The sequence below is a fragment of the Peromyscus eremicus genome, chromosome 7 (genome assembly GCF_949786415.1).
Source record: "Peromyscus eremicus chromosome 7, PerEre_H2_v1, whole genome shotgun sequence".
Taxonomy (NCBI): Eukaryota; Metazoa; Chordata; class Mammalia; order Rodentia; family Cricetidae; genus Peromyscus; species Peromyscus eremicus.
Genome location: NC_081422.1, coordinates 14,123,377 through 14,195,465, shown reverse-complemented (window position 1 = coordinate 14,195,465; position 72,089 = coordinate 14,123,377). Strand labels below are relative to the sequence as shown.

The 72,089-nt window shown below is 38.8% G+C and overlaps 1 long non-coding RNA gene across 1 annotated transcript; it reads left to right on the top strand.

The window, feature by feature from the left end:
• The first annotated feature begins 11,974 nt into the window (after positions 1 to 11,974).
• Positions 11,975 to 67,239, top strand: LOC131914070 (uncharacterized). Its single transcript, XR_009380070.1, has 2 exons — positions 11,975 to 12,321; positions 67,091 to 67,239. It is a non-coding gene; the product is annotated as an uncharacterized LOC131914070 (long non-coding RNA).
• Positions 67,240 to 72,089: the final 4,850 nt, after the last annotated feature.

The following is a 72,089-nucleotide window of genomic DNA, read 5'->3' as shown; positions in this document are numbered from 1 at the left end:
AGGTCTCTGGGCTCTCCAGCCTCTGGGCCCTGGTGCTCTAGGCAGTGTGAAGGGTTGACTTCTTCTTGTACCATGTGTCTCAGGCTGGACAAGTCATTGGTTGGCCACTCCCACAATTTTTATTCCACCTTTACCTCAGCACATCTTGTAGGCAGTCCAAATTGCAGTTTGAAGGTTATGTGGCTGGGTTGGTCTCCCAATTCCTATACTAGAAGTCCTGCTTGGTTACAGTTCCATGGCCAGTTTAGGCTCCTTAGCCACCATTGCTAGGAGTCCATAGGTCACCCTTGTAGATTCTTGTTTATTTCCATGGTGTTTTGTTTCTAGCTTGTCCCTGAGATACCCATCCCCAATTCCAGTTGTTTCTCCCATTACTCTCTTCCTCCATCCTCTCCACACCCTATCCCTCTTGTTCCCATCCACCCACCTCCTCCTCTACATGAGATGTCTATTCTATTTCTGCTTTCCAGGGAGATTCATATATTTCCCCTTGAGCCCTCCTTTTTACTTAGCTTCTCTGTGTCTGTGGATTGTAGCTTGGTTATCCTCTACTTTTAAGCTAGAACTCACTTATAAGTGAGTGTATACCATGTTTGTCTTTCTGGGTCTGAGTTACCTCACTTAGGATGATTTTTTTTTTCTAGTTTCATCCATGTGCCTGTAATTTCATGATGTCATTGCTTTTAATAGCTGAGTAATACTCCACTGTGTAAATATACCACACTTTCTTTATCCATTATTAGGTTGAGGGACATGTAGGTTGTTTCCAGTTTCTACCTATTGCAAATAAAACTGCTATGAACATAGTTGAGCAAGTGTCCTTGTGGTATGATGGAGTGTCCTTTGAGTATATGCCCAGGAATAGTATGGCTGGGTCTTGAGACATATTAATTCCCACTTTTCTGAGGAACCACCATATTGATTTCCATAGTGGTTGTGCAAGTTTTCACTCTTACCAGCAATGCAGGAGTGTTCCCCTTATTGCACATCCTTACTAGCATTAACTGTCACTTGTGTTTTTGTTCTTAGCCATTCTGACAGGAGAAATATGGAATCTCAGAGTTATTTTGATTGCATTTCTCTGATGTCTAAGGATGTTGAACAATTCTTTAAGTGTTTCTTGGCCATTTGAGATTCCTCTGTTGAGAATTCCATGTTTGGATTTGTATCCCATTTTTAATCAGATTATTTGGTTTGTTGATGTCTAGTTTCTTGAATTCTTTATATATTTTGGAAATTAGCCTTCTGTCAGATGTGAGGTTGGTAAAGAGCTTTTCCCACTCTGTGGGCTGCTGTTTTGTCTTATTGACAGTGTCCTATGCCTTATAGAAGCTTTTCAGTTTCATGAGGTCCCATTTGTTAATTGTCAATCTTAGCACCTGTGCTACCAGCATTCTGTTCAGGAAGCTGTCTCCTGTGCTAATGTGTTCAAGGATATTCTCCACTTTCTTTACTATCTGGTTCAGTGTATCTAGATTTATGTTGAGATCTTTGATCTCCTTAGACTTGAGTTTTGTGCAGCATGATTGATATAGATCCACATGCATTCTTCTACATGTTTAGAACCAGTTAGACTAGCACCATTTGTTTAAGATGCTTTTTTTTCCATTGCATAATTTTGGCTTCTTTGTCAAAAATCAGGTGTTCAGAGGTGTGTGAATTTTTGTCTGGTCTTCAGTACATTTCTATTGATCTACTTGTGTGTTTTTTATGCCAATACCATGTGGCTTTTATGACTAGAGCTCTGTAGTAGAGCTTGAAATTAGGGATGGCAATACCTCTGGAAGTTGTTTTATTGTTTTAGCTATCGTAAATTTTTTGGTTTCCCATATGTCTTAGTTAGGGTTTCTATTACTGTGATGAAATACAATGTCCAAAAAGCTAGTTGGGGAGGAAAGGGTTTATTTGGCTTATACTTCAGCATTGCTGTTCATCCCTGAAGGAAATCAGGACAGGCACTCAAACAGGGCAGGATCCCAGAAATAGGAGTTGATCCAGAGGCCATAGAGGATTGCTGCTTACTAAGTTGCTTACAGTTCAGAGGTTCAGTACATTGTCATTATGGTGGGAAGCATGGTGGCCTGCAGGCAGAAGTGGTGCTGGAGCTTAGAGTCCTACATCTTTCAGGTAACAGAATGTCAACTGAGACATTAGGCAGTATTCTGAGCATAGAAAAACCTCAAAGCCTATCCTCACACTAACACACTTCCTCCAAAAAGGCCATATCCAGTCCAATAAAGTCACACCTCCTAATAGTTCCACTCTCTATGAGATTATGGGGGCCAATTACATTTAAACTATCACATCCCACTCCCTGGCCCCCATAAGCTTGTAATAACATCATAATGCAAAATTAATTTAGTCTAACTTCAAAAGCACCCATAATATATCATAGTTTCAACAATGTTTTCAAGCTCAAAGTTCAAAATCTCTTCTGCAATTCATGCATTCTCTTAACTGTAATCACCTACAAAATCAAAATTTAAAAAAATCAGATCACATACTTCCAACATATAATGGCACAGGATGCACATTACCATTCCAAAACACAGGTAAAAGAGCATAACAAGGAAATACTGGACAAAAGCAAGATCAAAAACCATCTGGGAAAACTCCAAACTCTGCATCTCCATGTCTGATGTCAAAACACTCTCCACATCTCCAAGTCCATTCAACTTTGTTGACTGCAATACACTTCTTTCTCTTATGCTGGTTCTACTCCCCATTAGCAGCTCTCCTCAGCAGGTATCCAATGACTCTGGCATCTCTGACATCTTAAATTCTCCAAGGCTTCTTCACAGCTTCATGCAATGGCCTTTCTAGTAGGCCTCTGTTCAGGGACACCACTGACACATGCCTGCCCCCAGTGGCTTTATTCTATAACTCCTCTCTTCAGTCCTTAAATCTAAACCCCAAACCACGAAGCCAAAGCTGCCAAATTCTGCTGCTTGCTGGAGCTGGAAAATGCCCCCCTTATTTAATTACTTCTTCACTAGCTTTGTTTCACTGCCCAAGCTTGGCTGCACTGAAACTTGCTGTGTAGACCAGACTGGGCTCAAACTCAGAGATCCATCAGCCTACCTTCCCAGTACTGGGATTAAAGGTATGCTACATCACATTTAGCTCTCAGCTTTTCTTGGGTTCATTTTCAAAAGTTGGAAACTCAGCTGGGTGGGAACTTGCCCTAAGGGCCAATACTCCTTTTATTTCATTTATCTCCTTAAATATAGAATTTAGCTCTATTATACTTCCTCATGCTCTTTTTCTCCTCAAAAGTTTCATTTTGTAATTTACCCTGGTCAGCTTGTTCCTTTTCATTACAAACCTTCATTAGAGTGACCACTAAAAATGACATGACAGAGTCTATACTAGGTTGTTTTGAGATTTCCCTTGCCAATGAAAGTAATCCAAAATTCTTCACTTTAGTCTCAGGCAGACTCTTTGGATAATGGCAAAAATGCAGCCACTTTCTTCACCCAAATATCACAAGAACCATCTCTAGACAACATAAAAAAATTCTTCTCCTATGAAACCTTTTGAGTAAGCCCCCAATAGTTCAAATATCTCTTAGTACCACTGCCTTCCATGCACCTACTAATATGACCCATTAAGCAGTGCTTAAAGCATTCCACTGCTTTCTAAACCCAGAGCACTGAAGTCCTAGTCCGTCCAAACAAACACATAGTTAGGCCTATCACAACAGTACCCCAGTCCCTGGTAACAACTTCTGTGTTAGCTGTGGTGATATTTTATTTGTGCTGAAATGTGATGTTTTATTTCTTATTTTTCCCTTTGTTTTATTCGAGACAGGTTTCTTTGTGTAGCTTTACACCTTTCCTGGAACTCACTCTGTAGCCCAGGCTGGCCTCAGACTCATGGAGATCTGCTTGGCTCTGCCTGGTTCTGCCTCCTGAGTGTTGGGATTAAAAATGTGCATCACCACCACCTGGGTTTTTTTTTATTTCTATGTTAATAAATAAAGTTTGCCTGAAGATCAGAGGTCATAGCCAGCCATAAACAGAAGTCAGGTGGTGGGAGCACATGCCCTTAATTGGATCACATGGCAGGCAGAGTCTCTGTGTGTTCAAGGACACAGCCAAGTGTGGTGACACATGCTTTTAATCTCAGTACCAACTATAGAGACCTGGAGGTCTGTATAAATAGGCAGTGATGAGGAAGTGAGGCAGCTGGGTTAGGAGCCAATGAGAAGGCAGAACAGCAAGGCAATAAAGGCACAGATTAGACAGAAAGAAGCTGATTTGGCTCTCTTGGGAAGCTATGGTGAGCTAAGGTTGGTTGGTGGCTATCACTCTGATCTCTACGGCTTTTGCCTCTGTATTTGGCTCTGTGTTTCTTATTTAATAAGACTGTTTAGAAATTTGTCTACACTTAGTTAGTGTTTTTCTTGCTGTGAAGAGATACCATTACCATGAAAACTCTTATAACTTCCCTTACAGTTTCAGAGGCATGTAGGCAAATGTGGTGCTGGAGCTGAAAGTGCTATATCTTATAGGAAATAAGAAGTCTACTGTAGCTAGAGTTTTCCTGCCTGGCCCACAGTCAGGACAAATCTCTCTCACCCGCCAGTTCCACAGCCGCTCAGACCCAACCAAGTAAACAAACACAGAGACTTATATTGCTTACAAACTGTATGGCCGTGGCAGGCTTCTTGCTAACTGTTCTTACAGCTTAAATTAATCCATTTCTATAAATCTATACCTTGCCACGTGGCTCATGGCTTACTGGCATCTTCACATGCTGTTTGTCTTCATGGCGGCTGGCAGTGTCTCTGACTCAGCCTTCTACTTCCCAGCTTTATTCTCCTCTTTGTCCCGCCTATACTTCCTGCCTGGCCACTGGCCAATCAGTGATTTAGTTATTGACCAATCAGCAACACACTTGACATATAGACCATCCCACAGCAGTCTACTGAGACACTGGGTGATATCCTCAGATAGGAATCCTCAAATACTATGCTCACAGTGACACATTTCTTCCAACATGGCCATATCCACTCCAACAAAGCCACACTTCATAATAGTGCTACTCCCTATGAAATTATGGCAGCCAATTCCATTCAAACTACCACACCATATGAAGTTTAGTATTGTCCTTTCAAGGTCTGTAAAGAATTGTGTTGGAATTTTGACTGGGATTGCATTGAATCTGCAGATTGCTTTTGGTAAGATGTCCATTTTTACTATTTACTATGCTAATCCTACAGATCCATGAGCATGGGAGATTTTTAATCTTTTGATATGTTTTTCAATTTCTTTCTTCAAAGACTTGAAGTTCTTGCCACATAGGTCTTTCCCTTGCTTGGTTAGAATTGCACTAAGATATTTCATATTATTTGTGGCTATTATGAAGGGTGTTGTTTCCCTGATTTCTTTCTCAGCCTGTTTTTGGTTTATACATATGAGAAGGTACTGATTTTTTTGTGGTTTGTATGTAGGACGGATGCTGCTTTTTTTTTTTATTTTTTTTGTTTTTTTTTTTAGTTAACCTTGTGTCCAGCCACTTTGCTGAAGGTATGTATCAGCTCTAGAGGTTCCTTGGTAGAATTTTTGGAGTCATTTATGTATACTATTATGTCATCAGCAAATAGTGATACTTTGACTTCTTCCTTTCCAATTTGCATCCACTTTCTCTCCTTCAGTTATCCTATTGCCCTAGCTAGAACTTCAAGTACTATATTGAATATATATGGAGAAAATGAACAGCCTTGTCTTGTTCCTGATTTTAGTGGAGTTGAGTTCATCTCCATTTAATTTGATATTGGATATTGTTATGTGTTACTTTTATTATGTATAGAGATGTCTCTTGTATCCCTGATCTCTCCAAAACTTATCATGAAGAGGTGTTGGATTATGTCAAAGGCCTTTTCTGCATCTAATGAGATGATCATGTGCTTTTTTTTCAGTTTATTTATATGGTTGATTACATTGAAAATTTTTCATGTGTTGAACCATCCCTACACCTCTGGGATGAAACCTACTTGATTTTGATAAATGATCTTGTTGATGTGTTCTTGTCTTTAGTTTTGTGAGTATTTTATTGACTACTTTTTGCATCAATGTTCATGATGAAAATTGGTCTGTAGTTTTCTTTGTTGAGTCTTTGTGTGGTTTGAGTATCAGGGTGTCTGTGGCCTCATAAAGTGAATTTGGCAGTGTTCTTTTTGTTTCTATTTTCTGGAATAATTTGAGAAGTATTGGTATTAGCTTTCCTTGAAAGTCTGAGAGAATTCTGCACTAAAACTATCTGGCCCTAGGCTGCTGACTGGCTTCTTTCTTTCTTTCTTTCTTTCTTTCTTTCTTTCTTTCTTTCTTTCTTTCTTTCTTTCTTTCTCTCTCTCTCTCTCTCTCTCTCTCTCTCTCTCTCTTTCTTTCTTTCTTTTTCTTTCTCTCTTTCATTCTTTCTTTCTTTTTCTCTTTTTGGTTGGGAGACTTTTAATGACTGCTTTCTATTTCCCTAGAGATTATAAATCTTTTTAAATTGTTTATCTGATCTTGATTTAACTTTGGTAATTGGAATCTATCAAGAAATTTGTCCATTTCTTTTAGATTTTGCACTTTTGTGGAGTACAGGTTTTTGAACTATGACGTTTTGTTTCCTTGGATTTCCTTGGTGTCTGCTGTTATGTCCCTCCTTTCGTTTCTGATTTTGTTAATTTGGATATTCTCTGCCTTTTAGTTAGTTTGGTTAGGGTTTGTCTTTCTTGTTGATTTTCTCAAAGAACCAACTCTTTGTTTCACTGATTCTTTGTATGTTCTCTCTGTTTCTATTTTATTGATTTTTAGCCCTGAGTTTGATTGTTTCCTGCCATCTACTCTACATCTAGAGCTTTAAGGTGTGCTGTTAAGTTGTTACTATGATTAGTCTTAAAATTCTTGATGAAGGCACTTAGTGCTAGGAACTTTCCTCTTAGCCCTGCTTTAATTGGGTCCCATAAGTTTGGGTATGTTGTGCATTCGTTTTCATTGAATTCTAGAAATTCTTTAATTTCTTTATTTCTTCATTGGTGATTCAGTTTGGCATTGTTCGGTTTCCATGAGATTATAGGCTTTCTGTTGTTTCTATTGTTGTTGAAATCCAGCTTTAATCTATTATGGTCTATTAAGAGACAGTAAGTTATTTCCCTTTTCTTGTACATGTTGAGACTTACTTTGTGTCCAAGTATGTGGTCAATTTTGGAGATGTCTCTGTGGGGTGCTGAGAAGAAGGTATATTCTTTTGTGTTTGAGTGAAATGTTCTGTAGATATTTATTAGCTCCATTTAAGTCATAACATCTGTTAGCTCCAGTATTTCTCTACTTAGTTTTCATTTGGATGACCTGTCCACTGGTGAGTGGGGTGCTGAAGTCTTCTACCATTAATGTGTGAGGTTCAATGAGAGATTTAAGCTTTAGTAATGTTTCTTTTACAAATTTGGTTTCTCTTGCATTTGGGATACAGATGTTCACAATTGAGACATCATCTTTGTGGGTTTTTATTTAATAAATGTGGAGTAACCATACCCATATCTTTGAATTAATTTTTATTAGAGGTCTATTTTGTTAGATATCATGATAACTACATCACCTTGCTTCCTGGGGGCATTTGCTTGGAAAATCTTCTTCCAACCTTTTACTCTGAGGTAATGATTATACTTGATATTGAAATGTGTTTCTTATATGCAGCAGAAAGATAGATCCTGTTTTTGTATCCTGTGTCTTTTTATTGGGGAGTTGAGTCCATTGATAAGGAGAGATATTAGTGACCAGTGATTATTAATTTCTGTTATTTTGTTGTGGTGGTGATGATTTTGTGTGTGTGTGTGTGTGTTGTCTTGGATTTCTTTTAAGGTTTTGTTCATTTTGTCTTTAAGGGCCTCTATTATCTTTGTTAGATTGAGTTTAAGATCATTTTCTTGTGTTTCTGCTTTGTTGGAATATCTAGTGCTTGCTTTATTAGCATAGCTGGGTTCTGGTGGTGCCATATTGCCCTGGGTGATGTTGATTGTATTCTCACACTTGCCTCTAGTCATCTGGGTTTGGGGTTATTATTGGCTTATGTGCCAATTTCTGAGTTTCCCTTTGGTGGATGGATGTAATTGGGATGTTTTCCCCTTGGTTACTCTTTCTCTCTGGTCTTCTGGCCTGAACAGCTTATGATTCTGGTGACCAGCAAGTCTTCAGGTCCAGTAGTGTGCCTCTCCTGGGTTTTGGGTGATTGCCTTGCTTCTGGAGTTCTAGGGTTCTGGGAACCAGTGTGGCTTCTGGGTTTCTGGATACTGATATGGCCTCTGGGGTTCCAGGTACCTGGAGTTCCTAGGATTTTTAATACTGGGATGGTCTCCAGTAGAGTGGGTATCTTCTGTCAGTGTTGTAGGTTGGGATATGGAGCCCAGGGGAGGGCACTGCTAAGTGGGGTTTAAGTGGTATTAGCAAGTAGTGGGTGGTGTCTTACTCGTGGTTCTTAGCATAGGCATGGTTTCTGGCAGAGTAGGAGTCCTCTTTTGGGGCAGTGGGCCAGGATATGGAGCCCAGGGGAGAAGGTGCTGTTGGGGACTGTTTTGTGGGCTCTAAGGAGGGTTAGCAGGTGATAGGGCATGTCTTATCTGTGGTTGCTAGTACTGGTATAGCCTCCGGTAGAGCAGGAGTCCTCTGTTGTGGTTGTAGATCAGGGTATATCTTGATCACATCTTATAGGGAGGTACAAATTCCTAGTAAGTAAGTACCTCAACTACATTTTACACATAAAGTAACAGTTTCAGCTTACCTATGAGTTTTACAACAGGGTGATGCTCATGGATTTGCTCTGTGTTGTGAAAATTTATTTTCAATAAATAGATCTATCATCAAACTCTGTCTCGTCACAAGAATGAGTTTACAAATATGTTCACATTATTTATGTTGTTTTACAAAGAGGCTAAGAACATGAATTGTGCCCCTGTGTGCCTCACACAGAAATAATCCCTCCATTGCCCACTTCATTTAAATTTTATCTGAAAAGTTTAGTGCCTGAAATTATTTTACATGATTTCACAAACAAGTCATATCTTTACTAAGCTACCTGGTACAACTGTAGTAGAACCAGATACCTAAGACTTAAATAAGATGGTACTCTTCCCAAATGTGAGTGTTATTTTACATTTTCTTTGTTTAGAGTTTTTGGACTGATGAAAAATTTTGTGACTTCTACTCCATATCATAAAAGTAACTGAAACTTTGGCTATGTTTCACATGACTGACTTTGTGAATGAATCATAGCCTTTTTCCCAGCATTTCTTCTTCATCAAGGGAAAGACATTGTGTAGCCAGATGTCTGTTAATACTTCATCCCTCCTTGTTCACATATTCAAATAACATTGAGGTTTACTTTCAGGAACAATGTATTTGAATTCTGACAGAATCCTTGAGATAGTTACCAGATAAGAAGGACATTGCAAATAGCTATATCCATGTGAGTATTTATTTCAGACATAATAAAAAAGTATATCAGAGGCATAATATAATATGTATGGTTTTATCTACATGTACACAGTGACATTTTTTCCACAATTAGGTTAATTTACACATTCATCTACTCACATACTTACTTTTTTATGGTATAGAAAGAATTCTTAAGATCTACTCTTTTAGTGAACTTTGAATATATGACATATTATATATATATATTAATTAAACTTTAATTCAGAATTATATTTAGTGTAAGGACATGAAACATTTTTGAATAGGTACATCGAGACAGAGAAATCAACTATCTAACAACAAATTACATCAATAACTTTTTCTGTGTAAGAACACTTATACATTATGAGACCAACCTGTATATATGACGTGAGATTAAATGCAGCCATCATGTAACTCAGTGGGTGAGTGTAATGAAGCACAAAGAAGAAACTATTTCAAGGAAGGAAATAGAAGAAGAGCTCCTGGAATCTAGAGAGAAAAGACAGGAAAGTTAAGAAGCATGGAAAAAGCAGAAGACATTTCAGAGATTATTGAGAAGTGATTGGCCATAATAATCTAGGCTCCCTTCCCCAAAGGGAGTGGAGACTTCACACCATGAACAGAGAGTAATCAGAAGAGTGTAGCAAGCCCCAGCTTCAGAACAGATTTGCAGCTCAGAAAAAACTCATGCTTCTTACAACATATATATCCAGTACTGACATTTGATCTGAAGGTAAGATTTTCAGTGTAACAAATTATTTTCACAGAACTCCAATAGAGGCCACCCATCTCACAGAGATTTCCAAGCAGGTGTTAGCTTGAGATTGGTTCTATTGTTAGGGTTTCCACTACTAGAAAACATATGTAGTTACAATTTAGGCTACCCAAAGATGCCCTGTCACAAAGACTGGATAGGAGAGAACCTCCATGGTCAAAACCTCTATGGATGTCAAGAGCATTGTTCAGTGGTCTAGCTCTGTGGCCAGGAGCAGGATCATTTGCATACAATTTACTGCCTGCTCAAGCTTCAGTAAAGTAATAATGTGACTTTTCAACTCCACCCTCACTAATAGATCATCAAGACAAAAATGAAATACCAACATTAAGTTATGCCACGTATCAAATGGAATTAATGGGCATATATAACATATTCTACCCAACAGTTGCTGAATACACATTCTTTGAATCTTTCATCATTGTACAGAGTTTTCCCCCCAAATATATTATATTTTAAGGAAACAAACTAAGCCTTAATGGGTAAAAATATTATGGGTGTAATTTCTTTTTCTTATCAGATCACAGTGGAATGAAACCAGAAATCAATAACAAGAATCACTAAAAATTTTAGCCAAACAAATGGGGATTAGATAACAGACTTTAAAAAAAAAGAATTATCCCAAACAATTTACAAAGCCTACTATTAGCCTTATACCCAAATTGTATAAACACGGAAGAAGAAAGCTCTAATAAAATTCTTGCAAATCTAATTCAACAACACATTCTAATGATAACAAACCATAATAAAGTTGGTTTCACTGCAAAGATGCAATGATTCTTCAACATGTGATGCAATGATATGTTCAACATGTGCAAATAAATAAATACATTATTGTGTATATAAACAGTCAAGGCTCATGTGATAACCTAAATAGGATCAGGAAAACATGGGTAAGTGTCAATATCCCTCACGATAGAAAACTTGAATCAAGTAGCTATAGTAGGGGATACATCTCAACATAGTAAAACTAATATATGAGCAAGTCAGAAACACCATCATATTGCATGGAAAAAAAAACAAAGCCCATAAGCATTTCTTCTAAAATGAGGAAAGCCACAAAAGTACCCATTTTCAATACTCATTCAGTAATAAACTGTTTGATATGGGTGATTGGCACGCAACTCAGGTCCTTTGCAAGAGCAGTAGTACTTTTAAGTATTGAGGCATCTCTCAGGCATCCCGCTATCCCATAGATTTTCTTTTTATGCTCTCAATTTAACATAGAATTGTCAAAAACCTACCAGAGACAAGCCTTTAAAATATCAATCTAGGAATCATTAACATAGTTTGCAGGGAAACAATAAGGATCTTCAATACATAGACATCAAGATAAGTGAAGTGACATTTGTGAGTAGGACAGCCAGTATGGAATGTGGCTTGGGTGCTGTAGGAACAAAATGTTTGAAGAATAGGGTCATCAGTGGTTCATGATGATGGTGACATTAAGACTTCATCTGATAAACAGATTCCTGTGCTGATGTATTGTGTCCCCTAATATACTGTGTCTCCCAATAAAATTTGCCTGGAGATCAGAGGAAAAAGCCAGCCACTATATAGAAGTGAGGCGATGGTAGCACACACCTTTAATTCTATCACTTGGTAGGCAGGGATCTGTCTGGATTTCTGTGAGTTCAAGGCCACACTGGGGAACAAAGCCAGGATTGGTGACACACGCCTTTAATCCCAGCACCAACCATAGAGGTCTGGGGGTTTGTACAGACAGACAGGAAATGACAGAGCTGGGCAGGAAGAGGAAGTAATGTAGCTGGACTGAGAGAGCAAATGAGAGAACAGAACAGAAAGGTATATAGGTGTAGGTAGACAGGAAGTAGCTTGCTTGGGAGACTGAGGTGTTGGTGAGGTGAGGTTAGCTTGTGGCTTTTCCTATTCCTCTGATCTCTCTCAGGCCTTAATCCCAATTTCTGGCTCCAAGTTTTTATTCATAGGACTGTTTAGCAATTTGTCTACAGATTTCAGCTACATAACAGAAAGACGGGCTCACTGGAGACTTCAAAAAGATTATTGTCCTGGGAAGACCACTGATGGTACCCAGATCCAGCACCCAGAGTGACAGAGACATGGAGAGGATACAGGAAGGAAGCAGAGGTATTTATTCATTTTAAGAGACTACTATAAAGGTGATAAAGTGGATGTAACAGTAGAAACGATTTTTTTTTAAAAAAAATTCTTTTTATTCCTGTGTGTGTCTGATTGGGGATTTGTGCAAGTGAGTGCAGTATCCACAGAGGTCAAAAGAGAGAGCATCAGTCCCCTGGAGTTGGAGTTAAGGTGCTTGTGAACCTCCACATGTGGCTGCTGGGAGCTAAACTTTTGAAAGAGCAGTACTTCCTCTTGACTGTTAATCAGTGTCTCCAGCCCCAAGGAGAAATTCTAAGAAGTTTTAGACAATGCATGAATTCACAGTGAACAACTGACAGTCACAAGGCTGAGGATGCTGGTGAAGGCATGGAGGGAGCTAAAGCATGTAGCTGAAGCCAGTGCTGAGGGTGCCTACTGAGGGTGCTAATGGTTCTGGCTGACTGAGGGCACAGACTGCTCTAACTGTGGGGGCTGTGAGGGCTCTAGGAGAGGGAAAACACCACACCACCATAACCCTTGGCACTGGAGAAGGTATGGGGGCAGTACAGGAACAGTGGAGGGGGCTCATGGTGGTCACATCACCCTGAGATCCCACAGAACCACGACAGCCCTCAGAGCCCTCCCCGTCCACACAGTTCTCACAGACTTTGGAAACCTTGGAAACCTTAGTGCCCTCACAAACCCCATCGTAGCAGCACAGACGTTTGGGATCGGCATGGCCCTATCGGCAGCGTGGCACTCCAGCACCAATGTGGTCACAGGTGGTGGCCCTAGCTTTTTATTTTTTAATCTACCCCCCTCTCTCTTTACACTACAGGTCCTTATGTATGTATTATGGATCCTGGTTTTGTGTTTTTATGGGATTCCTGAGTGTGAGAACTGAGGGGATTCATGCACCATGGGGTGTTCCCTTCTGATCTGGATTAGGTACAGACCACACTCAAACACCAATTTCCAGCAAAAAGAGATTCTTTATTAAGCAATAGAGAAACAGGGTGGTTATTAAAAACAAGAAGAAGACAATAAATCAGATGGTAAAGGGTGAGTGGTGAATCTGAGAGGAATTAGTAGGAGGAGTGTGCGTGAATATGATCAAAATGCATTGTATGTATGTATGTATGTATATATATGATATTCTCAAAGAATTAATATTAGAGTAGTCATAATAAAGTTTTGAATTGAATAAAATGAAATTAAACTATATAAAATGATGATGATCAGAGAAACATTTTATTTTAATTCTGGATTTCAATCCTTTAGGGGAAAAATCATGATCTCCATATAACATAAAATAATTTTTGGCACTAATATAAATAAGCAATCTAATTGATGACTGATGAACAATAATGAAAATTCAGAAGACAGAGAAGAAAATATCTATCAGCAAAACAAACTTTAGGTCAGACGGTGATGGTGCACGCCTTTAAACCCAGCACTCAGGAAGCAGAGCCAGGCGGATCTTTGTGAGTTCAAGGCCAGCCTGGTCTACAGAGCGAGATCCAGGATAGGCACCAAAACTGCAGAGAAACCTTGTCTCGAAAAAACAAACAAATAAACAAAAAACCAAAAAAACCCCAACTTTATATGTCTGTCCTTCATATGTGGATAGCAGTATTATCACAATAAAAGTTTAAGGCATTGATATCATTAGTGATGCTACCTGTGATTTTCTTGTCATTCCCATCATGGTCAGAACAAGTCAAAACAATTCTGTTCCTCATGATTTCTTTTAATTTTAGGAATCAAAGGTAAAGATGACATGCAGTTAAAATTTATTAGAAAATATTTAGTATGATACGCTTTTAACATCACGCACTCATGTCCTTTGACATAGTACAGGGAAAGAGCAACACAACATGGAAAAGTATATTCTTTACACATCTCCCCCAAACATGCACCTTGGCATCACAACAAAAAGTCATCATTCTTATGAAAAAGTCAGGTAAAATTACTTAAATTTTTTTGAACTCTGAAGTAATTGATTATTCTTTTTGGCAAGGAATCAATGGGGTTGTTCAAGATTAATGTAGATAAAGTCACTTATAGAAGCTTTTCAAACATTCTACCTGCTAATAGACCCCACCCACAGATCCACTTTCCTTCCGGCCCAATGCCCAGCATGGGTCTTTAGAAAACAAAGGCTGGAGAGGAATTTGCTGTACAAATACAGCTGAAGATAAACGTAAGAAAAACACTGATTTTGTAGGAGGTGAAACCTTCTTGTATCATATTCTTTGTTCACAGTTAAGTGAACAAACAATTGAACTTTATAAAAATAAATAAACAAATCACTGATATCCCCACACTACAGGAAAAAGAACTCAGACACTGCTAATTATGATAGATTTTGCAAAGTATTAAGATAAATAAGTACATTGAACTGACAAAGTTTCCAAGTGTACATTTGAGATTGGATTTTCAAGCACTCTGTCTGGATTTTAAAGTGGAGTAATGCTGTTTTGAGACAGTGTTTTCTAACCACAGAAAGCAAATTAAGTGTCTCTTAATCCTGGTGGTATCTGTTCTGCTCAAATGAGTTGAATTTCTCAGGCACTGAATAATTTGACTGCACTAACCTTCTGTAAGAATAAGAACTGAAGAGAAATAGCTGTGGAGCCCCCAACTGGATCAGGCTCTCTGGATAAATGAGACAGTTGATTGGCTTGATCTGTTTGGGAGGCATCCAGGCAGTGGTACCGGGACCTGTCCTCAGTGCATGAGCTGGCTGTTTGGAACCTGGGGCTTATGCAGGGACACTTTGCTCAGCCTGGGAGGAGGGGACTGGACCTGCCTGGATTGAATCTACCAAGTTGAACTCAATCCTCAGGGGAGTCTTTGCCCTGGAGGGGATGGGAATGGGAGGTGAGCTGGGGGGAAGGTAGGGGCCAGGGGGAAGGAGCGGGAGGGGGGAGAACAACGGAATCTGTGGCTGATATGTAAAATTAAATTAAATTATAAAATTTAAAAAAAAGAAATGAAGAGAAAGGAGTGAGATGAGCAGAGGAGAGTTCAAGGCAGTAGCCAACAATTTATCAAGGTACAGGTGAAGGTATCTCACTTTCTACCACAATACCCCCCCCCCCAGATAAACACACACACATGAGAGAGACAGAGACAGAGACCGAGACAGAGAGACGGAGTTATTAAACACCAGGAGTTGATGTACACTCCCTCCTCTCTTCCTTTTACTTCATCCTTCCTCCCACTAAAATAAATTACTCTTGACAGAAATTTTTATTCTTGTCAACTAACCCCTTGCATACATCACAAGGGACTCTGACAGTGGAGCTAGAAAAACATAATTTCAACAGGAGAACCTCAGTGCAGAGTGTTATGGGCATGTGAATATTTTAGGACTTCTCTGTGTGTTTACAGGGTTGTGTTGGTAGCAGATCCAGCACTGACAAGATGTCATAATAAAGCAAGTGTTTTGTCATTGCTGGGGAAATCTAAAAGAAGTGGATACTTTGCTCTGGACAAAATGAAGACATGGATTATTTTTCTTTATGTCAGTATGTTTTAGAGGAATGCAATTAGTATGGAATTCATGTCTTTAATTGCTTAAAACAAAACATCTGTGTCTATAATATCTTTATGCATGCTACTCTCAAAATAGGAGAAATATGCCCCATAAAAGCTTATCTGTGAGACAGACAGCAATAAAACAAGCACTCCAGATTTTCCTAGAGGTCACTAAATCTGCACATGCAAGAGATAAATCCTGGAATTGTACCATGTAGTTTTGTGTGCAACTAAGAGAACAGAGATACTAACACGAGCTGCCTTTTACTTCTTGGCATTGTGCAGGGTTTGAAACACACCCTCTTGGTCTTCAGATCCAACCTTGGGAAGGCGTACTCTCCCTGGTGTTGAAAGTGAACTAGGGTGGTTCATAATTTGCTTAAGTTTAGTTAGTAGGTGATTGGTAGAGCTGGGGTTTGATTCTGTGACCTGTCCTTCCAGAGCCTGAGACATTGCATGATGGTATATCTCAGTAGTTTTGCGTAGGTTACTGTGTTTGTTTTTAAAAGACACCATATATTTTTTTTACAGACTTTTATAGGTGAATTATCTGCATTGGGGATTTTGTTTTGTCAATTAAAATTAAGACATCCTGAATTAAGGCAGAGCCCTAAGAAATTCCAGCTAAGTACTAAATTTTGAAGTTATCTGAGAACAGGCAGTGATTACATATCAACTATGGGAGGCAAACTTGATCATTTTAAATGACAGTTACAGAGATAATAAAATAATAGGCTGTGTGTATACTTAAAAAGAAACTTCAGACTTCCATTTGACAAAGCATAGTCTTTCAAAATTGCAGTGAAATCAATGGCCATTGTATCAAAATGTCTCGTCATAACTTCTTTTACAGTTATATATATTTTATATATATATGCTTATATAATAATTAAATATATGATCATGCTTTTGTAGGCTTGAAAAAGGGTCTAAAACTATACGTGTGTTTGTTTGTATCTGTGATTTAAATACATTGTACATTATATATGTAAATGTACAGGTTGCCTAGTGTTGTATCCTAAGGTTTATAGCCAGAATTTTCCTTTCTGTTGTACATAGCTTTTTGTAATTGTAATCAATAGATGTGTTTCTTATATCTAACACTGTATATCCATAGCATTGGTGTGTTTATACTTGCCTACCTCTTATTCCAAGACTATGCTGATATTTTGTCTCTTGTCCTTGGTTCTTCTACCCTGCATATGTTTGAATTCAAAAATCTTTCAACCTCCAACACAGCTATTAAATTATAATGCTGACCAGATCTCAATGTCTCTGACAGTACCCGCTTTGGCAGAAGATGAGTTCAAAATAGCAGGAGTTTGCTCGATTCCTGTGACTGGCTCACAGTGTGTTTAAGAGAGGTGAATAGACGTGACAGGTGTAAGTGCTGCTGTGGAGAATGTCCAGAGGGAGTGGCCCTTCTGTTAGATCAAGAAAAAGAGATGAGAAACCAGTTATTATCTGTGGCACAGGGTGGGTTTACGAATCCCTTTCTGTGTTTTGCTTAAGAGTATATATTTGTAGTCAGTTTCTGTGCAGACCTGGGACAAGAAATCCTGGGCATGTGGCTGTACTGTGCTGTGTGGGCAGAAGGACAAAAGCAGAATCTACAACATTGTTAGAACAACTGAGGAATCTGTGCCCTAAGGGAAATGCTTGCAAATACCAAGGTGTAATAGAGTATGAATCAAAAGAAAAACTCAGCTATTTCACATCTAAGAATTATTTAGTTATTTCAAACTATAAAACTTAAAGCTGTAAGTCACTGTTTATTTTGCCTCCTGTAGCTAGAGTTTTCCTGCCTGGCCCACAGTCAGGACAAATCTCTATCACCCGCCAGTCCCACAGCCGCTCAGACCCAACCAAGTAAACACAGAGACTTATATTGCTTACAAACTGTATGGCTATGCCAGGCTTCTTGCTAACTGTTCTTACAGCTTAAATTAATCCATTTCTATAAATCTATACCTTGCCACATGGCTCGTGGCTTACCGACATCTTCACATGCTGCTTGTCATTGTGGCGGCTGGCAGTGTCTCTCTCTCAGCCTTCCTTTTCCCAGCTTTATTCTCCTCCTTGTCCCGCCTATACTTCCTGCCTAGCCACTGGCCAATCAGTGATTTATTTATTGACCAATCAGAGTAATTTGACATACAGACCATCCCATAGCAGCCTCCAATATTAAATACTCAACATAGTTTACCTTTGCTTCATGTTATCTAATATTATTCTAATTCTTTAGAATAATCCTGAGGTTTAGTTATATTTTCTCCACTTTATAAACAAATCAAGTGAGGAGTAGAGGTGGTGTCTTAGCTAGTCTTTTCATTGCTGTGATGAAACACCACAACCAAAATGACTTAGAGAGGAAATGGCTTATTTTGCTTATACTTCCATATCATAGTCCCTCACTGAAGGAAGTTAGGATAAGAACTCTAACAGGGCAGGAACCTAGAGCCAGGAGTTGATGCAGAGGCCATGGAGGGGTGCTACTTACTGTCTTGCTCCCCATGGCTTGCTCAGCCTGCTTTCTGACAGAACCGAGGACCACCAGTAGAGCAGTGTCCCAACCCACATGGACTGGGCCATCCCACATCAATCACTAACAAAATGCTCCACAGGCTTGCTTGCAGCCTGATTTTTTTTTTTAATTTTTATTTTGCAATACAATTCAGTTCTACATATCAGCCACAGATTCCCTTGTTCTCCCCCCTCCCGCCCCCCTCACCTTCCCCCCAGCCCGCCCCCCATTCCAATCTCCTCCAGGGCAAAGCCTTCCCCACAGTGCAGCCTGATTTTTTAACTTAATGTTTTTTATTGATTATTTAGAAATTTCACATAATACACCCCAATCTCATTCACTTCCCAGTGCTCCCAAGTCATCACCTCCCCCAAAACAAAAGAAGAAAAAAAAAGTCAAGTCCAATTTGTGTTGCTCATATACTTACTGGAGCATGGTTAAGCTCCCAGTGGCCAGCCCCTTAAAGATAACTGAATCTTTCCCCTACCTCGTCCCCACCAGAAGCCATCAACTGTGAAGAGTTACAGTTCAGCATTCTTTTCTCAATTTTTAAGAGTTCTCTTCAATAGCCTCCTTTCTTGACTACTTCTTTGTTGGGGGTGAGGGTGGGGGTGGGGTGCATGGCTGTGATAGAAACTGGCACTTGCCACCATGGAGTAGCTCTCAGGAGCCTGAAAGATCCATGGAGGCTCTGAGGGAAGTCGAGGTGGTAGCAGAGGAGCCTGCATAGCCCATGGTATCCATGATAAAACTAGAGAGGGGCAGGTCCATGGGAAGATGCTTTCAAAAAGTGGACTCATCAAATCAGGAGGAAAGATGGTGGGACAGAGCCGGATGCACAGGGGAGAAGGGTGAAACTGCAGATGGTGAAGCCGTGGTCCATGCTGCAGCCAAAAACCCAGAAGAAGTCCATGATCCATGCAGCCAGTGACGGCAAAGGGCAAAGGAGCGTCTTTTGCAGAGGTGTGGATGGCTGCAGACTCACAGTTGAGAATGAGAGACATAGAAAGCTTCTGTTGCAGACTGATCTTAAGGCGGCATTTTCTCAATTGAAGCTCCCTCTTCTCAGATGACTCTAGCTTGTGTCAAGTTGACATAAAACTAGCCAGCATAGGTGCGATCTTTACTCCAATGTGTGAGATAACAAACCCTGTACTCCTTTTATTACTTGATGTTATTTCACTGACAGAAACAGAAGAGACTATTTATTCACTGGAGTGTTGCTTGATTTTTGCATTAACATTTCCCTGTGCATTCCTTCTGCGACACACCCTTCATGAGTACATTTTAAAATAAGTATTTCATATCTATGAGTAAACATTTGCCACCCTTTATAACTAAATAATGCATGCAATTAATGTTACAAAGACCAACTCTGCTGACTTGCACTATGTAAAAGCATGAATAACTTCACAGATAAACACTTTTTATGTTTTATTTTGAACATTTAAAAATAACTGGTATTAATAGGTGTAGTTTATGGTCCATAAACTATATGGACCATATATGGCTTTAGTATATATTAGCATTCCTTGTTATACGTACTGATCTGCTTGCTACTCTGAAAAGAAAGAGATATTAAGGCAAAATAAATGCATGTGAAAGAAAAAGAAGATAAAGGAATGAAATGAAAGAAAAGGAAAAAAGTGAACCCATAGGACTATGTGGTCAAAACCAAAAAAAAAGCAAGACATAAATTCACATCAAAACATTTTCAGATGTTGGCCTGATGATGAGGCTAGTTTTAAGTCAGATATATCTGTTCATTCAATTTATATTTATTTTCCTTCATCTTCCTGTTTATAGTTCCAGTAGGGGTCAGAAAAACTGCTTTTCTCTCAGCCTCCATCACCTTGAGGTAGACTTCTGTGATCTCCATGGATAGAAATTGTGAATTAGGAAGGAGCATATAGAGGCAGCCTCAAGGGTCTCCAATTTCTGTTAACTAGACAAACCATGACTGGGAAATCAAAACGAAATACACAGTTCAAAGCTCATGGTTAACTTTGTTGTGTGTCTGTTACTTCAGTTTTTGAAATGTTTGTTTTTTAGGTTTCAAATTATGTGAGTGAAAAAGGAACTAGAGCCAGGCATGATGGCACATGCCTTTAATTCATGAAGACACAAAGAGACAGTGTATTCCTGGACATCTAGGGGTACATAAAGAGACCCCCATCTTAAAATAATAGCAACAACTAGAAACTTACCTTTCAATGTGACAGACTTTTAGAAACATCCTTCTTTGAGGTCACTAAGCAAAATTATTAATAGAGGAACAAAATAGTTCATACCTTAGAATTAATTCCTTTTTCTTTCTAAGTGTCAAATGTTTTCAGAAAACTGAATCTTGTGATTATACATCTCTAAAGCTGTGTTAAAGTCTATTTTCATATGTTTACTTGACATAATGTAATTCAGATATCACCACCTCCCTTGGTCTCCTCTGTTAGAAGTGTCCCAGAACTAAGGGTGCAGGAGCTCCCCCTCCTTTTCCACAAGGCACAGGCCCAGTGTCCCTGGCAAGCTCCTGCGAGGACAGATAACAGCATTTCTATGCATATTGTTTTTGTCTGTACACACACCTACAATGGCACATCATTTATAAATTAGGGACACACTAACTACCAATTAAGTAGAGCAATTGTAATAAAAGATATACAGATATGGCCTCTTCCCTTTCTGTCTCCTTTCTCCCTGTTCTCTTTCACTCCTCTCTTCCTCTTATGCAATTGCTTTCCCTCTGTCTGCTATCCCTCGTTCCTCCTCTTTCTCAATCTCTTCTTTCTTTCCTCCTTTCTTTTCTTGCTCTCCTTACTCCTATGTTTCTCCTCTCTTTCTCTCTGTGTATCACTCCTTCTTACCTCTGTCTCCCACTCACTTTTTCCCTTCCTACTTAAGCCATCATCTCACTATGCTTCTTTCACCCTTCTTGATGCTCATCATGAAAGGTAGCTCCATGGGACATACAGGGGATCCCATCATCCTGGTTAGATCCCAAGTTCTTTCTGCCCAGAAATTCATCTTGTGTGGTTAGACCTGCCCTGGACCTGACTTTGTGATCCTGCAGGGAATTCTTTTGTCTGTGCAACACTATCCTTCACTGATCATGTGCTAACTCTACTGTGGATACTTACCTATTTGTTTTCTACTGAGCAATGAGAATGCCTTTGGCCTTATGGAAAGATTTATACATTAAATCGACAGACATATATTCCAAAGGCTAATTTACAGCCATCGTGCAAAGCTTTGCTCTCAGAACACATGTTCTTGAATTTGACCACAGAGTTGTGCCCTCACTGTCTCTTTCTACAGATTGTGGAATGTCCCCATGTGGCAGGGCCCAAGCCACCACCACAAATGCTCCAGCACTGTTACACTCCAGATCTCAAGCCCTTTCTGGCATTTAGCACTTTCTGAAATGAACATGATGTGCTCCATTGGAGAGACATTGCCATCTCTTCAAGGATCAAACTGTCTTTACAGGCTCCAGATGACAGAGCAAGTCTTTAGCATGTTTATTGTTTCTGAAATTATTTAATCATTAAACATAGTTTATGTCTACCCAATAAAAACCTAAGCATACATGGGGAGAGAGAATCTCAGTTGAGGAATGGCTTCTACCAGACTGGCCTGTGAGCATGTCTATGAGGCATTTTTCTGATTTTTAATTTATGTAGGAGGGTCCAGCCCACAGTGGGTGGTAACACTAGGCAGGTGGGTCAGGGTACATAGTAATGTTGGCTGGGTATGAGCCAGAGAAACCAGCCAGCATTCCTCCTTCGGCTCTGCTGCGTTCTTGTCTTCACGTTTTTTGCTTGAATTCCTGCATTGACTTGCCCGATGATGGACAATAATCTATGAGCTGAAACCAATCTTTTCCTCCACAAGTTGCATTTGGTCATGGTGCTCATCACAGTAACAAAGAAGCAAATTAGAATAAACACTAGACATCGATTTGTAGTATATAGTCCATTCTTGATGAATGAAGCTGGGTAAAAGGACCCTGGACAAACTGCTTAGATCTGAATCCAGAATGACTCTGGAAACCTTCTGTCTCATTTACAAATTGTAGGCAATGGCTGTTGTGGCCTAGATGTACTTTGAGTGTGTCTTTTGGTGTTTCCTGTGTTAGAATCTATCTACAGTATGGCAATGTGGACCATCTAAGAGATCTTAAGGACATGCCTTTGGAGGGACTGTGGGATTCTCTCATCTCTTTCTGGCTTCACTGAGATGTGGTCTCTTCTCACCAAATGTATTTTTACCATCATGACAATATCATGCTGTTCGGGACTCACCAAATGCTAGAACTGACCTGCCCTTTAATTTTAAACTTAGCAAAATATGAGCTAAATTAACCCCTTTTCTTTGTAAGTTAGCCTACCTCAAGCATTTTGTTACAGTAACAAGGTGAACTGATAGTGTTTATTTTATAGTGATATTTGGAGAATTAAGAAAATTTATATTTGGAAATTATACAGAATTCTGTTTAGATATGTATTTGAGTATGTTGTAGTATAATTGACATGATGTGTTATCTTCTATTATTATTTGTTTAATTTTATTAGCATATTTTAACTTTACAAAATAATGGCTTTCATTATGACATTTCCATACATGTATACAATGCATGATGGCAGAAACTAAAAATATAAGTGCTTTCCTAGTTATGTAGAATCAATACTGCTAAAAAAATAATTTTCTAATTGTGCATGAGTACTTACACTTGGTGACTGGTTGGACTTACACATTTTCATTGCCATCCACAAGACTTTCTTTTTACATCTTCATAATTAAGAGCCTGACATTTAAAAACTTTTAAGAACAAAGAATAACTCTGCCTCAAAACAAACTCCATTCTAGAAGCAGACCTCACCAACTCCTGTGGAAGGATCTGCTCTCAAGCACTAGGCTGCTCTTTAGCTCAGAGATCAGTTAATATGCAGTTCTCTCCAGCGACCAAACACAATTTCACAATTTCTCCATTCTATTAATTCCTGTGCATCTGCCCTCCATGAAACAAAAAGACTTTCAGCTCCTCTGTTTGAGAAAGCTAAGGTATGATGGTTGGAAGGAATTGCTTTGGAATTTTATAACCAAGTGAGTGTTTTACTTTCTCTGCTTTGGTGCAGCCATTTTCATAAACTTCAGTTTTATCAGACTTGGATTCTTTCTTAAGTATAGCCCAACACTTAATTGTCAAAATTCTATGAATGAAAATAATGATTCTGTTAAAAGATAAACAACTTGCCAAGATCTACAGGACTCACAATAATCTAAATGATATGTATGCATCTCTTTACACATCCCTGAATGTACGAGAATTGTCATAGTTAGGCAAACATCGTGAGACCATGGAATAGACTTGCTCCTCTAGCAAGGCGTGGGTAATGGTCAGTGTTTTGGCTTCTTGAAGGCAATGCTGTAATGGCACAACTGCTCAATGTGGAGTCTTGCATTGCTCTTGTGCACTCTGAAGCTTGTATTACATTGAGCTGAAATCAACCACTGAGGCTGCTTATTAGGAGGGTGACCATATGATTTATTATGTAAATTAGAAGCCTTTGAAAGTAAGATGTTGATATTAATAAAGAGGCTGGGACAACAGGACTCATGTATTGCCCTAGCAAACTGGAGTGTATAGTTAAGTTTCAGGTAGGTGAGAAGCATGGCTATAGTTCATGGTCAATGATATTGCTTCCTATAAAGAAGCTGTAGGAGTACTCAAGGTAAGAAAAAAAAAGAAAGAGAGAAAAAGAAACAACACTCCCATAATGGGACTAGACATCCTCAGGCTGCTTTAATCAAATGAGTTTTGTTTACCAAAGAGTAGGCTTCATATTTTAAACATAAGTACTTCTATTCATCATTAATCCCCAAGGAATAGAAGGCTCTTGAAATGTGTTTTAATAATAAATATTTTCATGTGGCTTCAATCTCCTCACTGTGCCATTTATCTGGCCAGTGGAATCATAATGCTTGCCTTGTTGAGCTGTGAACAGATTCTTCTAGCCTGTCTCCGGTTGTGTGCTTGCTAATTTATCCCTGTCAGGTGACCTGCAGGGCAGAGTCCTGGTTTCAAATGCCATCTCCAAATACAGCGGCAGTGGGAAGCCACAGAGATCTACCCAGGAAGGCATATTTGAAGGATGTTTAAAAACTTATAATGGTCAGGCTTGATTTTGATGCTAATCTCACATTAAACCCTACTGTGTGTCTTGAAAATAATGGGATGGAAATGACCTAAAGGAATTTCACTCTCCCTAGGATCCATCTTCTCTTTTACTATATTTATTAATGCTTCACATTTAGCATTTATTAAACTGTTTTAAAATATTAAGCTGAAAAGATCATTCTGCGAATTAATTGGAAGTTTGAACAGCAGGTAATGCTTACTCCCAAGTTTACATCGCTGCTTCTCTTACTCACATTTAGCTGTAGGCACAACAGTGGCATTAGCAAACCTTCACGTTTAGACTCACACAGCCTCGCTCAGTGGCTGTCTCTCTTAGTGTGTGTTTTCTAGACTTTATTTTATTACTGTTGCTCTCTGGCATTGGTAGCTCTGCCTTGTCTAGTGATAACTTCTAATTGAGCAGAGTCAAATGCATTTCTGTCCTCGGGTCTTTGTATTTTTATTATAGATACAGAGACTCCTCTCTTGGATAAGATTTCCACATGTCAGTGAGACTACCTGTAATAGAGGCAGTTTAGACTTTAACAGGCACTAGAATTTCTTACACTGTACAAAAGATAATTTCTCACTGAGTACATTTATGTAATATGTAAGTACTGGTCTGTACATCAGAGAAAGAATTACAAACAGGACTGAGATGAATCAGACCCACCCACCCATACCTACATACTACACCCACACTCCCCCCAATACCATATTTTAGAATAAATATGAGAGTCATCTCTGGCCATCAACAGAGCACAAGAGACCGCAGGCTGCTTCCTGTTTGCTTCTGCCTTTGCCTTTCACCCAAAGGGTACATGCAAAACTCAGCTGTTTTTATTGTTGTTATTATTTATCTTATTATCTTGATGGAACAAAAGCAGAAAATAAGGAGAGAAAAGAAAGTCAGGAAAAAAGAAAAAGGAGACAGAAGTGGGGAGAGAGGAAAGGCCAAAGACAAGGAAGGACAGAAATTAGATTTGAACCTAAGCCTGCAGTTTTCCTTCCACAGTGACAGAATTGAACCAGAGATTTAACACATGCTAGGCAGGCATTCCACCACTCAGCTAGAGCTGTTCTTACACTGTGAAAGTTCCTGTGCACTGATTCTTTCCTTTCCTCCCTACTGTTACATGAAGGAGCTGTAATCCCATCAGACCACAGATCGGTGCTTATTTAATATAAAACATAAAACCTTTCCATCCTGAACTTTCAGGTTGCTTTTATTTTTTGACGATAATTTGAATCTTGACCTTTTGAACATCATTTGTCTAGTTAAAAAAGTCTAAAACTTACAAAGAAATAAGTGAATAATTTTCTGATATGAAAATATCAGTTTTATTCAGAAAATGTACTTGGTTCATAAGCACTAGCTGAATGATAAATATGTAACAGAGAGAATGGGAGCCAGTCACTCTGTCAATAGTGTTGTGTCCTGGGCAAGAGATCCCCAAAGAGACCACCAGAGACACGAACTCACCGAAATGCAAAAGCAAGGTTTATTGAAGCAATTCAAGCCTCAGCAAGGCCCTCATCAAGCCATCCAACACAGTAGAGGCTGAAGGAGGTGCCTGACCCTCTGCAAACTCAGTTTTTAAAGGCAAAAACTGCAATGTTACATCATTTAGGGATGCTAGTATGGGTACAATTCTGATTGGCTCAAGTTTTAGGGGCTTTTCAGAATTTCTGTGTTATCTTACTTTGTAGTTTTAACTGGTTGTTTGTCAAACTTTATGGATTACCTCTGGCATTGGAGCATTCTGTGGTTAATCAATTGCTACCAGATAGTCCTTCAAACATCCTGACTTTGTACTTTGACCATCTCTGGTAATTGGGCATTCTATGGCTAATCAATTGCTACCAGATGTAGATGTAACCAACCGTCTTATAAATACAGAAATACAGAACCAATGCAAAGAAGAAAGCCAAGAGATCAGAGCTAAGAGCCTTACCTGCCTGCTGCAGCTAGCCTCTTCAGCCGAGAGACCTCTCCAAAAGAGACCTACTTTCTGTCTGTCTGTCTTTATACAGACTTTCTGTTCTGCCTTCTCATTGGTTGTAAACCCAACCACGTGACTGCCTCGTCACTGCCTGTCTGTACAGACCTCTAGACACACATTGGAGCGTGTGTCTCCAATGCTGGCTGTATCCTTGAACACACATAGATCTACCTAGCTCTGCCTACCAAGTGCTGGAATTAAAGGCGCCCAGCTCTGCTATGGCTTGCTATTAGCTCTGACCCCTGGGCAACTTTATTTATTAATATACAATTAAAATCACATTTCAGTACGAATAAAATACCACCATAACCAGATGACTCTTCAAACATCCTGACTTTGTCCTGGGACCTATATCAGCAGCTCTGAGAATTTTGAAACTCAGGCCAGTTTCAAGCTGGGGTGAGGGGCTTGCTTGAAATGGTGGTGCTTTGGCTCTTCAAATAGGTCTGTGCTTCTATGCCCTGCCAACATATGTTAGGTTTGTACTCTCCACATGCTTGGAAGGAGATGTGGACACTGGAATGCAAACTGAAGTGAAATGGGTCACTGTAACAAAAACTCCTTTAAGATCTATTAACAAAATGTAACAGAGATACTGACACACTTGTTAGTGTACAATTTATTGGCTTGTGATTTTAAATGATGATTTAGAATACCAAAACTGCAATGAAAATATGTTGTGAACAGGAAAGACTCATCATCATCTTGAGAGCTGAGAACTGGAAGAGAGATGATGCCAGAGCATAATCTGGCCTATCCCAATAGCCTTCTTTAAATTAAACAGAATCCAGAACTGAGAATGATCTGAATGCAGCCAATAGCTCATCTCCAGCTAAGCTCATGAAGAACAGATACACTTGAAATCCTAATTGTGAGATACACAAGGGAAGAAGGACAAAAGCGAGGAAGGAAGGAAGGGAGGGAGGGAGGAAGGAGGAAGTGAAGGAAGGAGTGAAGGAAGGAAGAAAGGAAGAAAGGAAGGAAGGAAGGGGAAGAGTTGTGGAATATTATTTTAATGTGTGTGGCATTTTTTCCTACTGCTTTTCTTAACAATGCAAAGATGGGTTACATTTGTTTGATTAAATAAAGTTAACTTGCAAGCAGGAGGCTGAGTCAGCAAGTACCTGACAGGAAGTGGTAGGGAGGAACAACGTGTAGTGAGGGTTCTTAAGTGGGGGCTGAGCAGAAGGACACAGATGGCTTTTTGGAAGACACAAGCAAAGGGAGAAGGTGAGCTACTTACTATTCAACCTCTCTAAGTGAGCAGAATTCCATCTCAACCTTTATCATAAGTTCTTTAGAGGGACAGAGATCTAGATAAAGTTAGCTTTGAAAGAATGGGTGCCTAAGGGAACAGAATTCCCTCAGGGTGTGGCTTTTGCAGTCCAAGGCTGCTGGTAGCAGTAGAGTTGCAGTTGCTGATTAGGACAGCAGTTGCTTAAGGGACAGCTACTGTAAATAATAAAAAAAAAAAAAACCAGTCAACAACAGGAAAGAAAGGGAGGGAGTGAAGAAAAGAGGAGAGGGAGCAGGAGGATGTGAAAGAAGAATAGACATTTCAATGTGTATGGCATCTGACATATTTACAAACTTTACTTTTTATAGCAACCCCATGGTGCAGGACAGATTAAAAAAGCAATTGTTTTAGAACAATTTTAGATTTACAGAAAACTTACAAAAATTGCACAAAGCATTCCCATATATATGCTCACTCAGATCCTTGTATGGTATCATCTTATTTTAGTATTGTATATTGTAATTGATTAACTAATACTAAACATTATTATTAGTCAGGGGATGGTCTTAGGGTTTCTATGACTGTGAAGAGACACCATGACTACAACAACTCTTATAAGGAAAATATTTAACTGGGGTGGCTCCCATATAGTTTCAGAGGTTCAATCCAATGTCATCATGGTGGGAAGCATAGTGGGGTGCAGGCAGACATGGTGCTGGAGAAGTAGCTGAGAATCCTACATCTTAGAGTCAATGGGAAGTCGACTGAGACACTGGGCAATGTCCTGAGCATAGGAAACCTCAAAGCCCATCCCCACAGTGACACACTTCCTCTAACAAGGCCATATGCACTCCAACAAAGCCACACCTCCTAATAGTGACACTCTATGAGCTTCTGGGGACCAATTACACTCAAATTACCACAGATGTGCAAACTTTTTTCTTACTTACTTTGTTTTTAATTACTGCTTTTCTCTTGTCTGATTTCATAAATGGGATATGCTATTATATTGAGTAGTGGTATCTGCTTCTGTTTTTATCTGTTGTTACCAATGCCATTCCCTTCACCTTGGATTTCTTATGACTAGTCTAGGGGGGTACATTTGCTGAAGGAAGATGACTGTTTCATCCCATCACTTCAAGGGAACGTGATTGTTCTTATTAACACTGACCATAATCATTTTGAAGAGAGGTGATTTTCCTCAGTTTTCCTATATAAAGTTGCTTTTTTCCTCTTCTCTTGGGTTCTTTTATTAAACAAGCCATTGTACACAGTGAAAAGTCATACACTTCTTCCTTCTCAAACATCTCTGTAAGATATTTTCTGTCTATCACATGCATTATTTACCTATTTTCCATTTGGTTATTAATTCAATTATTGAACTTCTATAAATACATAGTAACAGAATTATGTCAGAGACATGACCTTGTATTAACTTCTCTTCTATTGTATGTGTGGTGTGTGTGTGTGTGTGTGTGTGTGTGTGTGTGTGTGTGTGTGTATGTGTTGTGGGCATTGGGTAGAGGGGAGGTTGAGCACTTTCTGTCGTTTCCTAAGTGATGTAGGTTTACCTTACACCTCTCTGGCCCCAGTCCTAGAATCCATTACTTTTCTAAGGATCTCTGTTTGATATTACTGGAAAACAGTGTTAGAATAAGATTGATCAGTGTGTTTACAGCTCCTTGAAGGCCATAAATTCCAGGTCCATCTCTGTGAGAAATTAAGAGATGTGCAGTATTTCTCCTTTTTTTTGAGGGAACTTTGCCAGAAGGAAGGGGAATTCAGAAACTTTGAATTGAACTGAGTTTTTTGTGTGGTGGTGGTGGTGGTGGTGTGTGTGTGTGTGTGTGTGTGTGTGTGTATGTGCAAATGTTTTCCTAAAGTACACTTGGCAAATTAGGTGTGGCAAAAGACTGACACAGGAAGAGTAATGAAACATTTATATTCCATGTAAATGGTTATATGACTTTCTCTTCTTTCTTGCTTTTGTGAAGAAGTGTTACAATCCTTACATTAAGATGCAGTGGAGAACTGATAGGACTCTTTGGGGTGAATTAATGCACTGTATAAGGGCTGTGAGAACAGCAGCACTGTAATAGCATGACAGTCAGTGTCATACCCAGAGAAGCTTCTAGGGAACTAAAGAGAAAAGAATAGTCAGCTGGGATGCACTGGACTAAAGGATAGGTCACACCCTGGATAGTCACTGGGATGCACTGGACTGAAGGAGAGTTCACACCTTGGATAGTCAGCTGGGATGCACTGGACTAAAGGAAAGTTCACACCCTGGATAGTCAGCTGGGATGCACTGGACTAAAGGAGAGTTCACACCCTGGATGAGCACTGGACTAAAGGAGAGTTCACACCCTGGATGGTCAGCTGGGCTGCACTGGACTAAAGGATAGGTCACACCCTGAACAGTCAGCTGGGATGCACTGGACTAAAGGATAGGTCACACCCTGGACGGTCAACTGGGATGCAGTGGACTAAAGGAGAGCTCACACCCTGGATAGTCAGCTGGGCTGCACTGGACTAAAGGATAGGTCACACCCTGGTGGGGCAGAGCTGGCAGTGTGTTATTTTGTCACACTTCTCAGAGCAGCACACTGGCTAAAGCTTGTGAAGTTCTCACTTTTGGTAACTCCTATTTAGTATTATGGGCTGCAACTCGTGACAAGTGACTGACACTGTGGTGGTAAAGCCTTTAATAACAAGAGGCAGAGTATATTGTTGGAAACTCCCTTTGTCTTTGCATGGATACCCTTGAAAACCCTGTTCCTGTCTGTGTCTGTGCTAAGCAGGACCCGAGTTTGTTCTTAGGTTTGCAACACTGATTCACTGATACAGAAATCATCCTGGGCATGTTTTGTTGACTAATCTGGAGTCTTTCACTCCAGCAATGGGAAATCTGGTTATTTTTAAGTCCCATTGTAGATGTGGGATTTAAATATTGTAACCCTCCCTTGAAGACATCAACACACACCCCAAAGAGCAGGTAGACTACTGAATCAAAATCCAGTGCGTTGGATGTCGTTGTTCTATACTGTATTATGCAAGGGTTGTGAAGGTTTTATGTTTTAAGGGTTTGCCTTTGGAATTATTTTCAAATAATGAAAATAAAACAAATGATATATACATATACACACGTAGATGAAACTTAGTCTAGCCACTTTTTCTGGGTACTCGAGGTCATCAGAACAAAATATAAAACATTGGCCTTTCTGCCCCTATAATAGCCAGTTTTGAGCAACGTGTCCTAAACAGCCATCAGAACCACTGTGAATTTTACTGTGTTGCTTCTCACTCATCGTTTTTGAGGAGGAGAGGAGAGAAAGCTGCCTAGCAAACTGGACTTTTCTCTTTTGGCTGCTGTTAGTAATAATATTCATAAGCTCAGAACATTGTGTTTAGTTTTCTATGCATTGCAGATTGTTCCATTGCCATTTTTGTTGTTGTTTTTTACTGGCTAGAATACTCTATTTACACTTTCTTATTTGTATGATAAACAGATATTACAGTTCTATCTTTTTGAAGAAGTTTGTCTAAGTGATTTTGTCTTAGTCTTAGTAGAGATCAGTTTTCCTATGATTGCAATATTTTTCTCATTTGAGTGGCATTTTTTTTTTTTTTGTATTAATTGCGAGAGTAACTTCGCAGACACAATCATCTGTTTGGCATGGACTGAACACAATTCTATCAAGGAACAGGGAAACTAACCTTGGTAATGCATTCCAATTCCAGGTGAATATTTTAAAAAATTAATGTTCTGAATCTTTTTTTGGTGCATGTTGATTGATGTACCTGAATTGATACTCTAGAGTACTTTAGAATAGTATTAGGACTTAGGGATCCAGCTTGTGAAGATGAAAGCTGTCGTACCAACCTGCTTGCTCTGTTGTTAGCCTGTGAGGAAACAGCGATCTCAGGCCTGCTGTCATAGCCCCAGAGTCAAGCCATGGCCGTGCTCTTTTTGTTAGTACCTTGCCTTAACATCTCACTCTCCATCCTTAACATTGGATTAGTTATTCTCCTAAAGCACAACGATCATCACACCATACTCCCTGTTGTAAAGTCTAATGCTTTTCTCTTTTCAAAATCCCAATCTCACTTCAATCTGGAGTAAGTTGGCTTTCCCCCTCTCACTTTTCACAGATCCTGCTGAGGTTGGCTTTTGTTTTATCCATGCTCTTCTTGTAGCTCAGAATCACTTCCTGCTTCTGCTTAGCTAACCTTCAATTCCTTGAAACACGGTCTACACCTCACCCTCTCTTTCAAGAGTTTCTTCACTGCTTTAGGCTCATTGACCCCCTCCACACCCTTTCCCCTCAAATAGACCCTGACTATTTACTTATTACGGCAGATACACAGCTAGTAATAACATATGCATGCATTGTTAATGCTGTGCTATAGAGTTGATACATATTCTGTCGTATGATTTTTTATTATCTTTTATGCTCCGATATTCCCTGCTCAGACATTTTGTTGCAAGTTCAATGCATTTTAAGTCTTGATCTGCACATTGCCTTGTGCAAGGCTGAGAGGAGAGTACTCAGCAGAGATAACCCCTAATTTGAAAGCACTTGACTTGCAAATGAACTTTTCATGTTAGCAAATGTCATTTCTTTGGCTTTTTTATGCTGTGGCTTGTCCATTTCCTGTTGTGGCTGAAAAAGCTACCGTAGGGGGAAAATCAGAGCTTTAACCATCATGTGGGTCAGTAATTTCTAAAATAAAGACATAATTCCAAATTAGGGTGCAATGTCTCTCTGTAGTGGTAGTTTGAAAATTCTCCCTTTTCACTTCATTTAGTGAAAAGGCTATGAAGTTGGAATCTGTAGGTGGGCTCCAGAACCTGCCTTAGAAAGTGTGATTTATCTGAATTGTCACACTGTGAAAGCTGGAATCACAAGATAATGCTTCTGTGATCTTTCTGGTTGTAATTTGGAGTATATATCATTCTGAGATTTAGTCCTCATAGCATTTGATTGTGGGAAGGCAAATATTTTGACAAATACTAAAGATTAATATTCAGTCTATATAGGCTTTACACCTGTACATAAACATGTGAAACAAAGGTCCAGTGACCTGATGGAGTTGTGTGTGTGTGTTGGGGGGGGGGGAAGGCGCTTGTTCACATTCAGAAAGCAGTCAGGATGCCTAGGTCCTGAACTCGGCTTTCCTGCCACCCAGGGTACTTCTGCTCACATTCATCACGATTGTCGTTTGTTAATTTGGTACGGTCATGTGTTCTGACCCTGTTCCACCTTCATACGATGGTGATCCTTATCTTTCCACACTCTATAGTGTTGAGGATGGATCCCCATAACTGCTGCTTCTGAGCTAACAACCTCAATTGATGTTGTTCCAGAAGTTTCTGTTGAGCTTAAGAATCACATTTAAATATTAAAATAAACATTGTAAATCATAAGAGGCAAAATGAGAGAACATTTGAACTAATAGAATGGTGCACACTACAGTTGTTCAGTAGCAGCTCATCTCCCAGATACAGTTTGGAATAAAATTTATAAAAGGAGAGATATTTACAAGGTTATGGTTTCTTTAATTAACACACTCCAAGATTTAATTGTGTGGCATATATCTAAGACACAAAGACCCCCTGTACATTAACTATGCATTCAACAAAGGTATTTTCAGAGAACTTCAGAAAGAGTTTCTTGATAAAAATGAACATTATTTCTGAATAAGTAGAGCTACTAAGTCATAGAGAAGAAACTAAAAGTAATATTATACTTTGGACTACTATAATAAAAGCCATAAAACCATAGCCACTGGGATGAGAGCTATTCTGGGATGATTTTAAAGTTTATATAGCTCTCTCACCTGCATAGGTAAAAACAGAACCCATGTTTCAATATTTATCAGTATTTAAAATTTCCAGTTCACGTCTCTGTATCTCCTGAAGGATCTCACTGTAACTCTCACTGTTCTGTGGGTTTCTGATGTGCTGAACTTGTTTCTCTCCTCTTGTCCTGCTTAGCATTCCTGATTTTTGCTAAGGCATTCACAGGTGTGATACATAGACTGAGAGATTATCTTTCCTGTCATATGACATTATTGTAACCCAAAGAGTAGAGAATTCATAGGTTATAGCAAGTCAGCATACAAAGTGGGTTATCCCTTTACTCTCACCGAATGAGAATGAAATTTGTGTACACGCGTATCTAAATCTCTAAGATCCTATTGATCATAGGTAAGATATATAACAACACATGAGTGCAGTTGGGTTGGAGGTTTCAGGACAAAAAGACCCCCCCACCCCCACCCCGAAACCGGCTCTTGCAGAAGTCCTAGAACCGGACTAAGATTCCCACCAGAGGCCCGCGCTTACAAAGGCCTGAGCAAAACACTGGAAATGTGGATACTTAGTTCCAGATTCTAAAACGACTACTGGACTCAGGACACACCAACCGCACCCTCAAACCAGCAATACTCCAAAGTCTTATCAAGCATGCCGCTGCCTCCCACCCTCTCCTACAGAAAGCCCCCAACCCAGTCCAGCTGCGCCACTTCATGGACCTCCTACTGTGAGATCATGATTAGGGAACAACTAATCCCTGAATAAACCTGCCTTTTACTCTTTTACTTTTAATTCGGCTCAACTGGATTTATTGCAGTGGTCAGAGAAGCCATTCAAGTGTGTCAGAGACTTGAAGACTAAACCGCCGCTCACATTTCTCTCAGTTCTTGTTGCTCTTGTACTTTTTGCTAAACCATTGTGCTTATGGTTTGAATATTTGTGGATACCCATGAGGTTTATATTGAAGTAGCCACAAATGTGATGGTATTAGGAGATGGGACCTCTGAGAGATGACTGGGCCACAAAGGCAGTGCTCACAGGACTGGGATTTAGAACCCTCAATCAATGAGGTAATAGAGAGCTGATTTTCTCTTTCACAAAGAATGAAAGATGTAGCTCTGTGAATCAAGAAGCTAGACCTCAGCAGGCAAGGGATCCTTGGATTTCCTGAGCATCATCTTTCTAGCCTTCAGGCCTGGAGCAAATAAACATTTTGTTTAAAATCACCTCCTTTGTATCTTTTGTTTATTTGTCCTTTTGTTTACAACAGCCTAAAGCAGTTTTGGCAGTCAATACTGCCAATATTTGCTAGTAGAGACAGTCAAATGTTTTTAACCAATAAATAAAAACCTTCAAATAGAGTATGGATGGAATTGTGATGACAAGCAAGGCAAAAGGCAGAGGGGAATGCTAAGGAAGTGGAGGAGGAGGCTTGATAGCATATTACACCACCAAGTACAAATCCTGCTTCTACTACACACTGCTTTTGAGAATTTAGAGAGAATTTAGACCAACCAATGAGCATTTCCAACTTCAATTTTCCCCTCATTGGAAAGGAGGAATGTCTACTTTGACATTTAAATGAGGTCACAAGCAAGAGTTGTCATAGTGGGCAAATACCCTGAAGCTGACACTCTTCATGCCAAACTAGTAACCCATTTCCCAAATAAACACAAAACCCAAGTTGCATAGAGTCCTATGTTCTCTGCTTCCTTGGATAGTGCCAACTCATTTATACACACAGTTATTTTCCAAATTATTATCTTTTTATACTTTGGAAATTATAGCAAATATCTAAAAATGGCTGAAACTGAGTTGCAGAAGTTTTGGAATAAACTTAAGGGGCAGAATCTCATCAGAAGCCCAAACAGTCCTGCACATCTCCCTGTATCATAATCTCCTTCCCTGTAAATACTACCCTGACCTCACTATTCAGTGCCAAACTTTCATTTTTACCTTTTTATATAGTTTTACATGTCAGTGTTTGTGTATTTCATTCAGGCAACATTCTCCTGAGGGGGACTTTTTCTTCTTATGTCTATGACATCAAGTATATTATTCACCTCAGTCACCACACGGCATTTTCTTACATATGTTTGTCATATATTTTACTTCTTTATAGGACTGAATTTGGATGCCTCTAGGTGGGGATTACACTAATATTGCTGCTATGATCATTATATGCATAATATGAATTGGTTGTGGTTTTATTTTTTTGTAAAAATAATTTTCTATTTGAATGCTATAAACTTTATCCCTTTTTAACTTCTTGGTTGTTTTTCTTTGCCTAGTTAAGGTCATTACCTCTCCATGACTTATTTGTATACTGAGAAGTTGTCTCCAGAGGTACTATTTGGATTTCTATTGTCCCTATGCATTACAATTTCTTAACTAATCTGTAGTTTTATCTTTAAAATAAATGAAATGTGCACAAATATACTCAATTTATGGACCTAATTCTTTTTTTTTTTTTTTTTAGTTTCTATGATGTATTTTTTTCTTTTTTCAATTACTGTCACATCTCTCGGTAGCCACTGTGCTCAATAAAGCCCATCCCATCTTTCCTTTGTTCTGAATAAATATTAATTTCACTGTAAAATCCCATTTGGGATCTTAAAATTTTCATTGACTATATGATCCATTAGAGACAATGACACATAACAACATCATCTCCTTCCTTCTCAGATGTATGTGTGTCTTTTTTATGCATTTCCAGAAAGTCCTATGAATCTGTTGTTAGACTTAGTCCTTGAGATCTAAAATCATTCATGATATTCTAAGTGACACCTATTTAAAATAATTTTAGCTTTTAAAACATGGAAATGAACTTATTTTAGTCTTCACTACTAGTTCATAAATGCCATGGATGTTTGAGTTTTAAAATGCACAATCATATCACTTATGGCTATTAACTCCTTGACTCATCTCTAGTTTCTACCTTTATTTGTCTTGTTTAATGTGCTGGTTATGATTATGAGGATGTTACAGAGCTGTGGTGATGGCAGCCTTTTTCTTGTCACTCAATTCACAGGAAACTTCCAATGATTCCATGATATGGACAGAGTTTTAAGCATGTGTATGTTGACAGGAACAGCATACCTCATTATCTGCAAATTCATCTACTAGCAAAAATTTATTTGCAGTTTCAAACTCTGTATGTTTAGTGTTTTCTGTCACCATTCACAGACATGCTGCTAGTCATAGGAAATACCTCCATATTCAGTGTTTTGTCTTTTTGTATACATTAGATGTATTAATCAGGATTGCTGATGACAGTTTCATTAACAAGCAAATATCACAAAGCACTAGGTCAGACACTCAGGCACACACACACACACACACACACACACACACACACACACATACACACACACACACTGTTTTATGCTAATGTAAAATCTGAGAATCATACCTGAATACAAAACATAAGTGAAATTAGAGAACATTGCCTTTCAGAAAGTCAAGTATCCTCGATCCTTTATGGTTCTTTTTCTGTTTATTCTTTACACATTTTTGTTTGTTTCATAATTTCTGCTTTCCTCTTTATTATTTCCTTCCATTTCTTTGACATTATCATGCTGTACTTTCTTAGTGTCTTCAAATTCATTCTTGGTTCATCAAGATTTAACAGAATAAAAGACATCACAATATTAAGTATTTTAAAGTATTATTAAAATATACCACACAGGCTTTATTATTTAGTATTTATATTATTATTTATTCAAAAATATTTTCTAAACTTTCTTTTACTGCTTTCATTTTACCCATTGATTACTTAGGAATGTAGTTAATGTCTGTGTGCATGGGAACCCAGTGGTGCTTTAGTTATTGAGTATGCTGTCATTGCTAAAGAATATTATCTCCTGATTTTAGTCTAGGAAGTTTACTGAAGACTTCACTGTTAATCAGTATTCCATCATCAACCTAATATCTGGACAAGGGCATGTATAGGAACTCTTACAGGATCAAATTTGAATCTGATTGTTGACTCTTATTGATCCTTAGCTACAAAAACATGAGAAACGTCTCCTGTCAGTCACATAAAGTAGCTAGTCCCTGCTGTAGATCCTGAAGTCTCCAAGACAGAAGTCTCTGCATTGCTTCTGTTTAATTCAAGGATGACTACAAAGCGTTGGCATGAAGGGGCCTCAGTCCTTCACAAGCCTCTTCCTAACATCTCTTCAGTTCTTCTTGCCTATAAGCCTATGATTGTAGTTAAATTACATCACCTTGAGGGAGCAAGACTTAAAAGTCAAAGAGGAGTGCTTGTGTCTCATTATGGATAAGAAGAGATTACCACAACCACGAGAGATAGGAGGAAGCATAGGAGGATCTTTCTTCAGTACTTTTGGAACAAACATGACTCTGTTGACATTATAATGTTGGAATCTGTCCTCCAGAACTAATAGAGAGCATATGTCTGCTGTTTTAGGCCACCCAGTTAACAGTACTTTGTTAGGAAAGCCTTCTGAAGCTGCAAAATTCTATGCCTGGGATGTTCATATTTCACCAGCCTTTCCTGAAAAGCTCTCCCAGGCTGATCCTGCCTCTTCTCTCTGATCTCCTGATATCTTATGGGCTAAACCTTCTTCATAATCTTTTATATTTGCCTACATTCCATTCCTTGGTGATTTTATCTAGTCTCATGACTAAATTAATGTGTGTTCATAGAAACATCATAGATGTGTATTTCTAGCAGGGAGCACATGGACCTGTAGTTCCCTGTACAATATCTTCACATCTTCCTTTGATTTCTAGTAGACATATCAAATTGAGTATGACATGCCAACAAACTACACTTCAAGCATAAATTCTGTATGCTCTCATTGCCACAGTTGGCTGTTTTCTTGAAGATTTATTTACTTTTCTTGTATGTGTATGAGTGTTTTATCTACATGTATATAAGTAAAATATGTGAATTCAATGTCTGTGGAAGCCAGGAAAATGCATAAGATACCCTGGAACTGGAGCGGCCGACAGCTGTGAGCCACCACATGTTGGTACAGGGAACTAAACCTGTATCCTCTGCAAAAAACACCAAGAGCTCTGAAATACAGAGCCATCTCTCTTTCCTTGCATAGCTGGCTGCTGACTGTTTGCTCTTTTTTGTTTTCTGAGACAGAGTTTCTCTGTGAAGTCCTGGCTGTCCTTGATCTCACTTTGTAGGCTAGGTTGGCCTTGAACTCACAGAGATCCACCTGCCTTTATAGCTGGCTTTTTATTCTCAATTGCTATCATCTAATTTATTTCAACATGCTCACCATAAAAATGTGTGCTTTCTATTCACTGGGTAATATCAAGACTGTTATGGGGGTAAGTAACCAATTTCTAATTTTATTTGAGGTCTGTTCCACAGGAGAGAATTTTATGCCTGTTATTGTGTCTTAGTGTTTCTATTGCTGTGATAAAATACCATGACCAAAAGCAACTTGAGGAAGAAAAGACTGATTTCAGCTTTCAGTTCCACATCATAGTCCAACATTGAGGAAAGTCAGGGCCAGAACTCAATCAGGGCAGGAGCCTGAAGGCAGGGGTAGACAAGAATGCTGCTTAGTGGCTTGCTCCTCATGTCTTGCAGTTTGCTTTCTTATACAACCTAGGACCACCTGCCTAGGGGTGACACCACTCACAGTGAGCTAGGCCATCCCATATCAATCATCAATCAAGGAAATGCTCCATAGACTTGCTCTACTGGCCAGTTTCATGGAAGCATTTTCTCAGTTGTGGTTCACTCTTTTCAGATGACTCTGGCTTGTGTCAGGTTTACATAAATATAGCCAGCACATATTGTAGGAGCCACCAACCCTAGGACAGACCTGCTATTATTATTTTGCTAAGTGACCAGGTTGTTAATTTTCCTTCTAAATACTTGTGTTTGTGTCCAGAGACCCAAGATCCTCTCAACCTTGTTCAGAGAAGCTTCATTTTGTAGTTGATAATAACCATTGGGAAGATGCATAAGTGGCCTAAGTGATGAGAATAAGAGAGTGATTGAGTGGTCAGTCCTACATGGGACATCTATGTTAATCCCACTGTCATCGTGGCATAGGAAACACTGAGGAAAAAGAAGCAGGAAGAAAGTAAGAACTTGAGGATGGAGAAGATTGCTGTGACTTGCTGTCTCCTGGACATGACATGGATATCACAATCATGATCTCATATTAGCTCTGGTTACCTGAAAAAATACTTACTCAAGCTAAAATCTCCATTGTTATCATCTAAGTTATGGTAACATGCTCACCATAAGAATGTGTACTTCTTATTCACTGGTGAGTATCAAGCCAAATCCTAGCATTGATGGGATAGATGATCTCTAGGCTCCACCCCATATTGAGGAGTTATTGTCAGTGGGTAATTGCTGGAGGAGGGAGAAATATTCTTTTTTGAGGGTGTGGCAATTGATAGGTTTCTCATGATCCAGGAGCTTGTCCCACAGCCGTGCACACGAACTGGACTTAGTGGCTTATACAAAATAAAAGATGTAAATTTTGGAGGAATTTATGGTAGAGGAATATGAGAGGAGTAGAAGGGGAAAATGGGGAGTAGATATTACGTATTTTATTTACTCCTATATGAAATTATCAAAAAAAAAGAAAACTTTAGGCTCCATAACTGGCACTATATGGTGCCACTCAGTGGGATGATGGCTATGGCCTACTCAGTGGCTTCCTGCCTCTTCTCTCACCCCTCTCCTTAGCCTGGAGACAGGACTCCAGTCCAAAGGAGTGCAACTGTGTTCCTCCCTTAACTTGTAACTCCCCCAACATGCAGAGGAAAGAGCTCTGAAGTCCCCACTGGAGTTCACAGCCCAGAGAGGTTTGCTCCTCCCACTTGTCCCCCTCCTCTGCACCCCAGAGGCTATCTCCTCAAGCAGTCTCATTGCACTTCTGTTTCTGAAGTGTTAAACACATCCTTACAAATTTTCATAGTTCATTTTCTGGACATAAAATGCTTTTCCTATGAAGATGCCAATTGCTTGTCTCTCACCCCTTACTATTCTTAGTACAACTCTCCCATTTCCAATGATGTCTACTCTAAAGTTTTATAAAGACAAACCTCACCTGGTACTCACTACATCAGACTTTACTTATACTTTCCATAGCATTTTTTACCTTCTAACATTCTACTCAATCAGTTTAAGTACTTTGAATCACCATTTTCCCTGATACAGAATCTAAAATTCATGAAATTTCATTCACAGAAACATACACATGACTGCCACAAAATCTATTTGATATCTGTAGTTAGTGAGCCAATTATTTAATAAATTTAGATTTTTGCTAGTAATCTCTACATGTAAAGGAGTTGGGTTCAGAAGAAATAGGATATGTGATGTGGCTTGGTTTATCCATATCAAATATACTTTAAGCAAGAAGTGTGTGGTGCCCAACTGTAGTAACAGCATTCAGGAGATAGAGACGAGATAATTGTGAATTTGAAGTCAGTCTGAACTACATAGCAATATCTGCTACACAAACATTTGTTTTAAATATATATGTTTCTTTAGCTAATTATAATATATTCTAGGATCCAAAGTTCAAACTTGATTGGCATGTAGGTTCATCTTATATAACTACCTTTTCATTTTTATGAGGAGTTATTAGATTTTAAACACTTTTAAATATGAGCAATACATGGCTTAATGAAAATGAGGATTACATTATATATTGAGCATTACTTCTATGTATATGTATATATGCAAACAGAAAATATGTTCATATCTACATCTATTTACATATGTACTTACAGACATAATCTCATTAAATCTTTACAACCAATAACTCTGTTAGGTAGATATTACTATTCCCAATTTGAAGAATGGAGTACTGAACTTTAAGAATTTAAATAAGGGTCAGCAAGATGGAGCAGTGGGTAAAAGCACTGGTTTGAGCAAGCATGATAGCCTGAGTTTGATCTTCAGAGACCATGTAAAGGAAGAAGAGAGCCAATTCCTTAAAAGTTGAAGAGAGCCAATTCCTTAAAAGTTGAAGAGAGCCAATTCCTTAAAAGCTGTCCTTGGACTCCCCCCCCACATATTATAGCATATGCATTCCTTGCCCTCCCTCATCATACACAGTCTAATAATAAATAAGATAAAAATTTAAAGGGTGATCATTTTCCAAGATCAGAAAAATAATTACTACAATATTAGAACAATGGTTTGTTGAAAATCTGGACTCTGACATGTAGTAATAGGGCCTCAAAGGCTGATGGATGAGATGGAAGACAGAAGCAAGTCAATAGCTGTAGCTGTTTCTCTCAACATTAGAAGTACTTAACATTGCAATAAAAGACAAAATGTAATCTTGAGTTATAATTTGTGGTTACTTCATGACAACTCATAAAGTAGGACCTGAAAAAGACTCCTAATGGAAAAGTAGGTGGACACTTGAAAGCTTATATGAGTTCTTCAAGGAGAAGAGTCAAGATGTGCAATTACAATGTGATAGTCTATTTCTTGGATGCTTAATAGTGAAATAACTCCATGAGATAAGGAAAATAGCTTTTACCAGTAATGGTAGATTGTTTGAAGACTTATACTGAAATATGTACATGGAGACCAAGGCAAATAATTCTCATTCTAGCAGAAATACATATTCAGTCCATTTTAAAGGAGAGGAAACTGATGTACAGAAAGATTACAAATTCTGAGGAAGATTATAAAATTTAGCAATGCTTTGAAGCTATTGGCAGGATTTAAAGGCTAAGCATGGGTTTAGAATGTAATTTTCTCAGATTCATGGGTATTTGTTGCATTCATTCGACACTGAGCAGGGCTGGTGGAGATATCAAAGACACTCAGAATTTCAGACCTGTGGAAGTGACATGGTGGGTTGTATCTGTCTTGGTGCTGGTGGTGACCTCCAGTATCCACTAGCTAGCACTGAATTATTATTGGCTTGAATTAAGTGGTCCCTTGCACATTTGGGATAGCAGCTCATCCTCCCTCACACAAGGACCCTATTCAAATCCCTTGAAAGTTATCATCCAAACCTTATAAATATTTTCTCTGATGATCTTTTAACAGCAAGAAATTAGGAAACAGTTTGTATTCATAAACTTGTGGGAGTAATTTCTCTAAATTTCTATGAGTGGGGATGATTTTGTTGATTTTTCTGTTTTCATTTCTATAAGTCCAAACTAAGAAAGCACAAGAAAATTTTATTTAGGTAAGAGTAGTCAATGATTTAAGGCTCCGGACATTAAATATTAATAGTTCACAAAATTTATTCTACTTCTGAGCGAGCATCTTTATTGATCATAAGCATTACAATAAGAGTTAGGGTATAAAAAATACATGTGGTCAGAGATATGGTGTACTTAGGGACACTTAAATTATTGTGGACCTTTTCAGAAGTCAGATGGCTTCGTATTAAATGGTAATGTGGTGATAAAATACTGTGATGAAAAGTTTAACATTAGCGCTGTAGGAAGCACACAACAAAGAAAGAAAGAAATGGCATTGGCTATGAAAGTATTTTAAGGATAAAAGTACAAATGAGAAGTAGTTATTTGGTTAGAGAAACCCTATAGTATTTTGTGAAAAATGCGGGGTGCAGAGGAAAGCAGCCTTTGTTATCACGTTGCAAGAGGCTGTGTGGTTGCTTTGCTCTAACCACATTAATGAGTTTACCGGCTGCACTTTTGAAACATACAAAGTGTTGACCATGTAGCTGGCAAGCTGATTCAGCTCTGGTTTTGTTGAAAATCAAGTACTCTTGGAATTTATTGAACAGAGATTAACATTTTTTGATGATTTTCAGAAGACTGAATGAGCTCATTTTAGCAGACTGTCATGCCTTCTTTATTTCTTCTTTCTGCTGAAGTAGTTTGTAGTATGCTTAACTGTTGTTTTCAGTATTGATAAACTAGTCTAATTTACAGAGGAAAATGCAGTAAGATTTGGATACATCTTTATCTTGGAAAATCAGGAGACAGCATGACTGTTCCATCCTGTGCTGTACTCTGTGCTCTCTCTGCAGAAAGAACCACATACTCAAGTCTACTTTTTTTCTTTTCCCTACTCAGTCCCTGGTCAGACGTTCAGGGAGATGAGTCATTTCACTTGGTTTTCCTTTATGATTCATGTTCAAATTTCTAGTATGGTCTCTGCTTTCTGCGCCGAGTCAGACAAAGAGCTGTAATGGGAAAAACAAGAGATGAGAGAAAAACAAGAAACATGGGCACTTTCAAAAGCCGTTACGGACCTTTTCAGGTAAACACTTCTGCCAGCGTAAGCACTGGAGCAGGTCTGTGCTGACGCATTTGGAGCCTTTCTGTACGGACCTCCTCATGACCTTGCTCGTTGACATGCTTCATGCCATTTCTTTAGATGCTCTCACGTTCTTTGTCAATCCGTTCTTCCCTAGCAGTCTCCTATGTCATCTTACTATTGAGAAACTCACACCCAATACCCTGATACACTGCTGCAGTTGGCAAGCTTGAAAATCCACACAACCAAGGTTAGTCTTTACTACCAACAGCCAAGAGTGTTCCAGGGAGCTTCCTGCCCTTCTCTCTAATTCACTTCTATTTGAAAAATCTTAGAGCTGCATGTTAGAGTCTTGCAATAAACCATGGATGCTTATTCAGGCCGGAGGCACAGGTCTGGTATTTGTATCTTTTGCAGATCAATGAAATGTGAAATGGCCATTTTCCTTCTGGGCAGCAGCTTCACGTTTGTCTTACTCCTGGGGCTTTTTATTTGGTCAGTGTAAGGAAACAGTGCTACTCTTTGCTACTTCATGGACTGTCCAGTCTTTGCAAGGAACTATTCTGAACATCATCTGTGTGAGGATGGCAAAGAATAGTAATAACGATTCTTTCATTTCTGAGTAAGTTATGACACAATTGAGAAATGTAACAGGGGACTTTGAGGAAGAGAATAAAAACTAAACCTTTGTAAATAACAGAACCAAGCTTGGGATTCTAGCTTGTTAGTGTTAAGTGGTTGCTTTCAGTGTCTGGTCTGGTTACATACATTGATTGAATCATTTCTTGGGAGGCACAAGGGGGCAGAATGCCTTCATTGGTCCAAAGAAACAAGATAGGGCCTCAGCTCACTGCCTGAAGCTCAGGAAAAACATTGAGGGAAGTGGGAGTGAGGCAGCAGCAGAGGGTCCTGTGGGGATATATCTGTAATCTAAGAAATAAAGCTCGCCTGAAGATCAGACGACAGAGTTAGTCATAGAGGCCAGGCAGTGGTGGCACACACATTTAATCCTAGCACTCGGGAGGCAGAGTTCCATCTGGTTCTCTGTCAATTCAAAGCCACCTTGGACTACTTGAGATTAATCCAGTTATAAGAGAAACAGCCAGGCAGTGGTGGCACACACCTTTAATTCCAGCACTTGGGATCACATGCCTTTAATCCCAGTACTTGAGAGTCACACAGCTTTAATCCTAGCACTCAGAAGGTTGAGACAGGTAGTGATATGGCTGGGCAGAGAAAGGAGTATAAGGTGGGAGGAGACAGGAATCAGGCCCTTTCGGCTGAGGACTCAGAGGCATTCAGTCTGTTGTGGAGATAGAATCTTCTCTTTTAGGCTGAGGAATTGGTGGGGTAAGAAGTGCTGTGGCTTGTTTCCTCTGATCTTTCAGCATTTACCTCAATATCTGGCTCTGGGTTTTTATTAAAACCAAATTAGGATTTGTGAACCAGGGTCTTCTTTAAAGAGAAGGGAAATTATCCTCCACAACATGCTCAACAATACAGATAATAGAATAGCAAACAGTATTATTATAAGGGAGTACACAAGACACATGTACATGTGGAGCAATCACTGTAACTCTGTCTAGGAGTGTCTTTTATTTATTTTAACATACAATAAGCTCATGGCTTCAAAGAATAGTAAGAATGGGTAAGAGTCAATATATAGGTGTATTTCAAATCCCCAGGTAGTGTCCAATATGCTGTTATCCATCAGCACAGCAAGGATACGGGGTCAGAAGGCACAGAATAAGCGTCTTCCAAAGGTCTCTGGCCTAATGGAGAATGGAGCTCATGGACTTGTGGGTCTTGGCATAGTCTCATGATCTGAGTAAAGATCTGAAGATGCTCCTAATCAGTGCCCTGAAACAGAGTGCAGTTCATCTACCTCAATACAGCTAGCTACATCGTTTTGTTAGCCTGCCATTTCTTCTTTCCTGCCTGTTTGTTTTGCTGCTCAGAGTCTGACATTTCCTTCCTTCTCTTGCTTGTGGCTCCACTGACACATGCCTTTTGTTCTCCCATGACTCATGCTGCTTTTACCTTTAAAGACTCTGCTTTTCTTTTAACTTCATCTCATGTGTTGTGTAGATTTTTCTCTTTGGACTCTATAAAAGAACTTGTGGTTTAGCCAGCCAGTGTAGTTAATGGTATTTTCTTGTCAGAGCTGTCAGTCACAAGAGGACACACCAAGGCTGCTCATCTGTCTCTAAATTGCTGCCTTTTGGTCGGATGACTGAGTTCCACAGCTAAAGAAAACCAGTGTTCTGTTCAGAAGGAAAAGTCCAGATTTGTGCTCTTCCACAAATCAATAATATCAAAGATATACATTACAGATACGTGTGAAATGTACCAAGATTTGAAGATCTCCAAATGTTGTGTTCCCAGAATGGACTCTGGAAAATAAAATCCCCCATCTGTTACCTCCAATCTATGAAGACTTTTTTTCCAGTTTTGTAGCATATGGTGGCTGGTGTCTAAAATCCCAGCATTTGAAAACCTTAGGCAGGAGGATTGCCATGAGTACTAGGCTTGGCTGAGCTGTACAGTGAGAGTCTGCTTTATTAAAAACAAAGGTGAGAACCAGAGTTTTTGTTACCTCAGTTTACTAGGGAGTTTACAGATACCACCGTGTGTGTCGTATTGAAGCAGCGGAAACACCGAGTTCACAAGGACTTGCAAGTTTTCTGCTTATATTAGTTACCATTCTTGTTTTTGTGATGCACTCTCTGACAAGAAGCACCATAAGAGAGGTCAGTCTGCTTCAGCTTGCAGTTTGAGCTGTGCAATCCATCACTGAGGTGAAGGGGTGATGGTAGGCAGCTTCATAACGGCAGGAATATGCAGCTGGGTCTTCTCAGCCCACATTTTACTGGAACAGGAAGCAGACAGCAGACCAGAAATGACATCCTTCATCCAGTGAGGTTCCATCTTTGAAGGTTCTCTGACTGTCATAAGCAGCTGGGAAATAGGTGTTCAAACACAAAAGTTTATACCTGACATTTCACTTTCAAAATGTAACTGTGCTCAGCTGGGGAACTCAAAGCTAAATCCCTTCCAATAATTCTTTTTTGTAACAGTCTTAACATTCATCACCACTTATACATTTTTTATTTAATATGCATAGTGTCTCATATATATATTTTACTGCTATATCTCAACACAAGTGATTTATATCCCAAAGAAATGCAATACTGAAAACATGTTTGTTCTGCCCCTCTTTCTCACGATCATTGACACTTAGTATGGAGAACAAACTGAACATTATCAATCTCTTAAATATATGTGAAGGAACAGACTCAGACAATTAAAATAAAAAATAGGATGGAGGCTTTACATTTTTTAGATAATAATTAGTTTCTGTAAAGAAAACATTATATACTTGTCTCAATAATATGATTAACCATAACCTGTGAGCAATTATGTAAGAAAACTGTGTATTTACACACACACACACACACACACACACACACACACACACACACACATGCCAATCTTACATGTTTTTAGCTAAGGACAAGATCCAGCTCAGTATTGGTCTAAGAATCTGATGTTTGAAGATTAAACTGCTCTGGTGGGGAATTCTTCCATACTATGCTCAGCTTCGTTTCTAGTTTATTATGGAAACGCTCTTCGTTCTGAGGTGACACTGTGAAATAGAAGGTATTGTACCTAATCACAATCAAATTAGCATCAGATCATTTACTGCTGATGATCTTATTTTTCCAGCCACCATCAGTCAAGTTTCCCTGACGCTTGCTCATGCCTTAACAATTTATATTTCACAGTTGTGGTTTTATGACTGTGAAATATAATCCCCCAAAGCCTAGCTCTTGAAGCTAAGTGGGAGATGAAAAATCACTTAGATCTGTGCAAGGGCTACATTATTTTGTGAGAGAAAATCATGTATGCATGCAGCTTTTGAAGCATGAAGAAGACAAAGGAAACCTCTACTCTCAGGAGTGTGACTTGAAGTTAAGCAGGCACTATAAATATAGACATCTTTAAAACTGTATATGCACTAGGATAGATTTTTTCTTAAATGGTGAATAAGTCAAGACTGTTGTGGGAAGTATTAAATTACTGAACTTGGCCTCTTCATTATTGCTGTATAACTTTGCCTGAAAATATGATAGGAACCTGAGGTAGACGAACTCTCTTCTCTGTGCTCTGTCATAATCTTACTGGTGTCATGCTGGTAACTCTGTTACAGAGATGCATAACTTGGCTTATACACATGTCTTAGTTTTCTCCTCTATTGCTGTGATGAAACAACCTGACAAAAGGTAATCTATGGAGGAAAAGGCTTATTTCAGCTTACAACTCTCAGGCAATACTCCATCATAGAAAGAAAACAAGGCAGGAACTGAAGCAGAGGCCATGGTGGAACACTGCTTACTGGCTTGCTCTTCATGGTTTTCTTAGCCTACCTTCTTGTATAACCCAGGACCACCTGACCAGGGTGCCTCTGGTCACACTGAGCTGGACCCTCCCACATCAATCATGAATCAAGAAAATGCCCCCATAGACTTGCCTACAGGCAATCTGATGGAGACATTTTCTCATTTGAGGATTCTCTTTCCAAATAAGTCTAGCTTGTGTCAAGTTGACAGAAACAAAAGCAGGAAAACAATACATCACAAAATCTTTGAGATTATAAATACGTTTTTGTTTTTTGATATTTAGGCACTTTTTGGGTAAGAAAGAGTTCATAAATTATGCTGGGGTTTGCTGTGGATATCGTTCTGTATAAATAAAACACTGATTGGCCAGTGGCCAGGCAGGAAGTATAGGTGGGACGAGGAGAGAGGAGAATTCTGGGAAGTGGAAGGCTGAGAGGAAGGGAGACACTGCCAGCCCCCACCATGACAAGAAGCATGTGAAGACACCAGTAAGCCACGAGCCACGTGGCAAGGTATAGATTTATAGAAATGGATTAATTTAAGATATAAGAACAGTTAGCAAGAAGCCTGCCATGGCCATACAGTCTGTAAGCAATATAAGTCTCTGTGTGTTTACTTGGTTGGGTCTGAGCTGCTGTGGGACTGGCAGGTTAGAGAGATTTGTCCTGACTGTGGGCCAGGGAGGACCAGAAAAACTCTAACTACAGGGGTTCAAGGCAGCAGCAGGTATTTTCCAGCATATTATGAGCTAAGTTGTAAATATAAAACACATAAATATTTTGACATTTTCCTAGTCTTTGCACTATAAAAACCAAAAAGGTGATTTAACTGATTTTAATACTTACTTTCCCCCAATTTGTCTAAAATATAGTGTCAATGCAAATTTAAATATATTTTTTCTTACTAAGTCTTCAGAACCTATTGTTTCCACTTTAAATGTCTCATTGCCTAGCAACACCTGCAAGGATTCCACTTTTTAACCATTGATCATGATTCACAAAACAAAGCTCATTTATGTTGATAGGTTTGCAACATATTGAATATACTGATTAGCTTTTGCTAGCTTCGTACAAACTAGAGTCATCTGGGAAGAGGAAACCTCAGTTAAGGAAGTGCCTTCATTAGATTAGCCTGGGATATGTCTACAGGGGCCATTTTCTGGATGGAAGATTGGGTAGGGTCCAGTCCACTGTGGGTGCTGTCATCCCTTGTGAGGTGGTCCTAGCTTTTATAAGAAAGTTAGCTGAGCAAATAATAGAGAATTAACAGAAAGCAATGCTTCTCCCTAGTCTCTGTTTCAGAAACCTCTAAATTCCTGCAGTGGTTTCCCTTGGTGATGGACTGTAACCTACAAAATGAAATCAATCCTTACCCTCTCCAGTTTGGTTTGGGTCAGTGTTTTATCACAGGAGAGTCCCTTAATAAGGAAAAACATTGATGTCTGGAATCAAATCAAAGCATTACTCAAAAAGAAGTAAACCAGTATCTATGAGGAAGCTCACTCAAAACCAAAGCAAAACCAATTCAGTTGTTAGAAGAATGAAAATATTAAAATAATTATTAAAACACATGACAATTATTGTGACATGATATTATTAAGACAAAAATTTTTACAATGAAAAGTACCTGAGTGGTAATAATAGTAAGGTATGTCATAAATAAAAATATTGCTAAGCTTAAAAAGTAGAAGCCACAAAAATGAAACCCAAGGCAAAAATGAAATTTCTTTTTTTTTAAACTTTTTTTCCTTGTTTTTATATCCTAACCAAAGCTTCCCCTCCCTTCCCCTTTCCCAGTACTCCTCCTCTTTCACTGTCTCTTCAGATACAGGCAAGCATTCCATGGATATCAACCATGGTATTACAAGCTGCAGTGAGACCAGGCACCCCCTCCTTTGGATGAGACAATCCTGCATGAGGAATGGGTCCCAAAGGTGGGCAACAGAGTCAGAGACATCCTCTGTGCTCACTGTTAGGAGTCCCACACAAAGACCAAGTTACACAATTGTAACATATATGCAGAGAGCCTAGGTCAGTCACATAAAGTTTCCCTGTGAGCACCTGTGAGCCCAGATTAGTTGGTTCTGTGGGTTTTCTTGTGGCGCTTTTGACACCACTGGGTCCTATAATCCTTCTCCCCTGCTTTTCTGTAGGATTTCCCTAGTGAGGCCTAGTGTTGGGCTGTGGGTTTCTGCCTCTGTTTCCTTCAGTTGTTGGATGAAACCTCTCTGATGACAGTTGGGCTAGCCATCAATATATGAGTATAGCAGGACATCACTAGTAATTATTTCATTGATTTTATTGTTACTGTTACTCATGTTTGGTTTCATCCTAGATCTCTGGGGGGTCCTGGCTCTCAGGGAGGAGTGACCTCCCTTTCAGGTATGGGTCTTTAGCTGTGCCAATCATCAGTGGGTCACTCTCACAATTTCTCCACCGTCTTTTCCCCAGCACATCTTGTAGACAGGACAAATTGTGGATGGAAGGCTTTGCTGCTGCGTTGGGTTCCCAGAACTTCCACTGAACATCTTGCTTGGTTACAGGAGATGGCCAGTTCAGGCTCAATATCTCCCATTGCTAGGAGTCTTAGCTAGGGTCATTCTTATATATTCCTGGAAGTTTCCATTGCTCTAGGTTTCTAGCTCATCCTCAAGATGCCCCAGAATTGTCTCTCCCAGTACTTTCTTCATCCATCAAATGAAATTTCTTTTCAAAGCTCTATAAAAAAGAGCATTAAGTGAAAGACAAGGTGATTTCAAATAGCTAGTGCCCTGGCCAGCAGGGCTTCAATGGGAACTCGACCACCCTAAGGACAGAATGATAGGGACAGGAGACACAAAGGAAATACACCAAGACAAGATTCTGATCAAGGTGCAACTTTATTTTTCTCCAGGAGGGTTTATATAGTTCCTGCAGGGTCGGGGGAGCAAGAAGCTGTTATCTGCATAGGGTGGAGCAAGCTAACTGGATGTTTGTGTAGGATGTTTACAGGGTGAAAAAGTCAAGGGCTCTGACTCAATGTCCTGTTGATAGGCAACCTGACTGTAAGATGATCTAGTTCCCTGTCTTATGGGGGTCTGTATTTTTCCACTAACTACAGATTCTGTCCTTGTCCCTGACAAGATAGATAATAAAACTGGATTCTTTTTTTTTTTTTTTTTTTTAATTACGAACTATATGGCCTAATGGTTCAGGCTTCTTGCTAGCTAGATCTTACATCTTAAAATAACCCATTTTTATAAATCTATACCTTGCCACGTAGCTCATGGCTTACCAGTATCTTTACATCTTGATTCTCATGGTGGTGGCTGGCAGTGTCTCCTCACTCAGCTTTCCTGTTCCCAGAATTCTTCTCTCTGCTTGTCCCGCCTATACTATTGGCTACTGGCCAATCAGTGTTCTATTTATCAACCAAATCAGAGCAATACACATTCACAGCATACAGAAAGGTATCCATAGCACTTCCCCTTTTCTTTTTTTTCAAAAAGGAAGGTTTTCACTTTGATATAGTAAAATTACATATAACAATTATCAAGCAAGAATTATAGTTATAATATCTAACCTATTTGTAATTGGCGAAATTAAAGAAGATATCCTATCTTGTGGTGGTATTGTGTTCCCCAAAATATTGTGCACCCTAATAAACTTATCTGGGGTCAGAGCCAGAACAGCCACTAGATACTAAGGCTAGAAAATGGTGGCACTCACACCTTTAATCCTAACATTCCAGAAGTAGAAATCCCTCTGGATCTCTGTGAGTTTAAGGCCACATTGGAAACAGCCAGGCATGGTGACTCATGCCTTTAATCCCAGAAAGTGAGCCTTTAATCCCAGGGAGTGATGACAGAAAGCAGAAAGGTATATAAGGCGTGAAGTCCAGAAACTAGAAGCATTTGGCTGGTTAAGCTTTCAGGCTTTTGAACAGCAGTTCAGCTGAGATTCATTCTGGATGAGGTCTCAGAGGCATCCAGTCTGAGGAAACAGGATCAGCTGAGGAATTGTCAAGGTGAGGTAGCTGTGGCTTGTTCTGCTTCTCTGATCTTCCAGCATTCACCCCAATAACTGGCCTCAGGTTTGATTTTATTAATAAGACCTTTAAAGATTCCTGCTACACTGTCTATCCTATATTTGTGAGTCTAAGGATTCATATCTAACTTATCTTTTATCATAACTAAGGAAATTATAACATCAAAGACCTCAGAAGGATATAATATTACCTAAGTAAACAGGCAGTACATTATAAGCAACTTTCAAAAATCTAGAATGACAGAGACAGCTGGCTGCCTGGACAGTCATCCAAAGTTCCTCTGTAAATTTGGGGCATCTGTCTTCAGCCCACAGGCCTAGAGTCTCTCAGTCACTTCTTTATGTGTCCTGTAGAACATGTGGCAGTTTCCTCTGTGAAGCAGGAACCTGAAAGACCATTTCACCAAGCAAAGTTCAGTGGTCACCTTCTTATGAGTCCTGCAAGTCCAGTTGATACATCATTTTGTCAAGCAGTTAGGCAAGAACAATTTCTTGCCCAAATGACTATTTTTGTCAAGAGGAAGATAAACTCCATATACAGTGTCTTCAATGCCCATCCTCCTCTCTGAAGTAAATCGGTGCTGCCAGGAGTAGACATGTCTCACTGTCCAGAAAGTCTAAATTTCTAAAACATTTTAAGTGCCATATTCTGTAGGTCTTTGAAGTGTTTAAAGATTACCTACCTAATTGAATTATATCTATATATACCTAGAAAACTTAACATGATATAAAAATATTTAAATGATATTTTCATTTAAAACAGATTGATTATAAATATGATCTCTTTCTAAAGAAGAAAAGGGGATAGTATAGATATGATAGGATGAAAGGGTAGATTAATGAACCTGCTTTTAAAGAACAACTTATTTAGAAATGTTTTACATTGCTATGGAATTTAGTTTATTGATATAAGTTTAAACTTAATTTTGTTATACTGTATATATATTTCTATGCTCATTGGAGATATTATGTTTATGTAACTCATTTAGATTGTAATGGATAATTAAAAATACAAATTAATAATTAGTCTTCTATGATAGTCAAACTTATAGTCATGTTAAAACTGGATTCTTAGAAGGAAAAAGTAGGGGAAAAGTCAATAAAATATTTTCAGAAATAATGGGTCCTGTTTTCTAACCCTAACCTACTAGTCTTGACTTTTTGGATATTTCAGAATGTTAGCATCTGGACTTACTGTTGAAAGCCAGACTGTTGTACCCACTGTTTTGCTGTTTTCATGATGGTTAGTGTTTTTCATAATCATTGTTTTCTTATTTTCTCTTTTAGTGTGGCTTATTTTTCCTGTTGTTTTACAGGTATGTTTATGTCTTCTGTGTGTAGGATTCTAGTATCACCTGGAGTGCTGGCTTATTGGTGATGGATTCCTTTAGATTCTGCTTATCCTGGGTAGTTTTTTATTTCTCTTTGAATTTTGATAACACTGTTGGCTGTAGTCATCTGGCTTAGCAATTATTGTTACTCAAGGACTGAAACACATCATCTCAAGCCCTCCTAAGACTATAGGATTTCTGTTGAACAATATGGTGTAATGTGATGAGTTTGTTCCATATATTACTTTGCACTTCTGTCTTGAAGTTTTAATATTTGTTCTTTGTTACATAAACTTAGCTTTTTTTTTTTACCTATAATTTGATGTGGAGAGATTATTTTTCTGGTCTTATCTGTATGGCACTCTAAATAACTCCTGTATCTGAGTGATGTTCTCTTTCCTCAGATTTTTGGAATTTTCTTCTGTGATTTTGATATATTTTATATACCTTTAAATTATACTTATTCTACCTTTCTATGTCAAATACTCACAAATTTTGGTCTTTTAAGTATGTCCCACAGATCTTGCCAATTCTATTCACACATTCCTAATATTTTATCTTTAATATTTTTAAATATTTTAATTTATGTATCTTGTCTCTAAGCCCTGATATTGTTTCTTCTATGTTACTCATTCTATAGGTGAAGCTTTTCACTGAGTTTTTCATTTATCTTATTGGGCTGTATAATTATTCATGTATTTATTTATTTTTTTATTTCCTTTCTGAGACAGTTTCTCACTATGTAGCTCTGGCTGTCACTTTTTGTTGCTGATGCTTTTTCTTTTTTTCGAGATAATGTTTCTCTGTGTAACAGCCTGGCTTGTTCTGGAACCTACTTTTTAGATCAGGCTGGCCTTGAACTCACAGAGATCAGCCTGCCCCTGCCCCGGAGTGTTAGGATTAAAGGTGAGCACTAGCACATCTAGCCAAAATTACTTCTTTTTTCCTTTTTGTTTTTTGAGACAGGATTTCCCTGTACAGCTGTCTGTACCCTGAAACTAGCTCTGGAGATCAGGCTGGCTTCGAACTCACAGAGATCTGCCTCCCTCAGCTTCCTGAGTGCTGAAAATAAAGGTGTGTGCCGCCACCGCCTATGTCCTGGAATTGTTTTTGTTGATCCATGTGGACAACATTTTGGCACTTGTCTTGTGTCTGTTTCCTAAGTATTTGTATTGCAGCTTTGCATCTTTATTCTTCTTTTACTGAGCTGCTCATTTCCAAAAGTTTCAGTTTCATTTTTCAGTGTTAGCTCCTTATTGAAGTCCTCTTTCACAACTTGTATTGAATTTGTTACCTCATCCAACGGTTTATTTGTATTGTCTTTTATTCCATTTAGGAGTTTATTTGTGTCATCTGACTTTATTGATCATTGTTTTAATTATTGCTTTGAGTTTTATTTATTTTTCTAGGGATTTCATCTAACTTATTCTCATTTGAATACATTACTATGATACTGGTAATTTTCAGATGGTTTATGTTGTCTTTTTTAAATATTCCATTTATTTCTGTGATGCGGCTTATATATCTAGAATTAGGTCATTTGTTGACTTTTTAAAAATCACCTATACTTTTTCAATTGAAGTATTTGCAAAAGTTCAGTGGGTAAGGTTGTAGCAGGGCTCAGATGTCATTCCTTACCATAAGATTGGTAGTATAACACTATAGCTAAATTTTCAGCCCACATCTCAGAGTCAGATTTGACCTCCAATGCCATTAAAAGAATGGAATGCTAACTACATGTCTCATAGTAATGTATAGAAGTTATACCCATAAGTTCTAACCAACATGACTGTGCAAACATGAGCTGAACATGGATGGATGACACCAGTGGATGTGTCAAACTGGATGAGGAAAAGTCCAAGAGGCCTTAACCCTACTCAAAGAATTATAGAAAACAGAGTTAAGTTGGGAGCAGGAGACGTGGCCCTCCCCAGGAAAGAGCTTACTAATTATTTGTTCAGTGCCAAACAGTCAGCCGTGAAGACATACATATAGGTAACATTATGTCTACTCCACAGGCTATATTTAGAAATATGTATCTATACACATAGATGCATGAAATAACAATTAGTGAAACAAGACGACACAAATTTAAAGGAGATGGGGAGGAGAATATGAGATGGTTTGGAGGGATGCTAGAGAAGGGAGAAATGATGTAATTGTATTTAATGTATAAAGAAACTCTGCCTAATAGGTAGATCCATCATGAAAATACAGCAGTAATGAATTATAAACAGCTATCCTTTAAATTCTAATACTTTTGAGAGAATAAAGGAGCAGTGCAGATTATATCTAAGTGTAGATCTAAGTTACTAAGGGGGAAATAGAAATAAATAAATAAAACTAGAGACAATTATTGGCGCAGCAGAGAAAAAATAGATGGAGAAGTAATTAGAAGGGAAACAAAGACAAGGATAGGAGAGAAGTGGCTACAGTTAAAGCTGGAATGTAAAGAGAAAAAGTCACAGCAGTGCAACCAGACATCCTAATGCAATTCTGGGGACTGATTTTGTCATTCAGTGTGAATTGTATCCCTTAGCTGTTGTAGAGTACAAGTGAAAAGAAGGCGTTCTCCTGGACTTGTGTGACTTCTCAGCTTCCAGAGTCATTGTTCTATACCCAGGAAGCCGGGAAGGCTGCAGCAGTCCTTTGGGGTTCTCTCTCTTGCTCTCAGTCTTCAATGGCTTCAGTCCCTGGCTTAACAATTTAATGATGGCCCAGCCTTCCTGGCGACTCTGTCAATCTTTGTTTTACGTACCTAAGGATCCTTTTAAGACAGATTAAGCAAAGGCTCGTGCCAAAGACTTGGTGAGTGAACGCAAGTTTGATTCATGATTTGGACTCATTAGGATTGAATGGTTTGATTTCTTGTTCTAGGTGATCGATGGATGAGTGTGAATGTCACATTCTCTTACAGCTTTTTCAGTGTTAATCAGAAGTGGAAGTTGTCTCTGAAAATATTGTTGAAGATTTGTTTAAATGTCAGTGTGGCACAAACTGGAATCACCTGAAAAGTGAGCTCAATTAAGGGATTGTCTTCATTGCCTTTATTGGTATGGGAAGACCCACAATGAATTTGGGCAGCACTTTCTGGTAGCAGTCACGATAAAAATGGGCACAGCAGAAAGAAGATTATTTACTTCTTGCTTCCTGGTCTTAACTTTCAGGCTAAGCTAATTTATCCGTTTGGTGGTGGTGGTGGTGGTGGTGGTGGTGGTGCTGCTGCTGCTGCCTCAATGATGATAATGGTAACAGTGATGATGAAGGTGGTGGTGGTGGTGATAATGTTGATGCTGATGCTAATTCCATTGCTGATATCAGAACCAACATTTCCAGGTTCTGAAGACTGAGGACTAACGAATCTCCAGAAACCCTCCAGGTTTTGGCAGCAGATTGGGGTTACTGAGGCACCCAACCCTATGGAGTGACCAATTACCAGGTGCTTAGCCTTTCCAGTGAGAGACAGCCATTGTGCCAGTACTCTGACCAAGCAACAGTTGGGTTCTCAACCTGTCACGTGTTATTCCTCTGCTATTGCTGTTTCAAAGCAGGCTAATTTAAAGTGTGTGTGTGTGTGTGTGTGTGTGTGTGTGTGTGTGTGTGTGTGTGTGAGAGAGAGAGAGAGAGAGAGAGAGAGAGACAGAGACAGAGAGAGACAGAGACAGAGACAGAGAGAGACAGAGACAGAGACAGAGAGAGGATCTGTGAGCACATGTTGGTTCTTTTTCTCTGGAGAACTAGGACAAACATTTATTTAGTAATTTTTCTCTAAAACATGTTTTCAATGAAGCCATCCACCCTCAACTGTAGGCACAATTAATCATTATTAGAACTCTGTGGCAATATTTGGAAACCTGATTTAATGACTTATTCATATTTGCCACTTTTATTTAAGCAAACGATCTTCTGTGCTTATTCATCTTTAAAATCATGGTGTCTACCACTGTATGAAAGACTGTTACATGTTTGGCATTTTGTTTGCTACGCTGGAGTTGAGAAACCAGAGAGTGTCCTGGGAAACTGTACAGTTAAAAATGAGCTGCGAAGAAACTGCTACACCTACTGGGCTTGCTCTTTTTTTTTCTTGTTAATTTATGATAATGCTGGACTCTTAGCAGACATGTGTTAATGAGCTGAAGTTTTTTTATTACCCTGATTTTTAAAAGGGGTGATTATGCATTTTCTAAACACTCAGTACAAGATCTTTTAGAGACTTTTGTGTTACCACAGGCTAAATAACTAACCTCTAACTCTTCATTTATAATGAGGGCATAAAATTTGGTTTGGCTAATGTTTTCTGAGAGCATCTCAGAGTCTACAAAATTAAAGAAATTTTATGACACAGAAAATGTTATAGAAGTTACATCTCCCCCCTCTTTATCTCTTCTTCCACATGCTTTCTTCTTATTTTTAAAATGTCCAATGTTACCATCTTTCCTCCAAGTAAGGTCCTCACAACAGTGAGGTGATGAAAGACAGGCCATTGGAGTCCCCTTTTCCAGTCCACCTCACTGTTGCCCCTGTGTGAGGATGAAGATTTGCTTTTGATTATGGTTACTGAAGAGGTAACTTACTGTTTGAGTCCCAAATCCAAATGTGTTCCCTAGTAGAAGGCATTTGCTGTCAGAAGTTTTCTTGTTGCACACATTAGAGCAGCTAAGCCACCTAGAAGTGGCACAAATCCACCAAGTACATCCAGTCCAATCTTTCCTCTCAGCTCTGTGTTCCATCAGTCCTCCCAGGTTATGAGAACAATTCTTAACTTCACTCTAAAAAATCTATTTCTGACCTACCCCTTTGAACTTCAATATATAATTTTGTTCTGAGCAGTTATTTATCTCTAAACAAACACTGTTTTAGGTTTTAACACTATGTAAGATGGACCAATGTTAGCCCTGAACCATAACAATTTGTGGCCTTGACATTTTTCACAGGATATCTGACATCTGTACTTGGAGAATGTTTTCATGCTTTTTCAGTGTTTCACAACATTTTAAAGAAAGTCATGTGTAAGAGGTTAGATATTTCTTTTAGTTTTCTCAATTACTGTGTATTTATAAAGAAAATGTTTTCTTCGATCTTAAACACAACAAACTAAATAAAACACAAATGAAATTAGACCCTAAAACAAAATGCAGCCTTTGTGAGAGACAATGAAAGGAAACCAGTTGTCCATGTCGTAGACAACATCATCGGTGGGTGTGAGTTTGTTCAGACACTGTGTTAACATTTACAAAACCTAATACTCACATCCCTTTGTGAGGACTAGTTTTTGGATACTGCAAATGCCATAGGCTTACTGAGAAACATTTCTTTCAAGCAAATATCAATTTAATTTTCTAGAAAAATAAATTATGTAAATTCATCACAAGAGGAGAATAATGGAAGTAGCACAGATCAAATAGGGTTCCCTGTCAAAATATTTCATGAACAGGACACTCATTTTGGCTTGTGCTCATTTCTAATTTCTAACATATACTCTGACAAGAATACATATTTTAAAAGTTCACATAATATCTGAAGAGCAATGTACAGTTTAGCAATCACCATTTTCTATTTCTTGTCCATTGAACATATACTCCAAAAAAGACTAATTAGAAATACGATATTACTTTTAAAGCAGTGTAGTCAATGGATATAATTATAATCTTGAGTTGGGGTAAAATACAGATATTTGATGATTTTTTTTTTTTTTAGTGCATAAGTGTGCAATTTTCTAGTCAGATTCTCACTGATGCTTGAGTTACTTTTTTTTCTGTAACCAAATATCTGACGAGTTAATGAGGCATTTAGCATGGCCTATGGTTTAAAAGGGAGCTAGCTCATGGTGGCTGAAAAGGGATGGTAACAACAAAGTTTAGGCAGCTGGCCATGCTGTGACCAGAATCGAGAGTCAAATTTGGAAGTAGAATAATAACCCTAAAACATGGCTACATCTGATCCTCAGAATCTGTGCTGCATAAAATTATATAGACAAATGACCTAGAGTCCACATGGTAGGGTTGAGATAGATTATCCTAAATTTGTTGGGTTTAACCAATTGAATTTGAAGGACTCTTGTAAGTGTAAGAGGGAGGATAAAGCGTGTGTGTGTGTGTGTGTGTGTGTGTGTGTGTGTGTGTGTGTGTGTGCAAGTATAAGAATATGCTCATTTGTGTTTGGAAGACAGAGGACAACCTCAGATGTCATTCCTCCAGAGCCGTCCACCTTGCTTTTTGAGACAGTCTCTCACTGGCCTGGACTCTATCTGGTAGGGTAGTCTGAGTGGCGAGGGAAATCCACCATTCTCTGTCTCTCCAGTACTGAAATGACAAGCTTGGTCCATAATGCCTAGTTGAAGATAAAATTCAGACCCTTATGTTTTCAAGGTGCGTTTACCAACTTGAGCAATCTCCCAATTTAGTTATTTTAATGCTGTGTGCGACTAATAGCAACAACGTTGGGCAGTACAGGCATGAGATCAAAATTCTTCCCAACATCACCCTCCAGAAAGCTGCTGTAAACCAAGTAGAGCTTGTATCTGAGAAGAAATCTATGTCCATGCACTGAAATAAAATACTGCAGACTAGGTGGCCTGAAAGGGAGACGTGCATCTTTCCACAGCTCTGGTGGCAGGCAGTCTATGACCAAGGCACTGGCCCATTTCATTTCTGGTAAAGGCTTTCTGCCTAGCTTCAGAGGACAGCGTTTTCACAGGGTCTCAGTGAGGGAAGAGATGGAGGAAATGGAGAAGGAAAGGAGGGAAAAGGGAGAGGGAAGAGGAAGGAGAGAGAGTGTGCTCTGATGTTTCTACATGTAAGGGCTCCTATTCTTTCAGAGCAAGGCCCCATTCCCGTGATCTAATCCATATAACTTGGATAGCTCCAAATATAATCATATTAATACTTCAAATTTTAATCTATAAATCTAGAGAGCAAAAGTACAGTACAGTATCTAGCTTTTAATTAAACTAGCCCACATCCCTTAAACTTGCCTATATCCTTCTTAAAACTCAACTCTTACCAATTTTTCCCTTTTTTAAAATCTGGATATGCTTACTATGGTAACGTCAAATTCTTAAAGGACATCAATTATACCTGTTGAGCGAATGCATCTACATGTATAGACAATTAGAATTTTAATTATAATTCTTGCAAAGTTTTATGGAACAGTTTCATTTCATCACAAACAACCTGTTCTTCATTATTCATCAGTTTTAGAGATTCTCTGCTTTGCTTTTTTGGCTTATTTCCAGTTTCTTCTCTTAGCTATAATAGTTTATGGAAACAAAATGAGGCAATATCATTTATTATTTTAAGTGAGTCCTATGAAGCTCAAACTGAAACACCTATTCTTTTTTCAGATACTAGAATGAATTCCTCATTTTCCCTACTTACTTCACTGAGATCAATATCGTTTTTTTCTCTTTCTTTTTCTATCACTTTAGGTCTAAACATTCTGCAAATTAAGAGATTTTAAAGCTGGAAGCAAGTAAGCAGAGTGGGAGAAAAGTAATTCAGCATGGAGATAAACACTTTAAGCAGATAGTATAGATTTTGGCACATAGTCAACATTCAATAAATGTCAAGTTTCTCCCTTACCATTGCTTCATATAGACAGCATCTTGTTGTGTGTTTTGCCATAAAATGCATTCATATGGTGGGGGGCATTCCCCTGTCTAAGTCCCCTGCATTAGTAACTCTTATTCAATAGCAATCAGTCTTTGTTCTAGGTAAGGCATAAGGAATGCAGTTGAGGAAATGTTTCAGTTATGTCAGAAATTCCAGTATTTATCTTGACCTACAAAAACTTACAGAGAGTAAACCTCTGACTTTGCCACCAAACAGGTAAGGACAAGTTGTATTTGAGATTAAACAATGGATACTGAAGTGTGGAGGCTAAACCAGAGGACTGTCTCTTGCAGCCTGTGTCCATATTACTGAGCTCAAACCAAACAGCATGCTCAAGGGAGTGATGCGAAGTTTGGCAGCAGACCAGAGCAAGGTTTTCTGGCCACGTTTTCTTCCTAGCATCAGTAGTGAGACTTTAGAGACTAAGAAGATACTTCTTAGTCTTTTCCAATGATGTAAAATTAAAGAAAGTTTTGGGGAGAAATCCATTAGGAATAACTTTTGCTTCACTTAGAAAATTTTCTGGAAATCAGAAACTGCAAGCCCAGGCAAGGAATCTCTGAGGCAGATTTTCCTCTCACAGTGGATTACAGCTGGGAACATAAACCCAGGAATCTGCCATCATCATCCTGCCACTTCAGACTCCTTTTTCTGATTATCAGAAGCAAAGTTTACCGATACACAGATTTCCTATTAATTCAGGTGCTGATAAGAATGAGTCTCCTGGTAGCTTTTGAACGAAGGACAAGATTAGGGTCAGAATCAAGCCTGCTAGCCCAGAGATGCACAGTATCTTAGGACAGTGGTCCCTAAACTTAAACTGTGCCAAAATTACCATGGGCCTTGTTAAAATAGAAAATCTCAGACCTTCATCTAAGAATGTGGCTCAGTAAGGTTGGGGAATGACCTGAGAATCTGCATGTCTAAGAATTTCTCAAACAGTATTACTATGTTTACCAAATAAAAAGTCTAGTTAACAGCAAATACTTTTTGTTAAAGTATTTTTATTGAGTTTTTATGACAAACTTAAACTTCACTACTATCTAAATTCAATTTAATCATGTCTCTTGTTTTATCTAAGGTCATTGTTTCTTCACATCTTATCTCAGATCACACTGTGAGAAATGCTACTCTAGTGAGTAAGTGGTTTACTTCACTTATTTGCAGGAGTTATTTCTAAAGCAATACATAAGCATGTGTGCATGTACATTATTTTATTTAGAAATAGAAATTTTGATTGAGGCATTCATTATTCTAGGGAGCATCCTTTCTCACAGTGTAAAACTAGAGACTGAAGGTGAGGGAACAATGGCATCTGAGGTAGATTGAATGAAGTAAAGACAAAGGGAATTCTAGAAACACATTTTTGTGCTATTTATTGCTGTCTATACTTCTCAAACACATGAAATTGACAAAAGGGCTGAGTGCTGAAAATCACATGATGATTTTTATAAAAAGTTTTGTTGGAGAAAGTTCCTCATGAGTCACTGCCCTAAGAATAGTGAAAAAACATTCCACCTCCAACCCAAGTCAGGATAAAAGGAGTTTTATGAAAAGGGGACTCGAAGAGGGTGGACTTCTGAATTGAACTGACATAGTAAGACTGAGTAGTAGAACTTCATCTGTGTTTTGAAATCATGACATGTAAATTTTATAGAACCCATAGTGAGAAGTAGAAATGACTTAGAGACACTTGCTTTGATGTCACTAAGCATAGGGGATATATAATTATCTGCTAAGTGATAAATGACAGGCTGATTTCTGAGGTTGTCCCCCTCCCATTGTCTCTTAGGGCACAGAAAGTGCCATGGTCCTCTTTAGACACAGTATATGCCAAAGTGGTTTGCAGAGTGTGAATACAGACTCACTCAAGAGGCTCTCTTAGAGATTTGGATGCACAAGCTCAGGATAATATTAGATGCCCTGGGATGGAGAAAGGAATGACAAGCCAGGATAAAGAAAAGTGCATGCTCTATAAGGCCAAAGTCAAAGAACTCTTAAGAACTTATGAGGTTCTAGTACTTTACATACTCAGGAAACACCCAAAATGACCTTGCTAGATGACATTAAGTAAAACTTTTGTGATTCCTCTGATTTTCCTCTCTCCCAACTTGAAATAATTAAAAGAATCAGTTTTAGCAAGATGAAATGGTGTGTGTGTGTGTGTGTGTGTGTGTGTGTGTGTGTGTGTGTCTGTGTGTGTGTCTGTGTGTTTGTGTGTGTGCATATTGCCTGGAGAGGATGCTCAGAAGTACCAGTTAGGCAAGGAGAGAAACAGACCAGACTTCTCTTTCTTGACCTTAGCAGGCTCAAACTGGGAGAAGAAAATAGGTGTTAGTACAGGAAATACAGAAGTAGATGTGGGTAAGTTTTCTGTTTGACTACAGATTAGAGGCCATGGTACCTGAGAGCTGCTTATATAAACCTTACTGTGAGTGAAGGTGATTGATCTTGGCTAAGTATTGACTGGTTCATTGACTTAAATCCATCACACCCTCAAAGGATTCTTTTGAACTCTCTTGTATACCAAAATGAGATCTTAGAAGATGAAGAATCTTTATCTGCCATGTAAGAGAAACATCACTAATATACTCTGAAAAATACTGTCTAGACTAAGTCTTTGACCTAGTAAATCTCTTTGAGCTCAGCATACCACTGCTGCAAGCTCAGATGCCAACTTTGACAGTTTAAAAGTAGAAGTGATCTGATGTTAATTGCTCCTCTGATGAATATTGCTTTTAGTCAGTCATGTTTGTGGCATATTCTTCCAAGGGCACATCCCTAATGACCTAACTACCTCCTACAAGACCCCAAGCCTCACCTTTCAGAGTTTCACCATCTCCTAAGAGTACCACTGTGAGGACCAAGGTTTTTAACTGGGCCTTTATGACAACAAACAGAGTATTCGACATAGGTTGTCTGCATTTAGACACATGTGCAAATTTACTGTGTTTATGTTTATTTTTCTATAATTCACTGCTAGATTTTTCTCTAAGTCGCCAGTTTACTGCCTTACTCACTGACTACTCTTAACCCCGAAGTCCCATAGATCCAACGGAAACTTCCACTGTAATATACACTGTGGAAAATAGAGATAAAAATAGTGATTTTTCCTAGTTAATTTAGAGTCAAAATAAGAGTATCTTGCCACACTACTTTATCAACTACTAAGTTAAATCTCTACAGCAATGCCAAAGGGGAAATCAGGTAAAATTAAATGAATGTCCCTGGACAGCAAAAAGTATTTTGCACACAGGTGAAAAAATATATTTGAAATCAAACTTATTCTCTGAAAATGTGGTTCATCCAAAAGTATATTATTGCCAAAGGTCATGTAACAACCAACAAACCCAAGAACTTAAACACAGGCAACCATGTGAACTCTTCATGTGCTCTCTCACTAGGAGAGCTGTATGATTTGAATTGGACACAAGATGGAGAGAGGTGGAAAAATTAACAAAAATGAATGTTAAAGTGAAAAGTCAGGGATAAGATATAAAGTAGTGTTAAACCAAGTCCCTGGCACATGCCAGATTCTGGATCAATCTCCAGAAAGAAAACAAAGACAGAGTCAGAGAGACAGAGAAGAAAGCCCATTAAGGAAAAACAAGCTTTATGTTTGACAGATGTTGAAGAGTTAGCTAAGCAGTTAAGAGCGCTTGTTGCTTTTGCTGAGGATCCAGGTTCAGTTCCCAGCACCCCTGTAAGGCAGCTCACAGCCAGCTGTGCCTCCAGCTCCAGAGAATCCAACCTCTTCTAACTTCCGTGGCACCTGCACACGTGTGGTGCACATATACACACTCAGGCCCACAGTTACTCACATACACATACAATAAATAAATATTTTTTCAAAAAAAGAATTATTTTAAACTATTTGAAAATAAAGATTAAAAATGTGGTCTTACAGAAGTAGAGACTAGAGTAATGGTTTTCAGAGTCTGGAAGGGAGAGAGGGACGGAGGGTGGATGATGAGAACAGGTAGCCAGGCAGAAAAGTAACTTCTCTTGTTCTTTTGCGTAGTCTGAAAACTACAGTTGGCAAGAGCAAACTGAATGCTTTAAAATAGTTAGAAAAGAAGATTTTTAAAAATACAAACACAAAGCAACTCTGTGTCTCATGGATATAAATCTCTTTTCTGTGATGCAATCATCATGCATTGAAAACTGCACATGGAAATTTATAGAACCTTAATATATTTTAAAAAATAAAAATGGATTAGAAAAGGGTTTTGAAAATTTAATACCTTGAAAAAAAGTGATGTGGTTCCACTAATACATTCTAGCTGTAAAATTCAATAAGCTGTCCATGAAACATGAAATTACAGCTGCAAACTCACAATGGCCCAATTTAGAGAAAAGACAAAGCTCTCACTGCTCTGGCGTTGTTTCCTGTGAGACTGTTCATGCTCTGAAACACAATGAAGCGTCGGAGCACCTTATGTGTGAGCCACTCTGCCACCTCGAATGGGGAGACTTCACCTCTGTTTTGCTTTAGACACATGTGTTTTGTCCTATCACCCTTTCAAGGAAGTTTATGAAGAAGAAACATTTTGTTAAAGACAGGCATTCCTTTTTAAGAATTGTATTTTATATGTTTGTGTGCAGGTGTCCACAGAGGCCAGAAGAGGGTGTCAGATCTCTATGTGAGGGGCCCCTGATGGGTGCTGGGATTGAAATTCTGGCCCTGTAGTAGTAAGCACTTTGAGCTGCTGTGCTGAGCCATCTCTCCAATCCCAGGATTAAACTTCTAACAAAAAAACACAGCACTTACAGTTCACTAAAAATAACTGTATCTTACAGTCTTTTAGCTTTTGTTTTAACGATTGTAATGATTTTAAAGAAAATTATCATTTTGTAGCTCTCTGACTCTATTTTTCCAGTTTCCAAAGCTCCTAGTCCTATTTAGATCACAGATACATGTTCCTGCTCCAGGGAACTGTTTCTTTGCTCTGGAACAAATCTCCCTCTTATCCTGTCTGTCCCCATCCCCAGTCCTTACTTCTGATGCTCCTTCCCCAGAGGAAGTGCTGCTTCCTCAGGAGTCATTTTTCTGGACATCTTGGTTAAATTTTATTTCCTTATCATGAGTTTCATATCACTGATCTATTTCCATACTTTTTTCATTTGTTGATTCACATGTGCTGGGAACTTACTGTAATTAAGATTGGCTTTTATGTGTATTGTGGTTTAACATTACTCATCCCATCTGAGCACTCTCTGGTGTGGTAGTGAATGTTACTTTTATATGTCCCAATCTAGTGTGAGGCCTCCTACATAGAGTAATCCAAAAAACTTCCTGTTGAGTATTGAAGGATGTTTAATATTTCATTCATATCAAACAAGGTTCTAGTGCCATCCACGTTAAATAATTATTTATCAACTGGTATTTGATAATGTTTAAAGAATCTATGCAAATTAATATTGGACAAATTAAAATTTATTTCAAATCCAGGATTCAGAAATTGAATACAGTTTCTCAGGATATATTTCTACTACAAGGATCTTTAATCACAGGAATCAATCTGTTCTCCTCTTTCTCTCTCTCTTTTCTCCATATATATTACTCTCTCTCTCTCTTTCTCTCTCTCTCTGTGTATGTATGTGTGTGTGTGTGTGTGTGTGTGTGTGTGTGTGTGTGTGTGTGTGTAGGGGAAGACAGGGAAAGAGACAGAGGAAGAGAAAGAAGTATTGGGAACATTTGATAGTTAATTTTCATTTCAGTGTGCAATAATATGTGCATGAACAGTTATGGACATCAAAGCATCCCAGATGAAATCCAAGAGATGATCCACATGAGTTATGCATTAGAGAATTTTATTTGATGACTATCTACATTTTGTCTGATTGAAATTAGCTCATATTTTAATTCATGATCCACATAACATTCCCCCCTCTCTTCAATTTATTTTTTTTCCAGAAACAAAAAGAAACTCTAGTACTGAAAGAAAGAAGATTCTACTTCATATTTTTAAATTCTGCTCAATCTATCCCAACAACTCTTTGCCTAGTTGGAGATGCTTCTAAGACATATTGGCCTTGGAAAAATAAAAATAATTTTAAAATTGTTGTAATGGTTTGTTCTTCCACACTTAAAGATAGCTCTAACCTTAAACAGATATGCTCAGGAAACTAAGAGGTAAACTCAGTGCTCACTCTATTGGTGATTAAGAAATACCTTTCTCACTGCCAGATCACCTGTGAAGAATCTAGTCCAGTCTCACTCTTAAGTTTCAAGAAAGTCATCTAGTAAGTGCTCTTAGTATAAGATCACCATAATTAATAAACTTAATTTATTTAAGTTGGTACAATACATCCACAACTTGACCTTCTACTTTGACTTCATGGGTTTTCTCTTTGAGAATCGTGCCCAGGCTTCGAATGCCTGTGCAGTCCTAACAATTGAACCTTGCTTTTTCACCTTAGTTAACAGCAGGTGCTCCTCTCTGAATGTGTTCACAACTTCATTAAGATTCAGTGATCATTTCTTGTCTACAGGAAGAGATGACATAGAAAAATACGTGGGATTTAAAAATTATAATAAGAATGTGCTATTGATAACTCAAGAAATGTGAGGAGCCTTCCTGATGGTACAACACATCTGCACATTTGATGTGTGTTTTTTTTTCTTTTTCTTTTTCAGAATTTCTAAGTTGATTCATTGGGAATTTCATATCATATATCACAATCCTACTCATTTTCCAGTCCTTCCAAGTCTGACCTCCACCCTTGTAGCGTCCTCCCACAAAAGAAAATTAAAAAACAAAATAAAAAAAGAAAACAAAAATCTTTTGCTCCTCCATCTTTCTTGCCTCTCCAACACATATTAATTTGTTACAGTGGCCTTGGGAACTGCGGTATGTCATGCAGTACACCCTTTTGCCCAAACAGCTTTACTTGCAAATGTTCACTGCAATGAGTTGTTGGTCTGGTTCAAGGCCTCTGGCTTCTGGTACACCATCAATGCTGGACCCTCACCATAACTTCTATCCAATATTCTGCTGTTGCCCCAGGTCATGGAGATCCCGCAGCTATGGTTCTATGGGACCTGTCCCTTCATATATTCTAGCAAGTCATAGGTAGGGTAGATGTTAACATGGGCCAACTCAAAGCCATGGATGTGGGCTTGGGCGGTAGCTAATTTGGTTAGTCCTACTTCCATCTGAACTGCACCCCACAGGCAAAGGTCAGGGCCAGCTCTCCCACACCCATGACATCTGGTCCAGCTCTCCTGTGCCTATGGTGAGGGGTAGGGCCAGATCTCCTGTTGTGGCAGCAGTGAAGAGGGGTGGCAGCCTATGCCATTGGGGCCAGTTTTCCCTGGAGGCAGGCAGCTGTCCCCCTGAGGGAGCCAGTGAGGGGCAGGAGCAGTTATCCAGTGCCCAGGCCACTGGGGTCAGCTCTCCCATGGCCCTCAGTGGTAACACGAGCCACAGACATCAATACAGACCCCAACTTCAGTAGGACCACGGACAGGATATAGACATGGCCCTTGGCTGCAGCTCAGACCCAGACATCACTATAGCCCTGGGTGGCAGTGGAGGTCACTCAGATTGCTATGGCCCCAGCAGTAGTGTGGCCCTCTGACATCCATATGACTTCAGGTGGTGACCCAGACCACAGGTATCCACACGGCTTTCAGTGACAACATGGGCCACGGACATTTTCACAGACTCCAGCTGTAGTAGGGCCACAGACCCAGATGTGGCACTCTGAGGTAGCACAGGTCCAGACATCCCATGGCACCAGGTGACAGCATAAGCCACCCATATCATACTGTTTCTCATCATCTTTCCGTTTCTAGTTCTACTTCTCTCCACAGTGCACAAACTAAGCACTCCACTAGTTTTCTCCAATTTCTCCACTATACTCTTGTTCATCATAGTGGTGCCCACTGGGCACAGGGAGAGCTTCTGGCTGTCTTCTGCCCACTTGCAATATTGAATATATATTGATATTTTTAATAACAACAGCCAGTGTGTTCTAACACTCACCTGTTTACATTATTTTGAAATAAACCTTTTCTAAAACCTTTTCTGTTTTTCTTTCTGCTTTCTTGATATCTGATGAGAAGTTTCTCAGTAAGGTTGTCATCCAGAACCCCATAGTGACTTCAGAGCAGCAAGTCTTCTTGATCTGTGCCTGTGGCCTCTAAAACTGTAGGATAAATAAGCCTTTCCTCTTGATAAGGTAATTACCTCAGCTGTTTTATAATAATGGTAGATACAAGACTAATGCAATGAATAATGAAAATTCATGCCAGAAGAGCAAATCCATTTTGAGCTGGATTTCCCTTCCTTTTAGAAAATTTTTGTGAAGGACCTCTTCCACCACACAATAGGAAGTTATAAGCACACCACCAATCATATATTGTCAAACCTTTTGATACAGCTCAACTCAGAAAATGTCAAGTAAGGAAATATGTATCTTCAACGATCCTTTCAGGAAAGATTTTATAATGAGTAAAAGGTCAGCTGTGAATATTGCAGCACCAATGACCCTGCACCTACCTGAACCCAAGCATCTGAACTGTTTTCACATGGACAGCTCCCAGGTATTGACCCTCAACTTCACCTCAGTAGTCACCTTCCTATAGTCTTTTATCAATTCCCTAGCCCTCATTCTGGCCTGTGTGTTCAATATTGGTAATGAACTTTAGATATACATACTAGAGACAGCCTATATGGTTATGATATCTATTGTTATGATTTATTTCTGTTCTTTAGGGTATTGTTGTTGGGACTGAATAGAAGCAAACACAAAGACCCAAGAGGGTCTTGACCTAGAGGAAATTAGGCTAAAACACAATAAGGATATGAAGCCAAAATTCAGGAGCAGCAGGAGTCTGTCACTTACAGATAGGGAGAAAGTACAGGTTCCAGTGTGTTGCATGAAAGAGGATGGGAAACAAGGATTTCAATGAAAGAGTGCAGAGTAAAGGAGATGACCAATGCAACTGCATCTTATGAGTGACCATGGGTATAGAGCTAAGGTTTTTCCCTGGGCATTGAAACTTATGAATGACCATAGATATAGATCTTAGGATTTCTCTGGGGACTACAACCTGTGACTATCCATGGATATGGCTCTTAGGGTTTTCCTAGGGGATATATTAAGACAAATTCATGATGGTGGAAACTTATTTACATAACTCTTCATTGATATTAAGTGCTCTTAAGATTAGTAGCTGTGGAGAGTCTTAGACTTTGAGGTGATGGGTGAAAAACAGTCAGGTTATACCACAAGCAACAACACAGGGAGGAATATTTTTAACTAGGCAAACATGGCAGGACACATAACTTTTAAACATTTAAAAAGACATCAGTCTCACCAGAGTCTCCAAGAAAAGGAAAGCAAAAAGGATTGATGTAGAAAAATTCTTTGAAAAAGTAGAGATCCTAATCTCTAAATTTGGTAAAGAAGAAGAATGTAAGTTCAAGATCCACATTCAATGAACTCAACAGGATAAACTCAAAGAATTTATATTTAGAGGAACCAAATCAAACTACTAGAATAAAAACAAACAAGAAATATACATGTAAATATCCAAGAGAAAGGGGGATATATATTTATAAAGAAAATGTTCAAATTATGCCATATTTTCCACCAGAAACTATGTAGGCCTGAGGACAGTTGAACAACATATTGCTCTGAATTGAAGCAGTGTTTCCTTAGTTACTCTTTTTGCAAAAATAGCTTTCAGGAAAAAAAAACAAAATAAACAAATCATCTAATGAAACAACACACACACACACACACACACACACACACACACACAATCTAGGAAATGGAAGGAGGGCAAAAGAAAAATTTAAGTGTTTTATTAAATAAAATGTATTTTCCCTCTTAAATGTATTAGAATATTGTAAGTAATGTCCCAGGAAAGCCACTAAACTGGACCAATCCATGGGTAGAAAGGAAGATTTATTGGAGGATCAAATTGCCTGGCTGAATCTTGAGAATAGAGAACAACATACAAAAAGTTTGCCAGTTTTAAGGGGACGGGTAGGGGTCTGTGAGCCCAAACAGCTTGGGAGTTAGAGCAGTGTGAGGTAGGGTGTGGTCCAGAACAGTCTGGGAGCTAGTGTGGAGACTTTGATCTGCTGCAGGCTTCTTTGGATCTATCAGGAACTAGCTGCCCTTTGCTGGAGGTTCTTGACTAGAGCATAGGGGAAGTCATAGTTTTCTTGACAATCAGCTTAAATAGATTTCTATGAAATGTTCAGTTTAGGTTTCTATTTACCTGATATCAGTCCTTTTGTTTATCCAGAATTCTGCCTGAGCTGAGCCCAGACTGCCATTTAGGACATTGTTAGTGGCCCTGCCATTTTGTGGGCCTGTTTTCAACCTAACAATTATGAATGGCTGTTAAAAGCTAAAATTATAACATTTTCTGAGAGGAATTTCAGTAAGAGTAGATATCACATCAAAAAGGTAACAAACAGTATAGAGAATTTTATTCTCAAAGGAAGTTCTTGTGGCTAGGGAGATGCCTTAGTCCTTAGTAGTTAAACTACTCACTGTAGATAGATGAGGACTTGGTTACAGATCCCTAGCACCCACAGCATGCATCCCACCTCAAGTACTGGGGTTGGGGAACAGAGACTAGTGGATCTCAAGGGCTTGTCAAACCAGTCTACCAAAAACTTTGAGATCCAATTCAGAAAGAGACTGCTTCGAAGGACTAAGGCAGAGAGCAAAAGTGCAAGACACACTACACAGTCCTCTTGTCTTCACAGGTACATGCGCACGCGCGCGCGCACACACACACACACACTAAACATACACACACAAACCCTTTATATGCTTTGTCTAAATAATACAATTATTATTATACATAATAATTTAAGTAAAATGATAGTACATAAATACCATGCAGAACCTTTTTTTAAAAAAAAAATAAAGTTCTCATATATTTA